A 72089-nucleotide genomic window follows, 5' to 3' on the forward strand; every position below is an offset into this window, starting at 1 on the left:
GAAGACGAGTTCATTCACTCGAAACAGCTCAAAACTGGTCATAAAGCAAATCTTATCATAAAGCAGCTAGACAGTCACATGGAGGCCTACAGAAATAAATCAGTCAAACACTACAGTAAGCTTCAGTGGCCAGCTTCAGCTTCGTTTAAAAGCAAACTGTGTGATGAGAGCTTACCTCTTCTTTGACATTTTGTCACTAATTTAATTAGATTGACTGTGATTTAAAAAAAAAAAGAAATAAAATTGAAGATAGTGTCATCCCCTCAACCCCACTGAACACCTTTAGAATAAACTGGAACACCAACTGCACATCAGGATGATTAGTGCCTGGAGTTTTGCACCAATCCGTGAATTTATTTGCGCCGCTCCTGAAGTGCGCTCCTGCGGCTCTCCAAGCTGCAAGAAAACAAAAACAGAGAGGCAAGCCCGCTGAAGCACTGGTCAGATTTAGGAAGAGAAGCGTGCGATCTCCGCTCCCGGGAATATTCCCGTCTAACATGATCTCAATTTGTAACAAGATCAACAAACTCAAAATCCTTGCAAGCACAAAAAAGGTCTTTTCACTGACTTCAGTTTACTGCTTCATGGAGACATGGCTGAACTACGCTATAGTGAAATGACCAGGATTTCAACTATACAGAGTGGATCAGGTCCCTGATCTTTGCAATAAGAAAAAAGGAGGAAGTGTGTGCTTCTATATTAGCCGAGGCTGGTGCAAAGACATATCTGGCATATCAAAAATATGCTCCATCAATATGGAGGTAAAGTTTTGCAAATGTAACCCTTTTTACTCACCCTGTGAATTTACATCTGGTATACTAGCTGGGATTTATATTCCTCCACTAGCCAATGCTTAGCAGACACAACAAAAATTAGCAGACATGATTACAGAGATTAAAAAAGCACACCCAGACTCTGTAATAATTATAATGGGCAATTTCATCCATACAACTTTAAGTCTGGATCTCCCCTCATTCCACCAGCACATTAAATGTACCACCAGATAGGGAAAAACTTTGGACCACTGCTATAGTCCCATCAAGAATTCATACCATGCCCCTCATGGGCTGTCTCAAGTCATTCCTGCATATAGACAGAAACTGAAATCAGAGATGTCTGAAAAAAAAGGAAAGATAAAAGATGGAGTGTATTATTATTATTTGGTTGGGGAAAGTGCCCCAAATCCTACCAATTTGTCTTTGAGGAACATTGTTCTCAAAGTGCTGGATTGTTCGCGATGCATCTGTTGGCAAAATGAGAAGCCTCGACCAATCCTTGCTCTTGAAGGACTAGGCCTTTCTTGGAGGCTTCTTACATGAATGAATGAATGAATGAATTAATAAATAAATAAATAAATATGCCAATATGCCAACTGTAACACATGAGGTCAGATCTAATGTGCAAATAAACCACAGCAGAGTGCTATTTTCAAATTGGTGACTTACACCAATCAGTCATAACATTAAAACCACTGACAGGTTAAGTGAATAACATTGATTATCTCGTTACAGTGGCACATGTCAAAGAGTGGGATATGGGGTATCAGGCAGCAAGTGAATAGTCAGTTCTCGAAGTGTATGTGTTGGGAGAAGGAAAAATGGGCAAGCATAAGTATCTGAGCGACTTCGACGAGGGCCAAATTGTGATGGCTAGATGACTGGGACAGAGCATCTCTAAAACTGCAGGTCTTGTGGGGTGTTCCAGGTATGCAGTGGTTAGTATCTACCAAAAGTGGTCCAAGAAAGGACAGCCGGTGAAGCAGCGACAGGGTCATGCCCAAGGCTCACTGATGCACATGGGGAGGGAAGGCTAGTCCGTCTGGTCCGATCCCACAGAAGAGCTACTATAGCACAAATTGCTGAAAAAGTTAATGCTGGCTATGACAGAAAGGTGTCAAAACACACACGGCATCGCAGCTTGCTTATGGGTTTGCATAGCTGTAGACTAGTCGGAGTGCCCATGCTGACCCCTGTCCACCACCAAAAGCACCTACAATGGGCACATGAGCATCAGAACTGGACCATGGAGCAATGGAAAAAAGTGGCCTTGTCTGATGAATCATGTTTTCTTTTACATCAAATGGACAGCTGGGTGCATGTGTGTCGCTTAACTGGGGAAGAGATAGCACCAGGATGCACTATGGGAAGAATGCAAGCCTGCGTAGGCAGTGTGGTGCTATGGGCAATGTTCTACTGGGAAACCTTGGGTCCTGGCATTCAAGTGAATGTTACTTTGGCATGTACCACCTACCTAAACATTGTTGCTGGACAAGTACACCCCTTCATGCCAACGGTATTCTCTAATGCAGTGGCCACTTTTAGCAGATACCACAGCACACCTTCAGAGGTCTTCTGGAGTCCATGCCTTAATGGGTCAGAGCTGTTTTGGTGGCACAAGGAGAATCTACACAATATTAGGTGGTTTTAATGTTATGGCTGATCAGCGTAGTTGTTACTTCAAATGAAAATGATTATCTGCATACATGAGGGTGCATACACAACGTGCAGCATGTCTATAATTATGAGATCTGAATGACTAAACTGGCAAAGCTTTGGAGAAGCAATTTAAAACCTGACATACATAAATGCCTCTATTTTCTCAAACAGTGGGGGATCAAAGAGCGGTATAAATAGAAACCTTTCAGGAAGTAAACTAAGAAGGCAGTATGCTAGTGAATGTTAGAATGGTTCAGATTCACATCCTGGCTTTGATTCACAGGATGTTCTCATGAAGATGTGTTTCTTATCTCACCCCAAACCTCTGGGATAGTGCTCCACAGAACAATAAGAACATAAGGGAGTGTCTTTTTTAAGTGTCTTTATATCCAGATGTTTAACTTGTATTTTATTTTGTTAAAAATGCTTTTCATGATTCATAGTACCTCTCATCTTCTTTAATTTGTTTTATAATAAATACTTTGATTTGACAATCTTTTGAAAATACATTGAGATTCTGAATTCAATTATTATTACTAGTATTTAATTTACATTTAATTGGGATTTTGCATCTTTTGCATCTCAGTTTGCATCTTGTATCTCAGTGGTGACAGTGTTTTAAAGGGAACTAGGACAAATAAATACAAATACAAATAAAATGATAAAGATTTATTTGAAATATTTTGTGCCTATCACCACTCAATATCATAAAATTCTTTAAAAATGGAGCAAACAGAAAACATTTCATCATAATATTTGATGACACTTGTATTTATCCCTCATATAGTTTCCATTCGTTTATATGGAAACTGCCTTCCTTTATTGCCAAGCTCTCTTAATTTTCTCATACTTAGGACCATAATCATTATTTACAAGTCAAGTCTAAGACAAGTGTGTAGCTTTATATTCACAGACAAGATATGAAATAATAAATACAATACAAAGGTTTATAATGGTTTTAAGTTAAGCCTGAGAAATCCAGCTAATGTAAATCTGATGATTTTCTGCTTAGCTATTAGCTAATACTTAGATTGCTAACCTCCATGCTAATGACTCCATGACTAGCAAAAGAAGGGGTGGATGTAACCAGTGTCATAAAATTGGCAATGTAGTGCTACGCTTTACCATGGATAATTTCATTTTCCAAAAAAAAAAGTCTTAAAGTACATGTTTTGACACACGATTTTATTGTCTGAACAAAAGCAACAGTTTGCCTTAAAGTATTTTTTTTATGTTTCCTTTTTACTTTAATGGTTGGTAGGGAGCTGGCTGATCTCAGCTAGCACACTGAACAGTGCCTGTGTGCATTTAATCTTCTGGACTTGCTTTCTTTTATTCATAAGATGTACTCTCCACATGGCCTTTATAAATGCAGAAACACAGCTGCACTCCAAACAGTTCTGAGGCTACAGTGAGTAACACTGTCAGTTTTGTGCCAGTCGTGTTAGACGAGCATCCTGACTTTAATGCATCTACACTACTGAGCCATATTAAAGACTGGGCTGTTTTCAAGGCTTGGTTTATTCTTCTGTCTGTGTATTTGTGAACATGTGAAGGCGTCATATGCAGGTGGTCTCCTAGGCGCCTATCTACATACTTGCAAATAGCATGAATGTGTCAACTAGGGAGCAGAAAAATGAGCAGAAAGGAGCAGACAACTAAATTAAAATTTCACATTTCGCTGCAGAATAAATGGAAAAAAGATACTACTTATTTATGGGTTATAAAATGCAGTTTGGGATTCTTCAGATTTTCTTCCCAAAAAAGTGCATATTAATATAGAATACCTAGGGGCAATTTATCATCGCCAAAATACGTAACAACTAAGGGCAATTTATCATTGTCAGTGCATCTACTGGCATGTTTTTGAGCTGGGGGAAAGTCAGAGAATACTAAAGAAACCCATACAGACATGGGGAGAATATGCAGGACAGTAAACTGGAGCTGTGAGGCTGCAACACTAACAGGATAGAAGCTCCTACTGTCAATCAATGATGAAAAATACACTAATGTTTGGCCAGGTTCTGAATGGGGCTGTAGATTTCAGATTAAACTCAATGACTCTAAACACAGTTCACCTGATAGAAGAAGATAGATTAGTTAGAAAATATTAGATTCTACAACCCTTCAAAACTCCTCATACATTGCACGCAAACACACTCACATGGGTCTCATTAAAATACACAAAACTATGGCACTCAGATGTAGTCCATATGTTTGGTAGTACTTAATGTAGGCTAAGATACTTTCATTTCTACCTACGTTTTTTTCTGTTATGTAAATATCATAGATATTCCCACCCATGACACTGCCAATCTGTCAGTCAAAACATGTATAACAGTGGAAACTGATATGAGGCAGGACATGCGTGAAGTACAATGTAGGGAGGGTGCGGCAGCGAGGACAGCAAGATTGACAGACATATCTCTGACTCTGAGGTTCAAGAGATCTTGAGCTAATGTCCAAATGTCCATTTTTTTCATTTGGCTTTACTGAGGCTCATAGGCTTAGTGAGGATGTGGGGAAATCTTCAGTACTCAAAGCTTTAAATTTGAAAAAAAAAAACAACAAAAAAAAAAAAACCGGCAGCATGAAAGTAAACCCAGGCAAAAAGTTTCAAAAATCATTTCAACAGTAGAAGGCAACTGATAAATAATCTTTGTAAAATAATGTCTCTACATTTATTCACTGATGAAAACTATACTCATTGACCACTTTATTAGGAACACTATACTAATACTGGGTAGGGCCTCCCTTTGCTCTCAAAACAACCTCAATTATTCATGGCATGGATTCCACAAGATGTTGGAAACATTCCTTTGAGATTCTGGTCCATGTTGACATGCTTGCATCATGCAATTCCTGCATCTTTTCAGGTGCACTTTCATCAAATAGGCGGTGGCATTCAAGCAATGATTGATTGGTATTAACAGGCCCAATGTGTGTGAAGAAAACATTCCCCACATCATCACACCACCTCCACCAGCCTGGACTATTGACACAAGACAGTTTCATGGATTTAAGCTGTTGGTGCCAAATTTTTCCCCATTCTGATGGTTGATGATGTTGTATCTTCATGTTTTTTTTCCATTGCACTGCTGCCAATGTAAAAAAAGAAAGAAAAAAAAGCCATGATTGGCTGATTAGATAATTGCATGAATGAGTAGGTATACAGGTGTTCCTAATAAAGTGTTTGGTGAGTGTATATACAACTGTAATTTTTTACAGTGGCACAGTGGGTATCTTTGACACCTCACAGCTCCAGGGTCCCCAGATCGATCCTGAGATTCTGAGTTTTGCATGTTATTTCCTGTGTCTGCGTGGGTTTCCTCCAGGTTCTCTGGTTTCTTCCCACTTTCCAAAAAACATGCCAGTAGATGGACTAGTGGCACGAAATTTCCCCAAGGTGTGAATGAGTGTGTGAATGTGTTTGTGCATGATGTCCTGAAATGTACTGGTGTCCTATTCAGGGTGCATTCCTGTTTCATGCCCAGTGTTCCCAGGACAAGTTTCGTGACTGGAATAAAGTGCTTACTGAAGATGAATAAATGAATATTTCAAGATTATTATTATTATATTACTGACAAGATTATTATTATTATTATTATTATTATTATTATTATTATTATTATTGGATTTCATTCTTTGGGTCTATAATTATACTGCTTTTCTCATTCTCATTTGCCAGGTCGAAGTGATGTATCATCAATACATTAGGGAAGAGCAAATAAATCTGATGCAGATTAAGTCTTCCATAACGATGTAGTTCCAGAGATCTCCACTGTAGAAAATGAGGCATGTGACATATGATTAGAGTATAAACAGGATGCCTGAGCTGCCCAGTCAACAGGCCTTATCTCCGCCATTCAGAGATGATGGAGGCAGACAGACTGGCATACTGAATGTTTACCAGAAAGAGAGGTGACTCATAACCAAGGATAACACTGACAGATGGACACACACTCTCTCGTTCCCTAGTCCCTGTTTTCTCTCTACCTCCTTTTATAACTCCTTTATACCCTTTTCATCACTGCTTGCATGTTCATCGCACGCACACACTCACACACAAACACACACTCACACAAACACACATACACGGGGGAAGAGAGAGTCAGCAAAGGAGTCATCTCCAGACATTAAATTCAATTTTAGACTCTTGTGTTCACCTCCTGGAATGTGAAAATGATCAAATCAGTGCCATTTCAAAACCTTGCACGTGTGAATTCCTTGACAACAGTATGACTTGCTGTGCCAGATGGTATCATTGCTTATTTGAGTCCGGGGTGACATTTTTATCAACATCACACAGCTCTCACCTCTCTGAAAGAACAGTGGGCCTGGCGATGATTACTGTGGTCATCCACACTGTGAGGGATATACACTGCCACAGAGCTGGCTAAAAGTATAGGAAATGCTGCTCATTGCACTTAGGAACTAATTCGATCAACACACAGCAAGTTCTAAAGCCATGCTCTTCAGCATTTTTTTCCAAAAGGCTTGAAAGGGGGCTGAGAAATTTCAAACAATCTTAGTAATAAATTCTAATTCTGCCTTCATTTTATTTGAACCAGCCTACAGTAAACAACATATTAAAATGAAAAAGCTCATGAATACACCCTACATCAAAGCAGACCAGCACACAGAAGTTCCTAATGCACCTCTGTGCTTCTGTAAAACACCAAGTGATGTGCTACATTATGCCAAGTAAACAGCTGCTAGTTATTATGCCAGAATATGTGCAATGAAATATCTATCTGACTTAAATTGATGTGAAACTATTGTTGATTTATATAGAAGGTCATGCATGTGTTTCTGGTCAAAACACTATTCACATATTTCAGGCTATAATAATGTGGTTCAACAGACTAATCACACTATAATCTGAATATATATATATATATATATATATATATATATATATATATATATATATATATATATATGCAGTATTGAATGACAGTGCTAGCTACATGTTAGTGCCAGGCCAGAGATTTACAATCCACTGTCAACTGACTTATTCCCAGCAGTTGCTGATAGGCATACTGCTCTCAGAACCTAGCATTCAGCCCACGCACATACTCAAGAATTCTCTCAACCTCTCTATTTGTTCAAGTTTGGGCAAAGAAGCAGAAACATTCTCTCCCTGGTCCTCTTTACTGCTCTTACCTTACATTTACCCCTATACTAGCCCTCCTCCACACATCCTTCAGTGCACTCTGATTGGCACATTGCTCACTTTAGAATTTGATAATTTTGTGCATCATCTTCATCTTCTGATTGCAAATTAGCTCTTCTCTCTAATTTTGCCTCATCAAAAGCAGTCAATTAGCAGTGAAGCATGGAAAGTTGAGTTTGTCTAAATTAGACACAGGTCATGCATAATTGTCATCTTTTGCTTTTTTTTTGCATTTAAACTCCTGTGTTATTTGCTGAGGACACATGAGGACAAAAATCACCAACAACTATATGGCTTTTGGCGACTAAAATGCTGCATAGGGAAGAAAACACTGAGTACCTTTTTGTGCTTTTAGTATGCCAGCTAAAATGCTACCGTTTCATAAGCAGACATTAAACCAATTGTGTACTGGTTTTAATAGATAGATAGATAGATAGATAGATAGATAGATAGATAGGGGCACCCATTTAAGGGTTTCACAGCAGCAGGGGTGAATACTCATGCGAATACTCATCACTACTTTTATGATTTTTAATTGTAAACAATTTATATTGATTTTTTTCCCCCACTTCAGTTTTATGGGCTGTTTTGTGTAGATTCATGACGTAATCCCAATTATTTCAGTTCCAGATTGTAAGATGCGGAAAAGTTTGGGGCATGCAATGTACTGTATATAGTGAGACCAAACCTATTTTATTTTTATGAATTAACTCTTAAATTAAATTTATTAATCAGCTTAACTCAAAGGACTAAAAATTATGACACATTTGACTAAATCTAAAATGTATTGAATGTCTTTCACCCTGAAGACTAAGACTAAATCAAGTATAATAAATGGTTTTTACACTTGGTCAGGTCATATGTATTTGTGTCAGAGCTGTATATACCCACATTTTCCTATGCCTTTCCATCCATAGTTGAACATTATACATTTTTATGAGATACATGTCTATTTTAGAAACATATAAGAAATCTGTTTTTTTTTTCTGTATGTTTTTATCTGCTTTTTTCAGTGAAATGCATTTGCCCATAAATATGCAACAAGTGTTGACACACTGCTGCTCACCAGTCATGCCCTGAGCCCTGTGTACTGATCCATAAATTAAAACCTTCTACACTGGTGCATTTAAGAATAATGACTGTGAGCGCGCAGCTGAGCATGTATAACATATGGAAAAAATACTTCACTAAACTACTTCACACTCACCAAGATAAATTGGCCATTTCACACTGATCCATGCCCATGAATATAAAAAGGACAGGAAATGAAAAGCAGTAGATTTAAAGGTCAGAGGATGATCCAACTACTCTGGAGACCATGGGGCTCTACAACATCTTCTACCTGCAAACTCAACTCTCAAATAAAAACTGAAAAAGCTGAAAAGACTGATTCTGCTCTGCTCTATGCTCTTAGGGTTGACTGTGAATAAAATCACGGGTTTTGTTACATCAACCTGTACAATCCTTAGAAATGTAAAAAGAAAATTGAGTACAGAAAGATTGCCTTGCTTTCCCAAGTTATTCAACACACACCACTGTTACTTACAGAAATAGAGAGAGATGGAGTTCAGTATTAAATAGACAGGCCAATAATAACAGATACAGGTCAGAAAGAGGCTCTAAGTTACAGGCACAGGTAAACTTAGCTACAACAAAGTTTAATTCACTATATTTTAAAAATGTTAATGAATTACACAAAGATTTATAGATATAATAAAGTACACCTCTTTAGTGTCAGGGATTTATTAAGAATAATCACAACCAAAGCAAAAGGACAAGTCCAAGGACATAGGATATTCTGATCACAGGTTTCTGTACATGTTCTTCTTGTGTCTGCATGGGTTTGCTTCGCGTTCTTTGGTTTCCTCCCACTTCTCGAAAACCATGCCAGAAAGTGGATTGCCTATGTAAAAATTGGCCCTAGATGTGAATGAGTGTGTGAAAATATGTGTGCATGGCAACTGTGATGGATTGGGGTTCCATTCAGCGGTCTGGATCCATTGCAACCCTGACACAGCGCATACTGAAGATGAATAAATGGCAGGGTGAGAATGGGTTCAGGTGATGAGCAAACAGACTGAAGTAGACAAATCCAAAGAGCAGAAAGCTAAATGAAAAAATAAAATTGAAAACAAGACAGACAAATATGCAGAAACAAGGCTTAGTAGCTCACAGAAATTCTTCTAGAGCAAGACGTCAAATAGCATTCATACAGGTATGGTGTTGAGGAGAAACAACAGTGCTTGATCAGATGTCTGGTGACAGTTACACTTCAGAATTATTAGGGTAGCAGCTAAGGACATGGTCAATGGTCATAATTTTTTATTTCTTTCACATAATAATTCCTTTACCTTGGTGAAGCAGACGCTTGCTCTAACTGGAGGATAGTCTTGAATAAAAAAACAGAAGTAAATGTAATTGCAACTGAGGGTTTCTGCAAGCAAGCAAGAATTACCTTACCAATAGTGTGTTACTTTATCCATCATTAGACAGAGCACATTTTAGAACCCAACTTGTTATTCAGAAGATGATGGCCATTTAATGTATTGAATCCAATTTAATAATAAAATTATATATCAACTCCAAGCGAGGCACTGTGCAGTTACACTAACCACTCTACCACGCAGTGTGTACATCCGTGTGTGTAATGGCCTTCACACTGAGAGGAATATGAATGTGACTAAGCACATATATCTACCTATAGCTTCTTCTTTCTTTCATTCTAGCCCTAATATTATACACATACTTCATGTCAAAATCTGCCACAGGATAGAAAATTTAGAACTCTTCAAGCTTCTCCAGTTATTCCTCTGGGAGAGCCCTTAAAGTTTCTAGGTAGAAGCCTACAACAGAGTGTTTCATCACCAGAAAAGTTTCCAATTGCTCCATTTTTTTTTACACAAAAAAACATAATAATCCAATAAATCTTTAAAGAACCCTTGAAGAAACTTTTTTTAATGGTCAAATGGACCAAACAAGAAATGAGCACAGCTCAAAGCCCTGAAACATGACAGCATGCTGCAATGTACCTCTTTCATTTTTATGGCTAGCCTTCTTTAACAATAATATACAACTGGTTTGCCTCGTGCTCTGTTGCTGAAATCATCACAAGCTATTGTTGAAGTTTCAAAAGCAAGTACTACTTCCATCTTACTCTGCTCTACTACATGAAGGTAGTTCTAAACAGTTCTATTGTCTGGAACACTAACATTATATATATGTATATATATATTATATATATGGAATACACACACACACACACACACACACACACATATATATATATATATATATATATATATATATATCTGACATCAGAGTTGAATTATTTATTAAGTCCAAATAAAAATGGGTATTAAAGAGAGTTAGAATGGACTGAATTAGTTTCACTGATGGTATGAACACTTCTAGCATGAAGGCAGTCAGCATTACACCCCCACTCTGACCAGAGAGACATACAGAAAGAGAAAGAGAGAAAAGAAATGATCAAAATAGAAGCCCATTATTCAAATGTACTTTCCAAGGCTTACAAATGCAAATTTCAAAATGCAATAATGTCTCGCTTATGTTCATGAATGCATTGCAGTTAGCTCCCACAGTCACCTTTTCAAATGGCTTTACTGGAACAACACACACTTTTAGTAGCTATTATGTCATACTCCTCACAGAATGAAACATGTATTGGAAAGATGTAGGAGAGCCATCTGGCTGTGTATTTTACTGTCAATGCTCATGAAAGAACATCTACAACTCAGCACTCTCTGCTCTAGACTCATCAAGGTGGCTGAATACGAAGGAAAACCAGAGAAGGAGAATCTGAACAAAGATGCTTACTTATTAGCAATTGATAAAAAAGCAGTGTCTGAAATGAGCCTGAAGCCTGAAGAGAGAGAAGACTGTTTCTCACTTTGTCTTTCTTACTACATTCATCATATCATACTGCACTCTCTCACTAACAACGGGTCATTTTATCTCTTAATGTGTGTTTAATCTAGCTTGAAATATCAGACCTTATCATATACACTGGGGATTTTTTTTCTTTTTCTGTCTGTGAACCCAGTCATTAACTGATGAGCAATGGAACTGATGAGCACATGAGCTCAGTTTTGACTAGTTTACACAATTATTTATATGGAAATACATTCAATCGAACATGCTTAGATATATTAATATTATAGACAGTATTTGACAATAATTTCAGAATGCTTGCTGTACAAGAAGATGAGACATCATATACCTGAATGCAAAACTTCAATGTGACTACCTTCACAGCACATTTGTCCAAAAATGATCAATGTTCTAACCAGGCTTCTTTTATGTTGTTATGGTCAAGCAACATCCTGTCATATCCATATGTCACAGTCAATACACTGGTATGATGTTGGAGCAGGAAGGAGAACTCCTTTCAATACAATCACAAATACATTTACATGTATATATCTGGCAGGTGGTTTTATAAAAACTGACTTTCTAATTAAGGAGAACAAAGTCCAAGCATAGAGCTGTTAGTTATGCTGACAGTGATACAAGTTCACCAGAACATAATGCATCATAATTTTAGAAAGAACACAGAAGCACTGGCAAATAGGAAATATGGCAAACAGGTGCAAGGAGATAAAATGTGTATACAAATTGGGCATGCTGTGGGTGATTTACAAAGAATAATTGCATGCATTATGTCAGTTGCAGGAAACAATATGTAAATTAGGTTTTTGCATGTTCTACTTGTTTTTGATAGCTGTGGCAAGTTCAGATCTGTAAATTGAAACTAAACCTAGCCTGTAAGTGAGTGTCCAATACAATACTGACTAAAGGCTGTGGGATGTATTGTACAAAATATAATATTAATGTAAAATGAAAGTGTGTGTTCTGTTCATAGGGTATGTATGAATAAAAATCTTTTCACAGTGTCTTTAAATGCTGTTGAGGTGAACATAGTAATATAAAGTCATTTTAAGGAAGTTTTTGATCATTGTGAAATACTGAATATCATGTTAATGCTGGAAACAGCATTGCTTTCCAGATCACATAACACAAAGCGGCCTACAAACATGGCTGTCGACTACAACTCCCAGAATACTACACGGCCTACAAACATGGCCACTGAGGAATACAACAACCGTCCATCACAAACTCTTTCACGTTCACCATCATTCTGTGTTACAATCTTAAAATGTAAATCTTAAGGTAAACATGTAAACGTTGCTCATGTGGAAATTGCAAGACCCTCTTAGTAAATTACATGTGTTTTTCAGGTTTCATCAAATCTTTTTTTTTTTTTTTCTTTTTTTTAAAAGTAAATCAGGGCCAGAGAGTCACAACTAAACATAAAGACTGGAGTAAGTAAGCAACAAATGTACATGTTTCTCCAGAATCACACAGATGCTTGATCAGATTGAGATCTGGAGAATTTGGAGGCCAAGTCAACACCTTGAACTCTTTGTCATGTTCCTCAAACCATTCCTGAACAATTTTTCCAGTGTGGCTGGGTGCATTATCCTGCTGATAGAGGCCACAGCCATTAGGGAATACCGTTGCCATGAAGGGGTGTACTTGGTCTGCAACAATGTTTAGGTAGGTGGTATGTGTCAAAGTGACAGCTACATGAATGCCAAGAACCAAGGTTTCCTACCAGAGCATTGCCCAGAGCATCACACTGCCTCTGTAGGTTTGCCTTCTTCCCATATTGCATCCTGGTGCCATCTCTATCCCAGGTAAACAACACACACCCATCCACATGATGTAAAAGAAAATATGATTCATCAGACCAGGCCACTTCTTCCATTGCTCCTTGGTCTAATTCTAATGCTCATGTGCCCATTGTAGGCACTTTCGGTGGTGGACAGGGGTCAGTATGGACACTCTGACCAGGCTGCGGCTACACAGCCCCATAAGCAGCAAGCTGCAATTAACTTTTTCAGCAATCTGTGCTACAGTAGCTCTTCTGACCAGATGGTCTAGCCTTCACTCCCTAAGCATATCAATGAGCCTTGGGCACCCATGACCCTGTTGTTGGTTCACTGGATGTCTTTCCTTGGACCACTTTTGGTGAGTACTAACCACTGCATACCTGGAACACCCCACAAGACCTGACTGTTCACTTGCTGCCTAATATATTCCACCCAGTGACAGGTGCCATTGTAACGAGATAAGCAATGTTATTCACTTCACCTGTCAGTGGTTTTAATGTTATGGCTGATCAGTGTATAAAATACATTACTCATACATCAAAGCTGTTTCAGTAAAAACAGTTCCTGGTCTCATTATTTTTTTTATAAATTTAATAATGCGAGGGTGTATGGTTTGATTTCATATTAATAAAGTTCAAAGAAATAGATGTGAGCTAACTTTTGTCTTTGAGAATGTTTGTTTACATTTAATGCTGAACTTTTTAAACTTTCTTTAAAGTATAATTTTGATTAGCTACTTCCAATTAATGCTTAATTTTTAAGCATTTTTTCCATTTTTATTTATCTCTTTTTTAAAACTTCTAATTTTAGACATAGTCTTGATCTATTGGCAGGTAATCTTTAAAAGAAGCAAGACTACCTGCCAATAAGACTAGATAATTTCATGCTTTAGCAATGGGCTTTTGGGTGTCTTTTTTGGGTTTTCATGAAAACTCAATTACTTTCAGTAAACTCAATTAAACAGGAAAAAATCCAAAGCCACCAGTGACCAATTTCATTCTAGTTTTAGCTCACAGCAGGTGGCAAGCATTGACTTTTGGTGAGGTCTAAAAGATGCATCTGCATCTGCTTACATGCACTAATAAACACAAGATTTCCCTCTACCCAAAAACGCAATCCTTAACCTCAAAGTCAGCTTATTTTTTAGTCTCTCTGTAACAGTGACTGCCTAATGAACTGTGAGTGAGGCTGCTTTTTCAATCCTGTACTTGGCCACTCCCACAGACACTCTCACAGCTCTGACCTGATACCACGGTTATTTCTCTTCATACCCACCTGCTGTAGTTTCTTATTTGCCCACATTTAGGTTGGGCAAATAAAATTCCAAAGTAATGAGTAATACAAACATGTGTAAGAGCCTTTTTAATGAGCAATTTTCATATTTAGCCTGCTCATTTGGCCATAAACAAAACATTCAATGCAATCTGACCAAGCACAAATAAATTCTGCCCAGCAAAAAAGCTGAAAAATAAGAATGTGAAAAAGAATTTGCTTCTGAAAGCAGTTAATTCCTTTTACCTGAGTTCATCTATAGTGCACTCTGAAAGCATTGGAACAGCAAGGCCAATTCTTTTGTTTTTGCTATACACTGAAGACATTTGGGTTTGAGATCAAAAGATGAATATGAGATGATAGATCAGAATTTCAGCTTTAATTTTCTGATATTCTGATATAAGGAGAAATCGGCACGAGCGTGTCAGATTAGCAATGTGAGAGGACAATGACCCAAAACACACTGCCAACACAAAAAAGGACTTCATCAGTGGAAATAGTGGATTGTTTTAAACTGTCAATCAAGTAGAGCATGGAGCATTTCACCTCCTGAAGGGAGAAACCCCCCAAAACAAACAACAAGCCTTTGGTACAAGCCTGGAAAAGCATCACAAAAGAAAAATGCAGCAGTTTGGTGATGTCAGTGGATCGTTGGCTTGATGCAGTCTTTGCAAGCAAGGGATATGCAACCAAATATTATGTGTTATTTATTTCAAGACTATCTACTCCAGTACTTTTGCTCATCGCAAATTGGGTGGTTTGGCAACAAAAGGTGCCATGTTCTACAATGTTTAACACATCTAGATGTAAATATCAGGAAATGAAAGCTGGAATTCTGATCTATCATCTCATATTCATCTTTTGATCCCTAAAATTCTTCAGTGTATAGCAAAAACAAAAGAACTGGCCCAGGAGGAACCAGAGATGGGTACTTGAGTTGAGTCGAGTCTGAGTCGCACTTAAATCCCATAAAAATAGACACGTCAGTAGTAACTTGTGAACAATACATCTTGCCATGATTACCTGAACACGGTGTGTGTGAAAGTTAAAGAAAAAGAATTTTTATTTGTGCCTCTGTATTTGCCTAATTTTATTTCTTTATTTTGGACTAAAGGCTCCCCCGAAACCCCCCCACGCTAGTGACGCATCACAACATGTGCCTACTAGCGCCAGTGTAAACAGAGCAGCACGTCATAGCTTCAGCATGAGTGCCATACATGGTAACAGAAGGATTACAATGTGGAAAGAATGTGGAAAGAAAATTAAAGACACTGGATCAACTATATCGAACTTAATAAAACACCTGAAAACGTACCCAGACAGGTTCGTTTAGTTTACATTAGCATCAGAGTGATGTTACTGTTGTTAACGAGACATCCTTCTGTTCACATCAGCATATATTAGCATTTACTATACAGTAGCATGTTCGGTTTCGGATTCGGTTGTTTGTTGTTAGCAAAAACTAGCTAACTAGCCAACGAGGTGAGAAAAACAAACCGGATTTGGCTGAAAACGACAGTAGGCTGGTGGGGCAGTCATGGCCTAATGGATAGAGAGTCGGACTTGTAACCCGAAGGTGAACCTGAAGGTTGTGGGTTTGAGTCTCAGGTCCGGCAGGGATTGTAGGTGGGGGGAGTGAATGATCAGCGCTCTCTCCCACCCTCAATACCACGACTGAGGCGAGACCCTTGAGCAAGGCACCGAACCCCCAACTGCTCCCCGGGCGCCGCAGCAAAAAAAGGCTGCCCACTGCTCCGGGTGTGTGTTCACGGTGTATGTGTGTGTGTTCACTACTGTGTGTGTGCACTTGGATGGGTTAAATGCAGAGCACGAATTCCTAGTATGGGTCACCATACTTGGCCACAAGTCACTTCACTTCACTTCACTTTATATTCATAGCATAATTATTAAAGGCCAGCAGGTTTGGGTAAAGTTCACATCAAACCTCAGAATGGGAAAAAAAGTGATCTCAGTGATTTGGACCATGACATGGTTGTTGGTGCCAGAAGGGATGGTTTGAGTATTTCTGATCTCCTGAGTACTTCTGATCTGCTAATCTCCTGAGATTTTCACACAGAACAGTCTCTAGAGTTTACTCAGAATGGTGTGAAAAACAAAAACAAAAAACACCAAGTGAGCGACAGTTCTCAGATAGTAACTCAAATAATCACTCTTTAAAACTCTGGTGAACAAAAAAACATCTCAGACCTCGAGGTGGATGGGCTATAACAGCAGAAGACCACATCGAGTTCCACTTTGACAGATTGACAGGAGTGGAACTCAATGTGGTCTACTGAGTTTCATTGATTTATTGTTCATTATTATTATTATTATTATTATTATTTTGTTTTAGAGACAAAAAAGCTTTAAAAGATGTCAACACCAAATAGGGATTGTCATGTTGGACTGAATGTTCCTTTATAAGTGTAAAAAGGTGTAGTATCAAAACAAAGGACTTTTTAATGTCTCAAGTGGCATTTTTTTAAAAATATTTTCAGCCTTTTCTTCTATTAAAAGATGTTATAAAAAAATTCTATATTCTGAAAGTTGCACACAACTGTTGATCTATTGTGTTTTTTCCCTTTACTGTGAACAATACAGTTCTTTATTAGAGTCCAACTTGACTTGGACTCTAAGGTAAAGACTCAAGACATGACTTGGACTTGCATTTTATTACTTGTGAAGATCTCTGGGAGGAACACATATCTTCAGACATTAGTTTTCTCCTTCTAACGTACCACATCACCCCATGGTGGCTTTGGCAATGAGATGAATAGTTATATCAAAGGAGTTACATGAGGTAGGACATTCTGCAGTGCTGGAGCCTGACACGCCTGACCTAGGTGAACTTTAACCCTGTGAATTTGCGAACCGTGGCAGCAGTGCTGTACTGATTAGTGTTTTTCTAGTGTAACACATGATTATCAAGCTAATCAGATGTGTTTGCATCCAGTCCACATCAACCGACTGGTTTATAAGGTTTTTGTTTATAAATAAATTGCTCAAAAATGTAATGAGCTACTAGCTCATACAAGCTCATTCTAGCACCTGATTAAAGATAATGACCTAACCTAAGGCCTCAGCAACCTACATAAAAAGAAGATGAGGAGGGGGGTCAGACCTTTGATCTCACTCCAAACTTCGATTGTCAATTCATTAACTTGCAGGCCAAAGATACAGATTGAAGTGATTAAGGTCAGTTTGCCTTTTTAGTCACATCCAATTGCTGGTCGGCAACAGAATGACACTGGACAGACAGCCATGATTAGCACTGTGCTTAATCATGCGACTGGTGATCTGGTGCAAGCTTTTATTGAGAATGGGCTCATTAATAGGAGACAGCAATAAGACATGGCACACCAGGCACTGTGAAAAGATAATTAAAGGCATGAGGAGCATTCATGGATTTCCATTATGTGCCTAATTACTGCTAGTGGCACCAGGCTGGCTGACCATGTACACAAACTCCTCAGCAACAGATTTTCCCCATGTGAGGCAAGACCACAGATAAATATTTCCTACGCTGGCCACTTCGCTGTATTATATACTGTAGATATTTCAAAATAGTGAGGTTTCTTTGACTTCTGTTCACTGATCAAGTGAATAGGCACACATTATCAGCAGTTTTTAATTATAGATTACAAAAGCAGAACAGACTTATGGCCTGAACATTACATTTAGTAACAGTGGCTCAAGTAGGTGAGTGAAGAAATGGGTCATGTGTCTGTAGAGCACATATACTGGTTCAATTTGTTCCTTACATCCACAAAGGCACATTTTGCTTTATTTGGCAGTGGTGGTTCTGTTTTTAAGCTACTGATTGAAGGATGATGAGTTTAAATCCAGGCACAACCAAGCTGCCATACTGGATCCTTGAACAAAACCCGTAAGTAAACCACTGATCTCTCAATCACTCATGCACAAAACAAAAGATTTCACATGAAGTTGTTTGCATTCACTAATTATGACTTTGTAGTTCTGAGATTTTATCAGTTCCTGAGTAACCTATATTATCATTTGTATATGTTCAATTTTTGTGAAGTGGCTAGAGACCTTTTTTTTTTTAAAATCAGCCATACCTACAATAACACTGATATGGTTTACATTTTCAAAATAATGTATAAGTACTGATTTTATCATTGTGTTTTTCATACATGAGTACAATAAAGTACTCAGACACATTTTGCTGTGTTTATTGGTTCGAACAATTAAAAGTTTGACAGTGACAGGAATTTACACAGAAGGAAGCCAAAAGAATTTGATCTTTTGGATCTAAAAATTATTCATCAAAATCTATTCAATCTGAAGTGCTTTGATGCTTTCTTAGTGACTTAGACTACACTGAATTCTGTTTGAAATAGTTATACAGAAGAAAGCAGCTTTCCTGTTAGTCAAAGCACTTCAGCATTAATTCACTCTTTAATTAAACAATTTAATTAAAGGATTAGCAAACATGACATTTCTTTATTTGCCAGGGGTAATAAATGCTCCTGGCATGAGCTGGAGGTTGCTTATTGGATATTTCAAATATCTCTATGGGAATTAATCAACCAAGGTTATGTAGGGTGAATTCAGTTGTATTGGGACAGATTCTAAGCTTTCTTGCAATTAATGAAATATCACACATTTCTGAAATCCTCAAGGTGCTGGCGCATGATTTCTTTGGTTTAGGCCTTTAATTTCATCCTCAGTGATACATTTATAATGTTATTTATTTGTAGCACACTTATTCATGGCAGCACAAAATCAAATTTCAATAACAAGACATATTCAAATACATCATCTTATTCTAATACTGTATGAACAAACTAGATTAAGTAAAATCAGGATGGTGGCCTAAGAAGCATCCTATATTGCATTTCCTACATATCAACTACATCTAAATTAATCTGTAAAATTATATACACAGTACGCTAACGGTAAACAATCCACTAAGTAAAAATATCTGTATACTATGTAGCAGGCCTAAGTAATAGTTTTGTATTTCCCAGTGTTTCCCCTTATTCATAAAAACACCATTTAATACATATAAAATGAATCAGTTCATCAGTTAACCATAGTTGTGCAGAGTTCTATGCATCCTTTGCATTCCTTCACTTTTACTCGCTCCATTTATTGTATTTAAGACTGTCCCACTTAACCAGATGTCCCACTATGACTGAGTTCACCCTATAACAAAATGCAGTATGAAAATCAAGTTAGTGAAGTGAAGTGACTTGTGGCCAAGTACGGTGACCCATACTAGGAATTTGTGCTCTGCAGTTAACCCATCCAAGAGCACACACACACACACACACACACACCCGGAGCAGTGGGCAGTCTTTTTTGCTGCGGTGCCCGGGGAGCAGTTGGGGGTTCGGTGCCTTGCTCAAGGGTCTCACCTCAGTCGTGGTGTTGAGGGAGAGAGCGCTGGTCATTCACTCCCCCCCACCTACAATCCCTGCCAGACCTGAGACTCAAACCCACGACCTTCAGGTTCACCTTCAGGTTGCAAGGCCGACTCTCTATCCATTAGGCCACTGATCTATCCATTGATCAATTTGATTTTTGATCAATTTGGGAAGAAAATTTTTAACCAGTTATTCCTAAAAGTATTTTTTTCAAGTAATAATCAAGTAATAGTATTCTCTATTTTTGCTATTAATAGTATTTTTTCAAGCTCCTGTCTCCCTGGGGTAAAATTTTTTAGATGTTTTACAGTCGTGGCTGTAAATTGGGTAAGAGGTGGCAGGTGCATGATTTCATGATTCGTGCTGTAGGCTGCACTGATCCAAAAGTACTTTTAACTTTAGGTGGATCAACGTGTAGGTGTGAGGAATAGGCAAAAAAAAAAAAAAAAAAAAAAAAAAGTATATCGCACACGAAGAGGCCACTGAGGGAACCCAGGGCAGAGGCGCCCTCTAGCTATGCTGCTGTTCGCTCCGAAAAATCTGCTCCTGTGCCCTAAAACTCTCTGTCTTTAACCTGTTTGACTTTGTATAGGTGTGCATATGCGTTCAGGTATCCGTACATAGTGTGAATGATGCAATTTAACACAAGTTAATACTAATAAAAATAAAAATAATAATAATAATAATAATTACACAATTTGTAGTTTAGCTCTAATCTTAAAGATACAAAGAACGTGCGCTCGCGTGCACGTGTTTAAATGTGTGTATACACGTGTGTGTGTGTGTGTGTGTGTGCGCGTGTGTGTGTGCGCGTGCGTGCGCGCGCCTGACATCACTCCTGCTTTGCTCGGTTTGACAGCGGCACGGTGACGCCTCAGTGAGACGCTGTGTGCGCGTAACGGCGCGCGCCTCCGCACTTTCTTCCGCGTCGCCGCTCGCGTTTCCAAGTTTTCTCTCCAAACCTAATGTCCGCGGAGACTGCATCAGGGTCTTCAGAGTTGATGCCAACCTTTAGTGCTCCACCTGAAGACCGCCTAAACATGCGCTCTGAGCCTAATGCGCAGCGACGGAGTTTATCCATTTGCCTACAGCTCGCCAAAATTGGCGCTTTTCTCTCGTGTGCTCGCTGAACGCTCCCGAGGATGAAGTTTGGCCAAAGCGTTTGCATCTTAAACGTGGGCGGCACGCGGTACGCTTTTCCCATGGATGTGCTGAAGGACTTCCCTCTGAGGAGAGTGAGCCGCCTGCACAGCTGCGCGTCGGAGCGAGAGGTGCTCGAAGTGTGCGACGACTACGATCGGGAGCGCAACGAGTTCTTCTTCGACCGCCACGCTGAGGCTTTCGGCTTCCTCATGCTCTACGTGAAGCACGGCAAACTGCGCCTGGTGCCACGCATGTGCGAGCTCTCCTTCTACAACGAGATGATCTACTGGGGTTTGGAAAGCTCGCACCTGGAACTGTGCTGCCAGCGTCGTCTGGACGATCGCATGTCCGACACATGCACCCACTTCACCGAGGAGGAGCGCCGCGTCGGGGACAAAGACGACCAAAAGGAGAACGAGCAGAGGAGGCAGCGAGGCACTGGCCGCGTTAAGGACGCCAAGTGGCTCGAGAGCATGCGCAGGACCTTCGAGGAGCCCGCGTCCTCAGTGGCCGCGCAGATTCTCGCTTCCGTCTCCGTCCTCTTCGTCATTGTGTCCATGGTGCTCCTGTGCGCGAGCACTCTGCCCGACTGGAAAACAGCCGAAAGTAACATGGTGGAGGAGCACAGGTACACAGAGTCTATAGACCATCCGGCCGGGTACTTATGCCTTTTTTTCTAGTCCCTTTCATGCACGATGCACTGCTGAGAAAATTGTCCAAGCACGTTTGAAGTAGTCCTGTTATCGCTGATCATGTGCATGATCTCTGACCAAGACAGTTTTAGAAACCACACACTACTTCACGTGTCCAAGCCGGTTGACTTGTGTTCTGTCTTGTGTTTTGTTACACTTCCTAAATGTTCGTCTTTTGTCTTCGATCATAAAACATAAAATAGTCTACATATTAAAATCCTCATGGGTGAATGAACTTTTGACTTCCCTAAACGCTTCACATTTAATTAAATCCTGAGATCTAGCATTGACCGAGCAGACACTAAAAAACAATCCACTATACACACACTTACTGCACTTGAAAACAGGTGGCATTTAAATATTCCTCCGTTTTCAAGGGGAGTGAAAATAAATAAAGTAACACAACATTTCCTATAGGGCAAATTGTCTGGTCATAATGTTTACTGTGCAAGTGCGTTAATTCAATCATAACTGCCCCTGTCCAAGGTGCTGAAGCGTCGTTGAGTTTACTGTAGGCCATGAAACAAAATGCTGCCTGTTTAATTAACTTTTACAGTGTGCATCTGGAATTACAAACATCATTATACACTCTCAGGGAAAAAGGTACTAGAATGCACAATTCATGGTGCAAATGCTCGTCCCTGGAGTGTGTGTATGCAGTTACAGGACTTTAGAGAATATAGTCTACATTCCAACTTATTCTCTGGTACTGTTTGTACATTGAAACAAAATGGAGCGGAATAGTACCTATTTCTGACAGTGTAGGTGTGAATTCAACATTGAAAAAACTGTTGCATAGACATTATTTTTATACTAGTTCAGTCATTTATCTAACAATTACGTTATTCTTTAATTAGAAGGTGGATTGAAAATTCTTTGTGAAGTTAGCTTCTCTTGTTGTACTGTTAAATATGTAGCATATCTTAAGAAATTGTTAACATACTAAAAAAATCTTATTAATGGTATAGCTGTGAAATTAATTAAGTACAATTCCTTTCATATTTTCTGGAGTTGTTTTTTTTTTCTGTCCTTTTAACCTATTCATGTGTCTGTCCTATATCTATATTGCCACGTGGACTGTTCTGAAGGTGCTGGTGCTGGTACCTGCGGAGCGCCCAGGCTTTTCTATGTGTGTGTGTGTGTGTGAGAGAGAGAGAGAGAGAGAGAGAGAGATTGTGTGAGAAAGGTCTGTTTAGGTGAGATGTCAGGTTTGTCATTCAAGCAAACAAGCAATGTCATCCATATATGATAAAGGATGTTAGATGTGTTCTCTTTGTAAAAATGTGCTTTTATTCCAGTTCAGTGCTTGAACAGTAAGAATTCTTTATACATGGACATTTGACACCACCATCAGTTCCACACCACTTGGCCTAAAGATTTTCCTGGTTAAATATGCCATTTACAATTTAGTAGAAAAAAAAATCTACATAAGGAATACAATTAGTGAAGAGAATTTAATTTGGTACAGGATCTTTCAAGTGGATGTGAAACTTCTTTTATAAGATGATCATCTCTAGAAACATGCTTCAGCCTATCTCATGTTACCATGTGTCTGTTGACTCCTTTTCAGATTGCCCAGCGTTGTCCTGATCATAACAAAGAAACCTTTACTCTCCTCACTGGGAAACAGTGATGTTAAAAGCACAAAAAATATACGTTATAATTGACTGGGCTCTGAACTGGACCTGTGGTTTTAATTCCTTTTGTATTGCTGAACTCTTTAAGACCTAGCAGCACTTTAACATGCCTTTATGCATTTTTATTAAATTGGCCAGTCTCAGAACAGAAAATAAACAGGGTCATTTTTACACTTGACACCTTTGATCAATATGGCTTTGAGATGCTTTGTTTAACAAATTTAATTGGCTTTCTTTTAATCAGTATTATCCATTTAGTTATGAATCACGTACACTAAATCTTTTTAAATAAAATGGCATTATTAAGCCAAACATATTCCTAGGTCTTAGAGCATGTTTAGACACTTGCATGACTAACGCCGTAGCATAGCCTCCACAAGGCAACAATAACTCAATTTCACACCCTAATGAAATTGATTGTTTATCTTGTGTATAAGGTCTATGCTAATTAGGGATTAGTAAATGGTTATTTAGTGTGCAGTTTTACAAACTGATTGTCATTCTGTACTTTGATCCACAGCCAATAGTCTGAAGAGGAAACCTCTTTTATATAAAAGAGGTGTCTTAATTGGATGGCTATGACTGAAATATGATTACTTAGATTCTGCTTAGTACTTCATATAGATCAAATCACTTGATACTGTAAATGCATGTTAGGTCACTGGCTTCTTCTCTATTAATACCTCTGTCAATTTTCTCTCACATAATTGTGCGTCTGCTTAGGATCATCGAGGCGGTGTGCATTGGCTGGTTCACAGCAGAGTGCATCGTCCGTTTCCTTGTGTCACGTGACAAGTGTGAGTTTGTGCGACGTCCACTGAATATCATTGACCTGCTGGCCATAACGCCTTATTATATCTCCGTGACCATGACAGTCCTCACTGGTGAGAACTCACAGCTGCAGCGGGCTGGCGTGACACTGCGTGTACTGCGCATGATGCGCATCTTCTGGGTGATCAAGCTGGCTCGCCACTTCCTGGGCCTGCAGACGCTGGGCCTAACACTGCGCCGCTGTTACCGGGAGATGGTCATGCTGCTGGTGTTCATCTGCGTGGCCATGGCCATCTTTGGGGCCCTGGCCCAGCTGCTTGAGCATGGACTTGACCTGAAGTCCAGCAATGAGGAGTATGCCAGCATCCCTGCCGCCTGCTGGTGGGTTATTATCTCCATGACGACTGTCGGCTATGGAGACATGTACCCCATCACCGTGCCAGGGCGTGTGCTAGGAGGCCTTTGTGTGGTGAGTGGCATAGTGCTGCTGGCACTGCCCATTACTTTTATCTACCACAGCTTTGTGCAGTGCTACCATGAGCTCAAGTTTCGATCTGCTCGCTGCACCAGGAGTCTCTCGGCTGAGTTCCTCAACTGACTGTGTCTCTGTCAGACTTTAGTGTGGACCTGTCTCTCATCACTATTTCAATAATAGATTCAGTTGGTCCTCTAGGCTCAGTGATTGATCCAACTCAGTCAAATATCTGGTCTCAGGTAGAGTTTAGGGGCTTGGTCTTAAATGAGTTTACATGTGCTTAGCCCATCTGGTACTCAACTCAGTCCACTGAGGAGCTCAGTGTCTACAGAGATTAGTTCCAGCCCTGCTCCACATAAATTAATTTCACTAGAAACAAAGACTGGAACCCATTCAGTCAGGTCAAGTGTTGTGGTGCATAGTTGGAACAAATACTGTGGACTCTGTGTCCCTCCATGGTCCAGGTTGAGAGTCCATGGTTTACCCTGCAAGTCCACCTCTGACATACAAATTTTCAGGAAGCCAGGATTCACTCAGCTGTGCTGTTTTTACCATAGCGACAGTTACTGGGCTTTCACAGTCGTAGGCAAGGCTACCATGGAAACATTGGCTTTCAGACCATATATCCCGGTCAGGGGCAAACTACTGAAACTGCTGGTGGGCAGCTTTGACTTGTCTACCAGAGACCTCAAGCACACTCGTCACGGGCTAAAAAGCTTCATCCTCACAGCCAGACAGGCATGCACTTCATCCGCTAGCTGTGGTATGCAGCCACTGAAAGATTTTAGTTTCTGTCAACTAGACATCCTACAGTTTGGGCAAACATACAGGAGAAAAACAATTCATTTCACTCATTTCACCGAGTTCTTTTTAATTATAAAGGCATTGTTTGTATAAAAACAAGTTCCCAGAACTCAGCAGTCCAGCTTCCCTGAAACAAAACGTTGGGTGGTTATATAAGCATTACAGGGTGAAATGTGCAAACACTCATTGAAATTATTGTGTAAAATCCAATGATGTGTGACACAAAATCTGCAGGGATATTGGAAAACCAAGAGCGAGAGAGAGAGAGAGAAATAGAAAGAGAGCAGTAGAGAGGACTGATGCTTAGCTGGGGAGGCAACTGTGCAGCATTGGCAAATATGTAAAGTGGAACACAGTGAGCTGCTACTGAGTGAGAACAGTGATAGATGGTTTGATTGGCCATGCAATACATATAAAGTTCGCCCCAATTCACCACCGGCATGCCTCCCTTGTAGCTCAATATATCTTCACACTTGAGCAGTGACGAGCTTTGAGTATTGTGCTATACTATGACAAAAACTAGTTTTCATAGAAAGCCCTCTAGAGGGTTTAAGAAGGATCCCTTTTTCTGTTCACTGGCCTTTTTTTTATTTAGATTTGCATTTTTCAGGATTATTATTATTGCAAAAAATTATCCTGCTCAGACTAAAAAGAAAAATATACTGACAAAACTGCATGTAAATCAGTTAGTTATGCTAAGGACTCTAGCTATTCATCACATGCACATCTTATTTCAAAGAAAAGGAAGGTGTAATATCACACCCAAGAAACAGGTGAAAAAAGCAACTTTGACTTTACTGAAGATCACACTCTAAAAAAAAAAAAAGGAAGTGAACATCACAAATTCACCTCATATCCAACAATTTTTCTGTTAACTGGGTGATACCCCTCCCTGCTAATGCTGTTATTTTCACTGATGAACGTCTTCATTCATTTGCTGTCATCTCAGTGCTTTCCTCTTGAGAAACTGATGTCTTGATTGGAAGATGATCCATTCTGAGGGCCATAAAAGGAATGAAGATGTGCCTGATGTGCTATATCTTCCTTTTTGATAATTAAGCTCCATGTCATGTGGGAGGTCTACTTTCACTATTCTCTTGCCTTTGCCTGACCCTGCTTTTTTGCTGCCTCTCTCTCTCTCCCGCTCTCTTTGAGAGCCATTTCTGTACAAACACCGAGATGATAAAGCTAAAGAAAAGAGTGTGTAAAGCCAATTTTCTGACTCCAAGGTCATGATGAAAGACTTTTCTCCCAATACCTCTTAAAGGCCAGTTCAATATATATGGTAAACATAATTCTCATTCACTTTACATGTTATGTAAACCAAACCCTAATGAAAAGCTCAGGATTTCAGTGAAAATGAACGTGGCCATCAATTTGAGTGCCAAAGCTTGTTTATACAAATGCCCTCTTAAGCCATGAAATTTTATAAGGAAGATTACTTAATTACTTAATTGCTAATACTGCCTGAGTCCTCACAGGATGTATAAAACTTTAGTTGGTGCCATTTTAACAATATTCTGAAGAATGATATTCAGTGTTTCCCTTTAAATAGTTTTTAAGGAAATTTATAGCTTCATTGACTCATGGATCACTTAAGTATGCATAGTGGGTTACAGTATCTTATGTACAAATATACATTTTTGTACTATTAATTTAAGTGCTAATATAAAATCCAGTGCCAATACAGAAAATTGTATATTATGATAGTGTTCTCATACTGCCACTGTTCACTGTGATGAATCTACTACCTACCAACTGTATAACTTTCTGTCATTTGTCATTTTACTCATAACCTCATGTTATGTCAATCGTAGAGAAATTCTAAATGTAACCCACATTTGTATAGATTTTTGGCATTTGAAGATTAAGCCTGTTGTTTGCCACATTGTGCAACAATGTCCACAAATATTGAATAAAGCAAAACAACAGACCGTTTTTGAAAAGACATTTAAGGGAAAAATATATTTCAAAATGTAATTGCTTATCTTACACTATGGCTTGAGCTTCTTGTAGGGGAATTTGAAGGTAATTTAGGGTTTAGATACTTTGTTATAGTCTAATTGGTAGGTAGCTAGGCTACTTTTGTAAAAGTCTAGTTAAGCATAATGTCTAAAATTCCAGTAATCTTTTTTAATTGTTTTTAGCGTTCCCTATGTTTTTAAAATAGAGACTCTATTTTGTATAAAGTAGCATAAAATATGTGTCTGTAAAGGCTGAAACAATTCTGTGATAAACTATGAATAAATTTATCCTTGATGGCTAAATGTGAGGGTCTCTGTTTTCATTTATGGATGTTTTATTTTTGCAAATTGGATCGCTTTGAGACTTCATGGAGATGCAGGATGCCTGGGAGAGTTAACCAAAGCATTGGTGGAAGACGCAGGTTACTGAAGCCATTTAATCAGGGTGTTGTGAGAAATGTGTGGTGACCTAGCAAAAGACATTAGATGTGTCTGTGGCTGAATTCTGGCAAATAACCAGGAATAAGGTTTTGACCAAAATAGTGTTTTCTGTCTATAACATACTTTGACATCTCAACTTTAAGAAATGATAAATATCTTTCACCAAAATAATGTGAAAATAGTGTTATGTACTTTATAATTTTGTCTAGGTTTTCTGCCTGCAAAGATCATGTTGGCTAAAGAATCAGGTTGACAAATGTGCCTAAAGATGTCTAAAACCTTGCTACATGATTTTCCTCATGCAGAGAATTAATGTCACTCTTTGATCAAGATCAACGCTGTCAAAATTTTTGCAATGCACCTGTGCCGTTACATCGTCATAACAGTTGAAAAGTTCTTACACACTCAATACTGATTTAAAAATTTATAGAAGGCCTCATAAAATGGGGAAAATTTAGCCAACAAAACTCAATGGTGAGACTGAACAGTCTATCACTATGAATAAAGGCTAGTATAAACAGAGACATAGTTTTCATGGTCATATTTATAATTTCTATATATTATTTGTTATATGTTAAATTTGGTGTCTTTCAGTGGAATTGGAATGGAAACTAAATGAATGCAATTTTCATTCACTTTTGGTGGTAACCAGATTAAAAATGCCGTAATAATTATTTGTGGCTGAGATACACGCAAAGAAGAAACATATTTCAGTGATGTGAAGGGTTTTCCCAAGTCACCACCCAAATACGCATCAAAAGAATATAATTATCTTTTAATCAAAGTTTGAAGTTCTTTTAAAGAAAGTATTTACTTTTAATAGCCTATGAATATAAACATTTTGTAACATCCTCTACTTCTGATATAGTGCTAACATCAAAATATCTCTACATAATCAACATTCACTGTAGTGAAAATGTGAAGCTACCTGATCATGCAGAGATTCTGCATGCATTGCGGGGAAAGAAAAATGTTAGGGTAGCTAGCACTATCTGTTCAGATCAGAAAAACAAACAGTGAAGAAGACCAGCCAGAGCAATTCACAACTGAATGAACTAGTGTGTTCGGTACAGTTCTGTACTCATCAAATTGACCAAATTTAATCATGTCAAATACTACAAGATATGAGAATCTCCCACTTAACACAAATTAATATTATAGGTTGTGTAGATAAAAATGTATAGTAAAATATTAGGGACATACACTCACCATCCGCTTTAATAGGAACACCTGTACACCTGCTCATTTATGCAGCTATCCAATTATTCAATCATGTGGCAGCAGCACAGTGCATAAAATCATGCAGATACACGTCAAGAGCTTCAGTTAATGCTCACATCAAACATCAGAATGGGGAAAAGTGTAATCTCTGTAATATTAACTGTGGCATGGTTGTTGGTGCCAGATGGGCTGATTTGAGTATTTCAGAAACTGCTGATCTCCTGGGATTTTCACACAAACAGTCTCTAGATTTTACACACAATGGTGCAAAAAACATCCTGTGTGCGAGGAACTGCAGGCTGAAACACCTTGCTGATGAAAGAGATCAGAGGAGAATGACCAGCCTGGTTTGAGCTGATAGGAAGTCTATAGTAACTCAAATAATCACTCTTTACAACCGTGGTGAGCAGAAAAGCATCTCAGAAGGCACAACACATCAAACCATGAAGTGGATGAGCTACAACAGCAGAAGACCAGATCAGGTTCCACTCCTGTCAGCCAGGAACAAGAATCTGAGGCTATCATGGCCACAGACTCACTCAAACTGGACAGTTGAAAATGGAAAAAGACTAGGTGATTTTTTTTTTTTTTAAACAGGAGGTTGTCTTTTAGCTACCATCAGCTGATAAGCTCTCACTCTGACTCTCACGCTATGGTGCAAATCAGCTCAACACCTATACACTCCTTTGGTGTTTGTAAATAAAAAGACATGCGTGTGCAACCTGGTTGCAGAAAGACCCAAGTAGCTGCAACCTGACGTTAAAATTGGACTAAAGAATCTATCAAGAATTTTAATTAGGAAGCAGATTCACTTATTATTATGGATTACCACTGAAAGACAGGGAGTCCTATTTAGCTAAACTAACATTTTCAAATGGTGTAACTCTAAAAGATCCTTATGGATTGGCATCCTGTCAGCGGCTAAATGATCCTAAGTGGTGGTCTAGTCTGCAACGGCTGGACAGATATACATATCTCATAGAAACCCTGAGCATTTATACTAGAGAGATTATTACAGGCAACTCCTATAATAGTAAGAATGTGACTTAGCTATCTCGTGTTAGATAGCTAGTTTCTAGATGTAATGTTTAAGTAAGCTACGTAGGTTTGTTAAAGCAATGTAAATAAGGCATGTTAGCTAACTAGCAAGCTACTCCTGTTATATTCTTAGTTCACTAATATGATTGTTAGCTACTTAGCTGTGATGAAATGGGCACTGCAAAAACGGCGCTCCACAGATCAATCATCCCCCCTAATTTACTGTAACCACACCCACAGATCAATCATCCCCCCTAATTTACTGTAACCACACCCACAGATCAATCATCCCCCCTAATTTACTGTAACCACACCCACAGATCAATCATCCCCCCTAATTTACTGTAACCACACCCATTTTCACAGACGTTACAGTGGCATGTCTCACTAAAGGGGTCTATTTGCTAGTCACAAAATGACTACATTTACATGCACATCAATATTCTGTTTAAGGTCTATATTTGTGTTGCAGCCATATTCCAAACACAATTTTTATATGCATATAGGCATCGGAATATTTCTGTATGCATGGTTATTGTAACCATGCCGATCTACACATTCAAGATGTTGCCGCTGGTTACAGAGTACGCTCAGTTATTAGTTTTATTACTACTTTTTCAAACTAATTTGATTAGGACTCTAACACGTCTTACTGTCAAAAATGCCCGACAACACCGCCTCGAAATGGAAAGGATCGGGTAAGCATCTGTTAAGCTAAGCATCTGTTAAGCTAAGCATCTGTTAAGCTAAGCATCTGTTAGCACCCACAATTCCTTGTGAACTGAGTATGATATCTCCTTTCAGTGGATTTTCTGAATAAGGTGTTTACATGCAAATTTCCAATTAAAACAGGCATATTCCAGGGGAGGGAATCAGAATTTGAGGAATCACAATATTGTGTTAATTTGAATCGGGCAATCGGATAGCGGCGTTTACATGACTCAATGCTGATTAGAATATTGCCAAATTCTGATTAATATCGGAATACTGATGTGCATGTAAACGTAGTTAATGTTAGCTAGGTAGCTAAAATTTAAGCTCTGGTGTGGAAGGGTGAAGCATTGTTCTGCTTGAACGACTGTTTATCGTTGTAACGTAATTGATAACAGGATCTAACTTGTCCTGCAGACGTTCCACAACATTAAATCTAACTATACCGTTGAAATGTGAGGTATCGTTCATTAATTAATCAGACCTTAATTTAATCTTTAGCTAATGGCAGTGGTATAAGCGGAATAACACACTCCAGACTGGGCTGTTATACACTCTCTTACACCCCTTACTGCTCTCCTCAAGACTTCTTTGAAGACTTTTTCCCCCACTATCAAGTGCATTCTTTAAATCACGTGTCATTGTTGAAATGGACCGCAGTGTTTACTACTCTACATTTTCACACGATATACATTTCTCAGTGAAGTGTAGTGACCGCTAGTGTAAAGCGTGAGAGCTCACATCTCACGCACTGTTTGAAATCAAATCCTTGTCTGCTGCTTTTGATTTAAGCCACAGAGAGGGGAATCATGGGTAAACGTAGCACGCGGAGACGTGCTAGCGCGCAGTCCTACAACAAGCTAGCTCCGCGCTGTGCGTAGGGCGAGCGCTGATTGGTCGGCTGGGAGGCGGGTCTTATTGCGCACACGGAAACTTGAGAAATGAGGGGTGTTGTGGCATTTCTTCTGTCGGTTTAATCAAATTCGGATTAATATTGTTTAATAAAGAGTAATACTGTTGAGAATTCACCTGAAACAATATTGTGAACAATAAACATTTTCCCTTGTCACATCCAGTACTTTCCATCGAGCTCGTGCTCCGAAAGTGCTTTCTGAGAGTGCAGTCTGTTAAATACCTTAAACCAGCTCCTGACAGAAACGGATGAAAAAGTGTTCTGTAAAAATCTATTCACTCTGTTGGTTTCTCAGATAGGTGTATTTAATAATAATAAAAAATATCCTCTGTGATAAAACCCTTATAATTAAGTAATATTGCACGAGTAAGAGTGCGGATATAGTGGATATCCACACGGCTGTGATTCGGCTGCCGGCTGTGTGCCGCAGGAGCTCACGGCTCTCCCAATATTCAGTGTAACAGTGTGATTGGGCTGTATGTAAGACATTCATATTGATTAACCGCCATTTTGGACAAAATATGGCCAAATAATTTGTTTATTTTTGCTCCACAAACGGAAAAAGATCCCGAAGAAGTCTGATAGCCAGTAACTTGCACATTCCTATTAAAAGTGCATCCGGTGAAACTGGATTACCTTATTGCTAATTTTTTTTTTAATCTTCATCTGACTAGCGTTCATATTTTAAGTCAGAATTTATATTAATGCAAAATGTATTGTTTGCCATGTCCGCTGTCGGTGTCGCTGACTTTACTGTAGTAACTGTTTCAGTGGGACTCTGCACACACAAGCGGAGTGATACACAGTCCCGCTTCCGCTCGTCCAATCAAATGAGAGGACCGGAACTAACTGCTGTATAATACCTGTTATCACCTAACAGTGTAGAGGTATACTTAAATAGTTTATTAGCTCTTCTTCTCAAGAAACATCCCATTCTAATATCAGAGCCTCAGTTATTGGTGTTAATCGAAAGAATGTTAAATAATAATAATAATAATAATAATAATAATAACAATTTTGATGTGACCCGGGCAGAATTTGAGTTTGGCATCTCTGCCATAGATAGAGATACAAACAAACAAACAAACAAACTACAGGAGGGGAGTAAGGTGGCTTAGTGGTTAGCACACTTGCCTCACACCCCTGGGGTTGGGGGGTTTGATTACCATCTCCGTCCTGTGTGCAGTGCTTGTATGCTTTCCCTGTGCTTTGGGGTTTCCTCCCACAGTCCAAAGGCATGTAAATGGCTCTAAATTGTCTGTAGTATGTCAGTGGGGCCCTGCGATGGTTGGCACCCCATCCAGAGCATCCCCTGCCCTGCCCTGCCCTGCCCTGTCCTGTCCCCAGGGAGAGGCTCCAAGCTCCCTGCAACCCCGTGTAGGATAAGCAGTACAGAGAATAGAGGGACAAAATACAGGATAGTACTGAGTTATAGAACCACTGTCCCACTGTCCTTGTGGATGCCTGTGCAGAAATGGAAAAAAACAACAACAGATAAACAAAACATATGTCAGGGAGCCTACAGGTCTTCATTATGATACAAATATTATATTTAATTGGCAAACATGATTGTAAAAGATGCCATTTTGACTTCGCCTCCACCCAAGACAGGCTAAATCCGTCCTAGGTAATAATACAAATATTTTAAAAGTAAATCATTATAAAAAGTACTTATTACAAAGAAGACGCTATAACCTATAACCTACTTATAACTCTATGACCTACAAAGTGTTATGAAATAGGAAAACAACAACAAAAACTGTACCGTCTTTTCGCTCAGGCACAAAGAAGCCTGCTATGTGATATCACTTCCGCTCAGCGGGGTCCTCGCTCTTCTGGTGTGGGGTGAAGCAGAAGGAGAGTGGTGTGCTGTCATCTTTATTTTATATATACGTTTATTTGAAAATGTATTACAAAATCAGCGGAGTGACAGGAAAGCTGACGGGATCTTCACCGGCGAGCGCATACTGCCCTCAGGTAAACACGGGCTCGGTTATTCTTTAAAGTCGGTAAAAGTGACCTTCACTGTGGTGTGTGTGTGTGTGTGTGTCGTAGGAAGTGGTTTATAGCAGAGCTGAGAGTACAAGCTACAGCTGCAGAGCAGGATATCTTTCCTGCAGCTTGTTTTTAAATCACTGAAGAGCATTTCAGACAAGTGTACACACTGAACAGTTAGTAACCTGTGTGTTGATTTCAGTTTGTCCGCTTTAGGAAATGTCAGTGTGTATAAAGTTAGTTTGTTGTGTAGATAGATGTATTAGAAACCTCTTAACTCATCTGCTAGGGTTTGAAAATGTGTGTTATGGTTTGTTTTAGGGTCAGATATTAGACTATACACTGTGCTTGATGTTATTACATTAATGTGTAAGTAAAATTAGATTTAGATATATTAGGGGGGGAAACATTCATACATTATTTATATCATCTATATATTTTTTTCAATATGTTTCCAATATTTGTAGTATTTTGATATTTTAGTATCGGGTCATGTTGATGTGGGTCACACTGCTGGCTTCCATAGTGACCTTGTTTTCATCCTGCTAAGATAATTACAGCATGCTTTCATTCTTAGCCTTTAAAAGCCTTCAATATTTCTTTATTTATTAGACATGGACTATTTTAAGATTTCGGTATTATAATTGTTGACTCGTTTTTTTCCGCAGGGGCTGAAACCCAGCGTGCCCTCACAACCCACCCCCATGGTCTTCGCCTTACCCACCAAGGTGGTGTCAGAAGCAGGACACACAGCTGAGTATATGGGATCTAACAAAGTCCCTGAGCTGCAAAAGCTCTTTCAGGTATTCCACTCGTTTCTGTTTTTTATTGGTTTTTTCCCCCTCCAGTCAACATCTGCATAACATTTGCAAATAATTTCCTTACACAGCTAGTTGCTTGTATTGTATACTGCATCACATGTATAACACTTTGAATAAAAGCAGCTAACAAATACATAAATAACCAAAAAAAAAACAATAATAACAATCAAAATCTGTAAGTAAGGTCCTCAGAGCCAGGGGTGTTCAAAGATTTCTAAAATCAAATAGTGACAGAAACTGTTTTGTTTATGTAAACATGCTTAACCTGCTGATAAAGAGTATACAGGGTGCACGAAAAGTCAGGAACCAGTAAGGGTAAAACTGCATAAACTTAACAACATATGCACTTCTTGTTCGCTTTTACACTATACACCTTTTCTTAGCCGCTTTATCATGTTTTTGTGGATTTTGCTCAACATATTCCCATTGGTTCCTGATTTTTCGGACACCCCGTATGATGGAAAGCTATCACTCTAACATACACTGATGCTTAAGTGCTATAGATTCTGATTGGAAAACCTAAAAGGAAGGCTAAAGCATGACTATTGATAGGGCTACAACTAAGGATTTTGATAATCGAATAAACTCTTGGTTTTCTTTTGATTAATTGATTAGTAAATGTTATTGAAAAATTACTAAATACCAAAAAAAATAAGATTGTTTATTCCAGCATTTAAATCAACTAATACTACAAAATTCCTAACAAGGCTTAATGAAATAACAGGTTAGTAACTACAATGAAGTATTACTGATTTTTATCAGACAATCGGTTTGACATGAGAGTATAAGCTCACGTCAACTACTTTTTTTTTTTTTCCCCAAATTTGATGCACAAAGTAATATAAGGTCACAATATCACAATATTCTATGCATTTTACTAGTTCTGCTTTTTTTGTGTGTGTGTGCTTGTGTCTGTTTGATCAATATACCAGTGGTTTCATTGCTGGGAGAGTCAGCCTGCATTTCAAGCTGATTTGCTTAATTCCAACCAGTCAGATTGATAATAAAGGCTAATATCCACAGGCTGTCTCACTAACCGAAACAATCGGATGATTAATTTTTTTCTTGCCATGTTTGCATTAGTAGAATCCTTTTCGGTATGTGGAATTGACTCAAAAGTTTTCTCTCATGTGTTGGCTCATTGTTTTCAATGTCCGGAATCATGGAAACCGAGGCGAACCTAAAGTAGGAGGCCGAATTGATGACTAGATATTATGTACATTAAGAAAATGAAATGATGTAGTGTCTATCAGTGCTAGTGGGTTGAAAAAAACTACTTGCAAGCTAATTGATTCAAATATCTTCTCTACATATGGGAATACAACTTGCCAATCCTGCATACTGCACATTCTGATCCAGATAAATGCATTATTAACACAGGGCATTAATTATGAATAAAATATGCAAAAGCCCCATAAATGAACCACAGTGTGTATGAGTTTGTCTCCATAGCATGCATTGTTTTGAAGACAGAAAACATTTTATAGACTAATCATTCTTTTTTTTTTTTTAAATAAAGTGTTCCACTTTGTCATTAAAATTCTTTGTACTTGTCCATCCCCTTCACAGAAAGCTGATGGAGTGCCAATTCATCTGAAGCGTGGAGTCATTGACCGGCTACTGTACAGGACTACAATGGGCCTGACGATCGGAGGAACCTTGTATTGCTTAGTGGCCCTGTATTTTGCTGCTCAGCCCAAAAAAGCTGAATAACCTGAATAACCTTCCCTGTGGAACAATGAGATGGACCATTACAAGTGTATTCCCAAAGACAGTTGCATAATTGCTTTGGTTCTGCAATATTTTTTCACCTCCTATCAACCCTTAATTTATATGGCCCTCAAGAGGGTTTGGAATTACATGTTTTAGAAACAGGTCAAATAAGAAGCACCAGTTAAGAGCATCACTCCTCTGTGAATGACTTAATTCAGGGATATGGTGTAGTTGTAATACATTCTGTGTGTATAAGGTGCCATTTTAGGTTTGGGAGGCTGGTGCTTTGAACATAGGGATGTGTTACAAAACAAACCAAGCTTCCAGTTGGCTTATAATGCACAGGCGCTTGCAATGACAACAGACTGCAATGTGAAATTATGAAATAAATGGGAACTGTGCCAGCAGGTTTGTGTGTTTAAAAAAAAAAAAAAAAAATTGGACAGGTTTTCTCTTGTTTTGTCGACTGGGGCATACACTTATAACATGCAGTTACGCAATCTCAGTCTCACTGAAGAACAAAATGTCCTTTTCAGGTGCTTCTGTGTTCACATGCTATTTACATGGCCATAAATCTGTAATCATGTGTAATTTGACTGTGAGTGACATTCTTGTCATTTTTCTTGAGAAAATAAATATATCTTGTTCATAAAAAGTTGAAGAAATAGAGTGAGTGTAGGAATTTGTTGTTTGACTTTCCTGTGATTATATACAGTGTAAAGTTATAATGCAGTATAATGCATAATATGATACTGTGTACTATTTAATGTCAGATGCCAGGTAACAGAATGAGTCGAGTGTATAGGAGGTATGAAAATTGGGAGACAACAGTCTTGTGAATCATGTTATCTAAGCTTTACATGGATAAACTGCAGCAGCAAACAGGAACATGTTCCACCTCCATCATCTCTCAGAGAACTGAGTGTTTTTCTTCTTGAAGAGGAATTAGATAATATCCCACTAACCACAGTTCAGGACCCACTGTATATGACAGAATACTTGTCATACAAGTCCTGAACTGTGGTGAGTGTTATGATGGATATTAGTTCCTTATAAGGAAGTTAATCATGTTTTATTTAATAAATTTGTCCACCTACTGTCCCCTGCAGACAACTCAGCTTATGCTGAATCCTTTCCTGCAAATACTACTGCAGTTTTAAAAGTAAATCAATAGCAGGTAGCTGGTAAAATTCGTATATGCCCGTTTATATACAGTGGGGTATATTTTATAATAATAATAAAAATGGAAATAAACAGAAGGTTCTAGAATTTTGAAAAATTTAAAATAAAGTAAATGTTCAATATCATCAATATTTAATATTTAAGATTCTGCACTATTTCTAGGTCCCTATTTAAATGTAAGCAAATTTGTGACACTGACCATGTTAACTGCTTTGTACAAAAGGTCAGATTTTCCTCACGTCTAATCTCTTCTATTGAAGGTTGTGTTCAAACGACATTCCGATGGATGTGATCTAAAATGGGTCATAAGGTTTTGTACAAACATGCCAGCTCGAGTGCACACTTTCATTAAAGCACAAAGGGGACATACCAAATACCAAGAAACTCTGAAATTCATGTAAATATTTCAAAGATTCTACTTTTCACTCAAGTTGTTGTTGATAATATAATTTGTAATGAAAACTGTTGTATTTGATTAGATTAGAACTGTTGTATTATTACTGTACTACTGTATGTCAATACCACTAAAAAGATGGCTCTGAATTTTCAAAAAAAAAAAAATCCTTATGTAACATTATTTATGACTTTATCTGTTTAATCATGACTTTGCAAACCCTGAAATAATACCCTGTAATGTGGAAACCAACTGAAAAACTTTCTTATCTGTAACGTGGTTTTGTCATACAGGAGGTGAATATAATGGAATTATTTGCATGTTGGCAGTAATCATATGAACATAAAGGCATTTCAGCCCTATTATTTGATGTGATTAAATTGGCTTCTCTGAAGACAGGTGTAGACGGGTGTAGATGTGTGTGTCAATGAATCAGGCAATAACTACAGAATAGAGGATGGGCATTTGATAGGGACATAGACAAACACAGAGCAGGATGCGTACCATATTATTTTGCTTTGTTTGTCATGTGTAATGTCCTCCAAGTGCTTTTTTATTTTTAAACCATGCCCTGGGTTCTCAGGATAGACTCCAGGTCCACATGGCAACCTGGTCAGACCAGGATAAAGTGCTTAGTGATGATGCACAAATGAATGATTCATAAGGAATGGATTTAGTACCCCTTTACAGCTTCTGGATATATGAGTTGATAGAGCAGGTTCGGTCAACTCACCACCAGTGTGTAAAGTGTGTGCCTGAGCTGCATGTTTCCAGTGACCAATGTCGTCCTGTGTGCTGTTTTATACTTTATTTTAAACTAACTTGTTATTGGCTATATTTACAAATAAAAAAAATGAGTTACTCTTCTACCTGTTTTCCTTCATGTCTGTTTCTCCACTACTCACTACCATGACGTATTGTCTTCATTCTTTCTGAACTTCATTCAGAAATTATAGTGCTTTGTAAATATGTAAGAAAATTTGTGGTGCCGTGACCAAAGACGACTTCTTTCTATAAGAAATAAGTTACAATCTATTATTTTCCATTCTGATAAAACTTTATTCTATTCTATTCTATTCTATCTTCAGAAAATCTATGTTCGTCTACATGTTTTGAAATGCAAATGATCATGATGATTTCATGAATATGCAAAATAGTCCTCATCTGGTGACTTCTAGTGACTTTTGGAGCGTGCATTAGCTACTTTCCACAGAAATGAGTTGGCAACAGTGGAATAAATGCTTTCTATAGAAATCAAATGGTGCTGTTGTTTAGGCAAACCTGTGCTTGCTAACAGGCAACAGAATAAAGTGGGATGTTAGAACATCTTTCTTAAAATTCTTATTGTGTGTGTTTAAATGAATTTCTCATTTAAATGGTGTGTGTGTGAGATGACCTGTCAAGAACTGATGTCCTATCCAGTGTTCCCTGGCAAGGTTTCAGCAAGGTTTCAGCAAGGTGCCCCCCATACACCCACCCACCCTCCCACCAGGATAACATGGATGCTGAAGATACTGAATGAATCAATGAATGTTCTAGAAAGGAAAGAGCTCTGCAATGCGTCAGATCCTCTAAATTGGAAATAAGGATGAGGCTCTGTGTTCATTCATTCAACACACTTTTATGCAAAGCTTACAAGTGATACTCAGATATAATCCAAGAATATAGCTGTTAAACATGTTGCAATACTAAGTGTCAATCAAGGAGCAACAACTGAGTGAGTAGCAGCTAGACAGGAAGGTTAAAGTAAGCGCTTTTGGACTAAGAAGTGCTACATTCACTTGTCACAAAAGAGCACTTCAAACTATAGATGATAGTCTTATACATAGGAGGACTAACTAGCTTGTCATAATAATAATAGTAATACACAATGACAATATTTAATCTATAATCGTATATACTATATATACATCCTACTGCAGACCTCATTTATTTGGGCATGGAAACGCAGATATTCAATAGCAGCTTTGGCAGGTCACGGAGAACCGAAAGTGTGGGCTGAAAGATTCTGTTCAACACTGCTGCCACAGTGAGTGATTTAAGCCTGCTGGGTAATCACACAGCTAAACCCACTCTGATCAGTCTATCTGCCACCATACTTATTGCCGTTTTCAGGGGTTGGATGGAGGCTGAGATGCTGTGTGCCCTCCGCAGATTTAATTCCAAACACCAGACAGCCTAGACCCATTTTTCAGACAAGAGCTTCAATGCTGTTTTTATACCACTTGATCAGAGTTTACCATTATCATCAGCTCGTTGTAGAGTACAGTAATTGCTGGATAAAGCGATATTTATTTGCAGCTGCAGGCAGAGATACGGAGCATCTCGCTTTCAGAGTTCGCATGGCAACGGACAGGCTGGGTTGAATAGGCTCTAATAAGTAAAGGCTCTGCAAAGGTCTATGAAAACCATAAGGTGGAATCTGACTCATACTGAGTGAATAGTCCATTTATTGTTTTGGCACATGGAGAAGGCTGGCTTTTATTTGCTTCTCCCTCTCATTCATAAACACCTCTTCTTAGGAAAAAAAAGAATTCAAGGCTTTCCTCAGAAGGCATGCCTCTGGAGTTAATTCCCTCCTGCTATCTGGCCCCAGGGAGCAAAATATCTCAAGGTTTGACAGTGATGAAAAAGAGAGAGGTGAATTACTGGATGCAGGATTGGCTAAAGAATGCGTTTTTGTACAAAGAGTTGTCTTTGTGTCCTGAACCCCTCAGCTGCAAAGGACAGAAAGCCTTCTTAGAGTCATGTTTACCAGCTCTACTCCCCTTGGTTGAGCAGAAACACTGACTAACGTTAGACAAGCACCCATGTAACACCACACTCAATGTACATAAATTAACCACTAATAGCCAACTGTGTACAATTATACTTAAAATATGAAAAGTGAAAATCTAGCCTAAACAGGTTAAATGTATTTTTCGTTTGTTTAGCGTTATTCAGTCCAAATCATGTATTATGCAGACTAAACACATAGGTCTGAAATGATTTCACTTATTTACACACTGAAAAACTGAAAATTAAATAAATTGTTGTGCATCCAACTACATCCCTTTTCTCATGGGCACTGATGCAGGCTTATGTACTATCTTCAGCCAATTTTTCTGGTTTGCTAGAGACTGTAAAAATCCATTCTTTATAATGTAAACAACAGATGTTGTTTTTGGCCATTCCATTAAAACCACGACGCGGAGAGGAGGTTCACCTGTGGCTGTGAGAGAGAGAAAGACAAAAATGTTGAACTGTTTAACGAGGGATTTGAGTGTTGGACAAGCACAATCCTCAGATACACTCTAAATCCCTTGTGTGTAATCACATTTAGGCTTGGCTAGTGTATGCATGGTACACTGTTAAATGTTTTCCCCTCTCCTTTCAGTATTTTACCACATTTCTCTTGCCAAAATGTCCCAGGGCTAAAAGTTAAAAGCTACCATCTTTATTTTATCTCCTCTGCTTTGCTAGTCTGTTTGGCATCATTTTGCTTTCCCTCCTACTCCCCGTACATGCTCTCTCTCTCTCTCTGCCCACTTCCACTTCCCATCACACATTAGGTGTTCTAAAATGGTGAGCCTCATGGCTGGGTTTTCACTGTGGGTGTATGTGATGAGAACTTGACTTACATGAGTCATGTTGATTGCACTGGCACTGACAGTGTGTGTGCATATCCATGACACATTAAGCATTGCAGTAAAAAAAAAAAAAAAACTACTGTCCAGTCTGTATTCCCATGCCAGTACACTATCATTCTTCTAATCAGAGATGACTTGAAATTGTGGCCTGCAGGATACAAACTTTAGACTTCATGCTAGTCTGAGTCTATTTATTAGTTTTGTCTTCTTCATGGTGAATCTGTAACAGAAATGCAGATGGACTATGCATGTCAGTGGGAGGGGTGTTCATGGCATAAATGATCAAATGCAAATAAGGCGACTATGAATGAGCTGATGCTGTAAACTCATCAAATATGACAGGATATAAATCTTCTTTAGTTACTCAAGTTAGGAATTCCCTCTTTCATGTCATCTCTCTCTCTCTCTCTCTCATCTATTTCATCATGCACCACAGGACTCTTCAGAGGCAGCCCTTATGCCTCCTCACCCTACCTGGAACAATCATTTTTCCAAGCCCTTATAAGAAAGGAACATGAGCCAGCCACTGACAACAAGGGAAAGGAAAAGAACAAGAGAAGGGCAGATGTTTGAAAACTAATAAAGTGAAGAGAAAGAGCTCAGAAATCAACTAGCTGTAAATCAACTAGTATTACTGTAAAACAGATGCAGCTTCACTGATGTATTGTAAGTAGCAAAAACACATGAAATTGCCCAAAAATCCTGTTATGTGGCATGTTAATTTCTCAGAAAATAGGTCAATTTTGAACAATTTACCAAACATCTTGTGTGTGTGTGTGTGTGTGTGTGTGTGTGTGTGCGCGCACAGGGGAAAGAGGACAGGCATTTGTCACTTTGTGTGGACCAAATGCTCCCATTAAAAAAAGAAGCAGATAATAATTTTGACATTGTGGTGGCTGTTCCTCATTAAGAAGTGTGGACACCCTTTAGCAATAAAGCAGACTCACCTAAAAACCTGGTTTCCTGATTCCCCTTAATGTGAGGTCAAACCGAGACAACTGCATTTTGAGCACTGCTCTAATTAGGATACTATCTGAGGGCTGCCCAGAGACACATGTCCTCTCTACAGGCTCAGTGGTTTTGGGACTACATGACAAAAGTCAAGATGTCTCGTAACAAGTCACACATAGATTTGGCCTCATGCACCTTGCAGTCGTTATCCTAGAGTGGGAAGTGTCCGTGTTGTTCTATTTGGACATGAAGCACAAGATTTTTATTTTACAAACGTACAGCTGTGCAATCTACTAACATTCTACGATAAGGCACTGAGTCTAAGGCACTAATCTATTTGTCCAGAGAGCCATTACTGGTTTCTTCTTATTGCTCCTTCAAACACCTTCAGAAGGTAAGGCATTTTTTTAATCAGCAACAGCATACCGAAGAGGAAAGAGCGAACCGAGTTTTAATATCCTTTCCTCTCCTTTTCTTCTTGCCTTGTTGACTCTGCCACTCTTTCACAGCTTCTTCCTGCCTCCCCCACCCCATATGTGCATACACACATTTGTGTTGTTCCCATCATCCACCCCAACCCTAACAGGATGCGAAACATGTGAATAAATAAATAAATAAATAAATAAAGGCTTACCATGAGAGGCTTCATTAATGAAAGGATTTATTATAATCAGAGTTGAAATAATATCTTATTTTCCCAGGGGACCATACATTCTTTTGTGATTTGCAGCTTTGATGAGCAGGGATTAGCAACAAGGCGTGTTGTTTGTTAAGACAACCAGTGCCATTTGATTAACAAGACTCACTGTTTTCCAGACCAGCTTCTCAAAAACAACACCAATAATTGAGTTATCGAACAAGGCCATTTGTTGTGATCTAAATGTGTTTGCGTGTATATGTAACCTTTTTATAAGGGTGTGTTACTCTCCTTTTTTCAGCTAGACCCAGTTAGGCTTTGAGTCTGTGAAGCGTAATGCTCACGTTCCCTGTAGTGTCATGCAGGCTTTGCAGATCAGCTCCAAAATTTGCTGAATTAATTAAAGAGACAGCCAATTGAAGATCTCCAGTGGCTTCTCGATGCTGAAGTGTTAACGAGTGATGGGAAGTTACAGAAATCATGTGGGTAAACTTTATAGAGCTCTGGCCAAAAAAACATGCTTCTTATAATGTGGCTTTGGGAGAGAGAGATGGAAATGCATGCCAGAGAGATACGTTCTTATTAGGCCAACTTTTTAGCTCCGCAAAGTGACATATCTGGGCCATGGAATCCCATCACACCAAACTTGCTAGTGTGTCTGTGTGAGAGAGTGTGTGTGTGTGTAAGTGAGAGTCCATGCATGTCCTACATACTGTACAAGGTCAGTGGCAGAGCTTTACAGTTTTATTTTTTTTTTCTAGTGATATTCATTTAGTTCACTGTAGCTTTTAGTAATTATCACATCAATGCTGTGGATAATTCCTAACTGCATGATAACACTTCTTCAACATGGGTCAGTAAGTAAATGCATTAGTTATTCATTACACAGCTCAGTCTCCATCTGAATGTTGACACAAGAAACCACGTTAAGAGTGCAAGTAAGAAGGAAAGCATACAAGGAAAGCCACAATTCCGCAATTCTCCGCCTCTTTCATTTCACATGCCACATGAGTGACCTCCACATGGAAAGGGTAGGATGGCTGTAATGGAAGGTCACTGCTCCCCATCTCTCCTACCTTTCTACCTCTCCATAGCCGAACAGGCTGGAGTGGGCTCTAATAGGCTTGCGTAAAAAAATAGCTGAGAGGGTTTTATTTAGAGGGTCCTGGCCACACATGGCTGATTCCCCATTTATCCCTCTATCAGCATTAAAGCGCCAAAGAGAGGTCTTTTTTTTCTCTGAGCACTCACTGTCCTGGGGACTACAGCATCCACTGCTTGGCAGGGAGACCAGGTAAGTTAAAAGACCTGAAGAAATGACCATGGACAAAGCAAACACATTTAGGGGTGGGAGAAATGTGTAGGAGACAGTGTGGCATTTCTTCCTGTCACTCAATCACATTTACATTTATGGCATTTGGCAGACATCCTTATCCACAGGGACTTACATTTATCTCATTATCTTACAACTGAGTAGAAGGTCCCAGCAGTGGCAGCTTGGCAGTGCTGGGATTTGAACTCACCTTCCGATCAGAAGTCCAAGGTCTTAACCACTGAGCTACTACCACCCCCACCACAATTCTGTTTTTCAAGAAGCTGGGAGGTGTTCGCCACAGGTGGATAGAGGATACACAGTGTTTATGTGCCTCGAGTTCCATGTCTGTGGCATATGCTCAGTCAGGCGTTATTAGCCTTCATGTGGGCTATGGTGGGGCAATTCCCCAGAGAGAAATGATGGACAGAGATGAACCAGTGCTAGGGAAGTTGGCACAAACACAAATGGATCTCATTGAAGCTTGAAGCACTGGGGAATGGAAGTAACTGCTTCTTGCCTTGCTGCTGGAGCTCTGGGCTTCAAAGGCTGTCCAAAAAAAGAGGCATTTGCTGTTCATAGACTTTTCCTTCTCCTTTCAGTACTTTGATTTACAGCAATGCATGAGGGAGAGGATGGAGTTTATACTAAATCAGTGAAATTACCTGGGTCTGGTTTGCAAAGGGAAACTTAATTATCTGAGGTTCATGGGTATATAAAATACGTAATTCCAATTATATCAACAACGGACACACAGAACAGCACACACAAACTACCATTTTCAAACATTAAAGAGGTAACACAGATAACATCTATTTGCACGTGGTTCTGTTGTCCAAATGTGCTGTAATTTAATTAATCTCAATGCACTAATAGTGCGTGAAGTATGCAGTAACCCGAATGGTGCTTACTTTGCTCTGATTACTCAATTCCAGCATTTAAAGCATCAACTTTCAGCTCATCGTGTCTGTTTCGTTTTTCAGGCTGAGTTTTATTTTTTGCAGACATGAGGTTTGCATTGCATTTTAAAATCATTATTTAAAGTGTATTTAAAGTCTTTAAAGTGTAGCAGCAACATTCAAAAAAGAAGTGTCACGAAAGAATCTGGACTGTCCTCAAGTGATCCTGAGGTCTCCATGTGTTCTGAAGTACAGACTTTTATTTTTCTCTCTGAGGCATACAATACTAATTGGAAAACCTGTTGTAAGACTTGTCAGCAAGCAATGAGTGATTACTGTGTGTGTGTGAGTGAGAGAGAGAGAGAGAGAGAAAGAGTACCTTTCTCTTCTAATGTAGTGATCTATATCATCATGACATGACATTTCCCTCACAATAGCTTGATTCATAAATGGCTAAGTAAATTATAGCCAGACCAAAGCAGCTGTGTCCAGTCTCTTGGTGTATTGTTTTGCAAAATGTCATTTCTCCCTCTTTTATCTAGACCCACTAACATATTCCCCACTAAGCGGGTTTATGGAGCAGCCAGTGTTACAGATTTGGGGTCACTGTGTACCCTTTTCTGTCAGCTGTATGTTGGTCAACGAAATGTCACTCCTTAGAAGTCTGACACACTTCTTCCAGTGAGAAGCAATCAAAGCGAGATGCACAGGGTTTAAAAGAGCAAATATTTAAAAGGTCAAACCTTATTCAAGAGAACTAATAGTACTAGACTGAAGTAATAGAGATCCAATCAGTTACATTGGTACGCTTTCATTCATTGTTAATTCCAATAATGTAATATTGTTAATGTAATATTGTTATTATTATTTTATAGTCAATGGCTTATTTTAACAAATTAAAAATATATACAAATAGGTACTAGACCTGCAGAGATTCAGCAACATTCACAGTGACAGATGTGAGACTGCGCACACACACACACACACACACATGCACGCACACACGCTACTTGCTCTTCTCTCATGGTAAATTATTCACCAAATCTACACAAACAAGGGAGGCACAATTTAAGCACTGAAATGGAAAGTGCAAATTGCAGAGATGAGTGGATTAGAGGTTTAGTGAGAAAGACAGATGGAAGTAGCAACGTGCACCTGTCATACTCTCCATTTATCTCTCTTTTTCTCACACGTTTATTCACTACTGCTCTCTCCTACTCTCTATCCCCGGTCTCCCTGTACACACAAACATCAAAGGGGACAGGGTTTGGAAAGGATGCACCAAAGAGAATAGAGGGGTTTGTGATTAGCCCTGGCTGGGTTACTTCTGCTCTCTACTCTGTAAAGATTGAATGAAGTCATTTTGTAATATAGTTTTTTTTTTTTTAAATCATTTTATTGGCATACAAAATATACTTACTCATAATTACACACATCTAGTTGTATTTGTATTGTAAAGTACAGTTCCTTCTTCTTATTGCATTTATGTTTATTTTATGATGAGTATGACTGCATGTTCATGTAAATAATTCTGTCCCTCCGCTTTTCAATCACTAACTAAAATGACATTCACCCAGTGTTTACTTACTACATTCATCACGAAAACTATATTTACAAAGCACTCTTTACTGCACTACTGCAGCCATGGAAACTTCATCTGCAATTTGGAACTTACATGGCAGATCTTATTTTATTTTATTTTGTACATTTTGAACAAAATCTGTGGCACTTGTCATTCTTTTCTCTTCACTGCATGATTGCACCATTTGCAACAGATCATGAAGTGAGATGGTTTGTCAGATAAGTGTTTAATTCTTACACTGATAACAAAACACTATGCTTTTTTACACTTGATGTGGGACAATCATCAGCCTGCATGTGACTCAGCAAGATAACAAGTTTGGTGGCACAGAATGTAGATCAGAATTCACAGTAAAGACCAAGTTGCTCGAGGTTTTCCACAATGGTTGCTTTGTGGGTGCACCTCTATTTTGTACATCAAATAGTGGCATATTTTATATATATATATATATATATATATATATATATATATATATATATATATATATATATATATATATATATATATATATATATATATGGCATTTCATATTTTTGACATGGCCACATAATAAATTAAGGTGATCTAACTCTGGAAATGTATGATTTGCACCAATTAAACATATCCATGACCATATAAAGCTGAGCATAAAGCATTATTAGCCTTGTCACCTCGTAAACATTATATTTGCACCAGCTGTAACAACACAAGAAATACAATATTAGAAGATAATGAGAAAGTTGCTTAAGGGCCCAATTCAGCTGACAGCCAAGTGATCATGTCAAGATCAAATGAGCTCTCAGAGACCCTAGAAGATAAACAACTGATGGACTTGTATCCAGGAAGGGCTTTAAAATTATAATGCAGAACTTGTTGTTTATTTCTTTGACACAAGTCTAGACAGGACAACATAACAGTGCTGGATCAGAGAACCAATGCAAACCATTGAGAAAAGTGTAGCAGCACTTTTAATTATCTAATTATAATAATAAAAATCTAAAACTGCTTACTTCCTGTGTACTCCTTCCCACACAGCCAGTCAGGGTTATTACAGTGGTGTTCAAACCACTTGACTTTGAGCACCTTGAGGTTTTTTTTTTGTTTTTGTCCCCCACAGCTTGGCATAACAACACCAACTTTGAGGCACTGGCAAAAGAGCTGATCAAGGATCGACAGGATGTTCTGAAGCTTGCTTCAACCCTCCAGCTGAGTCCCATGTCACTCTCCCAAAGATGCCTCCAAAGGATGAACTGGAAGCCTTTGTGGAGCATTTTGAAGTTGCTGCAGCTGCATGGGAGTCAACAGAGTCAGTGGTGTGGCTGCTGTCCCTGTGTGGGGAAGCCCAACTCACAGCCAGGCAGCTACTAGATCAGACACAGCTAAAGTATGACTGCCTGAAGCGAACCATCCTGCAGTGGTTAGCCCAGACTCCTGAGCAAAATTGACAGTAGTTCTGGGCCCTGACATTCAGAAAGGTCAGCTCTAGGACTCACGTTGAACATGGTTGCTGGTGGAGGAACATGACACAGAGTAAATCATCAAGTTTCTCACTTGGCTCCTAGAAGATACAGATGAGATGGTCTACTGCCACATACTGGCATTGCTGGAGGAAGCCATTACCTTGTGGTGTATTCAGGAGTAGATGGCCATTTTTTTGCTCTCTTTCTCTCTACTCCTCTCCCTGCTCCCCAAAAAAGAGAGAATTAACCCCAAAGCCCACAGCCTGTTCTCATGCCTCTTTTGTTACTTCCTTTCCCCTACTCTTTCTCCTCGCACCCCTATTCCCCATCTTCTCCTCTTTCTCACTCTCTGTAACAAGTACCAAAAAGTGGACCACTGAAACACATGAGAGCTGGGGTATGGCTTAAACGAAATGTTAGGTGTGGCTGACATACTGGAAAGTATTACAGGGTCTGTTCATTGGATCTCAATGCCAGTTAATAAATGTGGACCTATACTCACCTATAAATGCTATACTGATCAACATATGGTGACTACAATGCAAACCAAAATCTCATATATAAAATCCTCCTTCACCAGAAATAACTCATTACAGGTCTAATCAGGCACTGCACAACAGTCCTGATCATCCAAACACACTGACAGCCATCGTCTTGATGAGAATGAATGAGCAGCTGGATACTGTGCAATCAGCACCTGCTGAGAGTATCTTACAGCTCCAAGCTCAACCAAACACATGGATGGCTGTACATCCTTCATATAATACCTCCTATTCACAAAAATGGTGTCAAATCAGTTTACACCGAACAGCAATAAAAAAGAAACCCGGAATGACATCTAGAATAAACTTGAAAGGATGAGATAATATGAGCTGGGTCAGATGTGTTGGACGCACTACCATCCCTTAAATTAAAGTGCTGCTGAAAATGCCTTGCAGAAGACAACTACATAAAGTCAGAATCACTTTTCCTTCCATATAGAATAAAATATTAAACTAAACTGACAGCATCTGTGGTCAGAGAGGAATAGATCAAACATAGCCATACATTTTTGATGATGATGATGATGCGGCATATGAATGCCATTAAAATTCAGAAAAAAATGGTAAGGTATTTCTTTTTAAAATTTATTTCAGAGAAAGCACGCAGTTTTTGTCACAATTTTAATTGGGTCCTTTGAAGTAAATGTGATGTATTGAAATTCACATCTGTAATGGATCTTGTAAATGGGTGCCTGAACATCCTGCTTTTAGCACATTCAAGGTCACAGCATGTATATATGCTGAAAACATTCAGTTGAAACAATGTCCGCCTGCCAATAAAGCACAAAAGTACATAATGATGGTTTGTACAAAACATGGAACAGTTGTTGCTATGGAGAATCTCACAAGACCTTGTGAATTGCTTCATGAATAAAGAGCCATAATAAAATGCTTTTTGATTTTATTTGTATAGTAGTTGCAGTTATGCCTAGAATTTCATGGATGTATACACTGGCAATAAATCATCTAAGCAATTATCTTTTGGTGAAAGTGAAAAAGAAGAAAACACTATGCTATTCACTATTCTGACCTCACTTTCAGCATGGACAACTCTGGCTGCTCCTTCACACTAAACTGTTAGCACACAGTAACCCCTGAAGAGGCACTGCCACTCCTTCACTACCCAACTCAGTGTACTCAGTTCTCAGACATACTCCAGGATCTTGCTGTTTGTCAATGCTGTACAGTTTTTTTTTTCTCCCATGGGCAGAGCAGGAGATCAATGGCTCATGTGAAATTAAGCTGAGAGAGCAGGTTAGATTCACCCTGGACTGTGACTAATCGAAAAAGCCAATCCATATAAGCCACACATTCTTCTTTTAGACCAAACCTTCAGTAAACAAAAAAGGATAAGACAAGATCCTGGGTCTCCAGGGAAAATCAAAAGTTTCAAATGCACAGCTCTTTCAAGGTTGTATTGTTCTAGAAGCTGTGTGAACTCTGGTTCAGGGTGTCAGGTGTTTTAAGGCCAGTGAACTCTATGAATTTTTTACACTTTTTTTTTTTTTTTTTTTTAAACTATATTTTACACTATTTCTGGGCTAGATCTATTAGTAACACATATTTCATGAATATGGTCTGATGTGTGACTGAACAAAATTGCCAACATAGTTCTCAGTTCTCAGCAAGGGTAAATATACTTGAGTAATTGTACTTTGTTACTATGCTTAAGTATTATTTTGGTGTAATTATACTTTATTTGAGTATTACTGACACTGAATACTTTTACACATATTTAATTTCAAGAAAAAAAGTACTTTTCACTCTTATTCTCTCATCCAGCCATCAGTAAAATGGGCTCAGTTTAGTGCCCAGTCATTTCAGTTTAGCATCAATTATTGTAAAAAAAAAAAAAAAAACAACTAAAAATCGTGCAAATACAGATTTCACCTAGTCCACCTTCCCTGCTAGAGTCACCAAACCAACCTATGACTTGCAGCAATTAAAAGTCCATTTTCAATGCCATACATAGAGTTATGTATGGGACTGAAAGAGATATTTGATTGGTCAATATTTTATATCGACTATACACCATGTAAAAGAGTGATAATCAAGTCAAACATCAGATGCAAGTATAGTGACATTGAGTAAGCAGATCCTGACTCATGAGATTGCTTAATTATCTGTGCCAGACATCCTTAAGCCAGACGTCCTTAAGCAACAGAAGCAATGGATATAATAATCTGCCATCCACCCTCATGATGCACTTGGCTGCCCAGTGACTGCATATACAGTCATCACATCTCTTTTAAACTGCTGCCAAGTTATGATTTGTTATTAACTATAAATTATCCTGACTGTCAATCCCTGCATGAAATTTTAACCTTTTTTTTTAGGACCATTCATTTATCCCTTCTTACTTTCCATGTTCTTGTATATATTTACCAGTCTGTATATATTTATTTTTTCGGACAGTTTTTTTTTTCTGGTAATCTTCTAACACCAATCATTGCTGTATCTTTACTCTGTTTAGAGTCTCTCTTTTAATCCCATGTGTACTCCGTACATACACTCTTCTTGCTCTAATTCTACTACCCGGTGTGTCCTTTGTGATAACCATTACTAAAATCACAATAAATAATTTCAACATAGAGGAGGAGATTTTATTAACACTCATCCCTCTGACGTAGGTGCACATACACACATACTCAATGGGCATAACTGCAGATGGAGCTCTAGTGCCTTGTAATTAATTTGCTGTTAGCCTGTAGAAAGAACCACAATTCCTATAATTGTGGTCATTATTAATGCTTAGCAGTTAAGATCATAGTAGAGACATAGTACATCCTATTTTCACAGTAAGCAGTAAAGTTCAACCCTGGAGCCACAGAGACCAAGGACAATGCCAGGAATACCACAGAGAAATCTCTATACTGATCCCATCAGCCTTAGATCTACTACACTGAAAGGCTTTTCATTTTCAGTATATTTGCCTTATTCCTTGGCTGACTGTTATCCAACCAAGCCAGCTGAATAATATCTCCTCCAGAATCACTTGTCAGATACCTCTGTACATAATGAAATGTAAACCAGTGACTGAATTAAATTATCATTTTTGATTACTCTGTGTGGGCAAGTTCATTTAGACATATTTCAGGTCTAATGGCTAAAATAAAATAAATAAATAAATAAATAAATGTGAATTGATGTTATAGTATGTGTAGTTTGATAATAAAAAAAACTTGAATTCTAGGTGTTGACAGACACGTAGAGATACAGGTCATCAACAGAGCAGCAAAATCAGTGGAAAATGCAGGACAGGCACAGGTGAGCTTCCCTAATAATCTGTTCCATTTATATTTACATTTACTTTTACAGTTACGGCATTTGGCAGATGCCCTTATCCCAAGCCACTTACAGAAGTGGAAAAGCATGATAGAATAAATTATCAACCATCATTAAAAGCGCTATATAAATCAAACTGAATCATGCACAACCATGGACCCCCATGATGTTATCTATAAACTGAAATCCCAGTCACCAGAGGCAGCTGGTATAAATGGGTTAGCAGGGCTACACCCCACTGTCTTTAAAAAAAATAAAAAGTCATCAATGTAAGGTTCTATTTTTGGCATCCACATCAGATTATTTGCTGTAAATATTTTGGTACAGAATGGTATGAAGAAGCAAAGCTTAGCTGATTTATTTTTAGCCCAAACTGTAGATTCATGTGTCTTGTCAGTGACAGTCATGTACATGATTACACAGAGTGAAACACTCTCGTATTGATTTTGTGTGCATTGAGGTTAATGTTTCTAAGCCTGCTTTGCTCACACATCTGTAACACGTCATCAGCAGTGATTGAGAAGGCACATGTTACATATAGTCGTGGGTGCAATGAACATGAACAAGGTTGATTATTTATTCTATAATGCTTTTCCCCAAAATTCCTTTGGAGGAGACACTAAAAATAGGTAGACTTAACACACATTGTCCAATCAAGTAAAAAAAATGACACAAAATGACAGGCAACAGTTTTGTTGTTATTTTTGGAGGAAAATTAGTATTCACAAATGTAGCTTCCTATCTGTCTTTGTGTGTGTGTGTGTGTGTGTGAGTGTTTGCCCCATATTTATATACCATGTTGTACCATACCAGACCTTATGAGTCATGTTATTGACAGATATTATTTATCCTTCCCATCTAATCATATGACTAACTGTCACTGCCAGTCATTCTCCTTCAGACAAACCCTCCTTGTTTGTATTAAAACCTGTTTTCAAGTTCAGTTTCTTTTATTTCAGTTTCTTTGGATTTGGATATAAGATATGAAAAAGGGTAAGACACACCCAGAATCCATCCCTAGATCCAATCCGGCCCTGATTCAGTCATGAGGTGCAAGCTGGCACAGAACTAGCGGAAAAAATATTTTATTAAAACTTCACAAAGAACACTTAGATCACCTAGATCAGTTTTTGTGTCCCAGGAACTGTAAAAGTTTATTATAGATGTACACACTGATGACTATCATCATTATTGCATTATGCTTTTTCAATGACTTTGTGAAGCATCGTGAGTAATATTAATGTCTATAGCATACAATAGTCATTTTTTTATTTCCCAATAGTACAAATAACCTGGAAAATATGTAGAATGTAATTTTAAAAATTGTCGTTTTAGCAATATCATCAGCACAAGTATATTATGTGGATGAGAAAACCCATTAGGTAAACTACTACACGGGCCTTCTGACAGTCTTTTTCTAAACACCCAAAATCCCTTCACTCCATCCCTATCTCAGTCTGTTCAGAAAGAAAAACATGGAGGAATCTGGTAAGTGCCCAGCATAGACAGATACTTTTACTGTAAGCACAAAACACACACACACACACAAAAAAACCATAATGACAAGAAGTCTAGTAAAACTATAATAAACATTTGTAATGCTTTTTCAAGATGGAGAAATGTATTACTGGTGAAAGGGATGATATTGGAAGCAGAATTAGCAGCATTGCTCCTGGACATGTATATAAACACAATCTGTATAAAGTGTGAACCGAATGGCTGGCTTTGGCTCTAGATAAGTGAAATGTAATGATATGTAATAAGCACACATACCTTTTGAGGGGAGAGCGGTTCTATCTGTTGGTGCTTATCTCCCAGCTAGGTTAGGTTTCTAAAAGCATAGCCATGCTGATAAACTAGCCTATAGCCACTCTATTCACTCTATTCACTAACAGCTTGTGAAATTGATGTTTTAGCAACTCTGCTAATGAGATGTAGGCTATATTGAGTATTTGGGGCTCCTATCAAGCCATGATGGTATTTATCTACTTGTGAGGAAACATTATGTTCCCTAATGTGGTACAACAAACAGTTTAATTACTGGTAGTCTAGCCTGTAATGATCAGACATATACAATATACATATTTCAGAAAATGTTCTGGCATTTATACTAGAGAGAAACTGAAGGCATATCGAGCTCCACAGCAGAATTGGCCAGGCAACAGAGGCATTCCCTTTGCTCAAGTGGTTCCTATGGAAAAAGGCCAATGTCTCCATCAAGACCAACATTTGCCTTTTCTGGACACTGATCCTGCCAATTCTCTTGTACGGATCAGAAATGTGGACTCTGCTCAAACCAGAGCTGAACAAACCCGAGGTTTTACTAATGGAATGCTTGCAGTAGATCTTGGTTGTCTCTCTTTGTGATTGATTTCGCAACAACCATCCGGACAAGATGCGACGAATGATGTTTGTTGATTCATGATGATTCAATTGAGATGACTGAGGTGGTTTGGGTAAGTCTGCCAAAAGAACGTCACCCGGATACCACATCGGCTTCTCTGGGGGCAATGACCAGCAGCCTGGAAAATGCAAAGATCTGCGCCAAAGAAGACACGGTCCAAGCAAATAGAGGAGGACCTGAAAAACCACTGATTCAGTCTCCACGATGCCAGGGCCATTGCCATGGAGAATATAGCATGGATAGGCAGCACGAGTGAAGTTCGAAATCCAGCAGCACCCACAGCAGTGTACTGGCTCTGGAGGCAACCCCACCCTTTCTCCAGCTAGGGACCAAAGACAAAGATGTTATCTACCTAGCGAGCTAACTTCACTGATATGATAGCTACGTAGCTGAGATGAAATGGGCACCACAAAGACAGGCATTTTTGATGAGCTCCTCAGACCAATTATCCCCCCTAATTGCCTGTAACCACAAACATCTTCTGTTGGTTTAGGAAGATGTCCATTTCGATATTATGCAGCACCATTCAACATTTAAAAAAAAATCTACTTTCTCTCAAAAATCACTATAGTCTCCTGTTTTGTTTTTGCAGCCAGGAGGCGTTGCTGATGGCAATCTGGTAATGCCTGCTGACATTCCTAGCAGTTCCTCATCTATAGGAAATTACTGATCAAAGCTGCTTCTTTATGTCACTGTTGAATGGAAGAACCAAACTTTGAGAAGTTCAGTTTTCTTATGGGTGAAGATAATAAAAGAAAAAGTCTTATCAAAAATCAAGATAAACTGTTGTCAGCTGCAGCAGGTGTCTACCAGTAGGAACTAGGGCCTGGGCTGGTATTCTTGTTTGGCCTTGACCCCATCTCTTCAGGCGATGGAAAAGCAATAGTTGGAAATTAGTTTTCTACCCAGTTCCTAGGCTTTACTGTATGTTGTACAATAAATGCAGTACTGACAGTAACTACTATCAACCCTACCAGGATGTGTCAAAACACTTACAGTCGGGTCCATAAGTATTTGGACTGTGGCACAATTTTTGTAATTTGGCCTCTGTACTCCATTGTGGTGGACTTTCAGCTTTAATTCAAGGGGTTTAACAAAAATACTGCATTAACCATTTAGGAATTATAGCCATTTTTTCAGAGTCCCTTCATTTTCACAGGTTGGACAATTGACTGATAAGTGGTTTCATGGCCAGGTGTGGCCTGTTTCCTCATTATTATTACATATTATATATATATATATATATATATATATATATATATTAAAAGGTCTGGAGTTGATTCCAAGCTTTGAATTTGCATTTGGTAGCTGTTCATGGGAACTCTCCCTATGCAGTCCAAAGAGGTGTTGATGCAAGTGAAGGAGGTCATTATTAAGCTGAAAAAACAGACCTATCAGAGAGATAGCAGAAAATTGCAATGTCAGTTAGTAGAGTGTAAAGACTACATGTCTTTACTTCAAAGTTTATCATTCCAGGGTTTGCCCAAGTTGACAAAAAAAGATAAATGGTATAAATGGCAGTTAATAAACAGGCTAGCTATCCATATATCAAAATTGCCTTTTATTTATAGCTATACTGAAATTCATAGTTATACTGAAAGGGCAAAATTAGAGTTTGTTTTTTGTCTTGCTCTGATTCAGACACAGTTTGGCCATTGCATCCACTAATGGTCAAACTGGATAATAAACTAGAACACACAGAATCCCAGCAGGCTATATGGTAGCAAGTCCTTTGCAGGTCCATGGAGTAATTGAGGGGATTATATACACCAGTCCCTAATGACAGCCGTGACATCAGATAAGCCAGAACCCAAATCGATGATAAGAAAAAGGAGGAAACTTGCTTAACTAATGAGCAAAGAGCATTTTATCGGAGAAAAAGATTACCATCAATTAAGATAACAGATACCACACTGATAAATGACAAAACCCAGCTTTTACTTGAGGCAGATTGTCATGGTCTGATTAGAGGAATTATGAGATATTATAAGCTATGTCTATATCTGAAGTACAGTATGTGACAAATACTGTATTTCTTTCTTTATTCAGTGAAAAGACTGAATAACATCTTTATTCAATGTTGTCTATATATCTAAATCTTTATGCAAAAAGAAGATGAATTCTCTTTTTGAGATTTTAGTCACTTCCCAATAAAGCATTTTCCTTCATTTTAAGCCTCTAACATAGCTACAACTTTTAATATACTTAAAGTTTCTGTGCCTCAAACATAACCACAGTCTACAGTATAATTAAGTCAGTGTTGCTGCCAGTAGGGCAAAGTCTAGTTGTTATTCTAGCAGTCACATGGGTGTCTTCTGTTACCTGCCTCTGAATTCTAATGCCTGTTTCTTGTTTCTCATTATTGAGACACCAAATGTAGCAGTTATTCACTAAAATTTTGATGTTTTGAAAATAGCCGTATCTACACAACAAATTGCCAGGTCCTAAGACTCATACTATGAAGAGCAAATATTTGCTCTAAGATAACCATCACAGCTATGATGTTTTTGGAAGCAGTTCCTACTCATTACTGTCTGCATCTGTCACATTCAGAATTCATATATTTATTCCCTGCTTGGTGTCATCTTCTGAGTCAGTTATAATATTATAAATTAGAACAAGAACAAAGCAAATCTGATCACATTGCCTCTTTGCTCCAAACAATCTTGAAAATAAAGCTTACATGATGAAGTAACTGTGCCTTCCCCATTAACTGCTTATATAGACTAGTTAGGGACACTTTAAATCTGCGTTCAAATTTTCATATCTTTTGCACCTGCATTCATATAATTTAGACCCATTCATTGCTTATTCTGGTACTTGTATGCACATGCAAATATTCGACTGTTCGGTTATTCAGTTAACACCATGGTCCATGTGCTATTCACAGTTCTTGAAAGTAAATAAATCCTGCTTTTGCTCTTTGCTTTATTGCGAGGGTGTTGGCTACATTTTTGAGAATTTGCCCAGTGAAATGTGTTCCTCTGTCTGATTCAGCTGACAAAGGTGATATGTAGGTAACCACACCTACACATAAACTGTTCCTACAAGATTCTAGCTTTAACCTATGCTGTCTGTATTTGTCTCAAACAATTCTGTCCTTCTAGTTAATGTGTGAACTACAACCAGTAGGTGCTTGCATCCTCCCTTCCACAAGTATGTGCACAGTCGTCATAGGTTTATGGCTGTACAGGTGTACTGAAACATCCTTAAACTTGTTTGTGAATCTGAATGTGTAGCATTTTGAAACACGATCAGAGAGGCACAGGACCTTGAAGGATTTTTGATAGGGATTATATGTCATGAATCTACAAATAATAGCCCATAATACAGATTTTTTTACAATTAAAAAATATTTACAAATAAAAAATATAAAAGCTGTCATAGGCATTTATCCCTGTTGTTGTGAAACCACTAAATTAATTCCAGTGCAACCAGTTGCCATATCATATAATCACATAATTAGCTGAATGGAGTCCTCTTGTGTACAATTAAATTGCCTTGTGATCTCAACATAAATACCTAAGCAAAAAGCATCTGCCTAGAGGAGGATGTCAAAAGCCAGGGAAGGAGGCTCTTGGGATGAAAGACATTAAAACGTCTGGAAGACTCACCACTAGCAGTGGAGTGGCACTTATGGATGTAACTCTCAATGCATTGGCCGGATCATTGGACAGATAGAGTTGTTACAAAAAGATATTCCAAAACTCTCTATACTCCCAAAACTCTCTATACTCCCAAAAAAAAAACACTTAGTAGTATATTTAAGGTAAAGATGCAGTTCACAGTGATAATATTATTATCTCTGATGAACTGTAATGTACTAAAATGATGTAATGAGGAACATTTTATCAGTCATGTTTGTCTAGAAGAGATTATGCTAATTATAATCATCATGAGCTAATAGAGAGAATCAAACTCTTTGCCTCTCTTAAGAGGAAAACAGAATAGATTTTTAAAATTAGCAGCTGGGTTCTGAGAAATTTCTCCTTGACACAACATATCATTTGCAGAAGCTTTTCAGGTCCAATTCAAAGAGCAACGTTTCAATGTTTTAACAGCACCAATCACACACTTAAAAATATTTTTGTCTATCACTGATAATTACAGGAGAGTTGAATAGGAAAAGCTTGTGTGCCATCATCAAGTACCAAAACCATAAAAATGCTAAAACACTAGAGTCCATGTGTGTATTTGTTCCCTATGTATTTATCTATTTATGCCTTAACTTCACTACTGGGCAGTCTGTCATTTCAGCAGATAGCTGGCTAATTAGAGAACAAATAAATTATTTTACCAGTTTAGCGATAATGATGATGATTATTATTATTATTATTATTATTATTATTGTGTTAAATAATAACAATAACAACATCAACAACAACTACAACAACAACTTGACTAATTACTTATAAGAATCTTTCTACATCCCGCCCCATGCTGGCTTTTCAGCACTCTGGTACTATTGTGTCTTAGGTTGGGATATCATGACATATGACACATTTATGACAATGTGGTATTCGAACTGACAGCTTTGACCTTGAAATGCTGTTATAGGCTTTCCAGGGTGACAGCACCTTTAGAACACTGTTGCTACAGTATTTTGTGACCTAAGACTCCAATATGATACTTATTCAATCTTTTAGTTTGACACAATCATTAAAACTGATTTTGGATCTTGTACACCCATTCAAAAGCATGCAGCATTGTCCTTGTTAATCATTCTCATTATCACAATCATTATCTAGATAGACATCACTTGTTAACATCGCTATCTAGATAACCACCCAGCTGAGTTTTGCACCATAATAAAACATTGGACACAACACAAGTGCAGCTTAATGGAATGAATGGGAACTGTTTGGATAGGCCTTAACTCAAGGGTCAAGGTCAGCTTTTTCCTCTTTGGAATATTTAAAGAATGCTTGATCTTATGGCTGGAGAACCAGGGTGACTAATCTGTTGTTCATAGAAACGGTGACCTATGGAGTCTAAAGAGCTCTGTAGGAGTCTTATTGGAGACGTTGATCATTCAGGTGGGTCCAATAAACAGGCATGAAAAACTAAAGAGCTTCTTTGTGCCTATTTTTGCTATAAGTGCTACATTGTAATGTTATAATTAGCCTGTAATGGACATAATTAGTACCATTAATATTACAATTAGTGTTATGTAAGTCAAGCTCTGCCATTAGCTGCACCCTAACTTCCACCCACATGCCCCTGTCACTCAATGGTACACAACAAAGAATTCCTATAAAAAATATCCATCTCCAGCTTAGCACTCTCTTCAACTCCTTGCTCAACACACAGCCTCATCACTATGCTAATTGCTCATTTATGTATCCTCCAGTCATCCGGTCTGATTAAACAGGCACAGTAACATAGATTTTTTCCCATGCCAAATTACAGCCAACTGCAATTCTCCATGTTCCTACAGCAGTAAAAGTATTGCATATAGGTTATTAGAGGGAAAATGTTTCTGGTCTGGTGGGTTTGCTGAAATAACAGTTAAGCTGTGTGGTCCCTGTCATTGCCTAAAGGGGAGCCCTGTTTTAAAGCCTGAAGTTCAATATGGTTTTATTTGCAGTGCAGGTTAATACAGAATTCAATAAGAGGCAGCTATGGAGGATTGATTATTATTATTAGCAGGTGGATGTATTAGCAGAATAGAAATATAGTATGCTTTTACATTGTAATGGAGGAACAAGCTGAGGAGCTGAAACAATACCCAAAATGAAAACAGTGTCCTCAGGACATGCTGCATAGTATTAACATCTACAATGTACATGAGTCAGTTGAACAATAGGGCTCTCTCTTCACACCAACACGAGTGTAATTTGCTGATTAACACCAATGTGTTGCTATTTTGGTAGGGCGTGAGCCATTAATTGGTGATTACAGCAATAGACTGAGGGAAATGACAATATTTTCCTGACTTAGAGCAGAAACATATGTCCTGCCACATTTCCTACAGCCTAATTTTGTTCATGTTCATTACTTATCACTCAACTTTGGCATAACTACTCCAACAGAAATACTAAAAACAACTAAACAGACAAACAACAGACAATCATTTTAAATCAAGTCAAACCAATGTGCAGTGAAATGCCTTTTACGACTGCCTGGTGATAGAAAACAGAATTTACTTACATAGAAATAGAAAAAGAAAAACATAAATATAAAAGATAGACAGCAAAAAAATGTATGAACTTTATGTGGTATAACGTGCAGATATATGCAGTTGTATGTGCAATATGTACAGTGGTATGTGCAGTACAATGCTGTGCAACATTGAGCTGGGGTAATTGCAGTGAAAATCTAACAATACAATAAATATTTATGAATACGGGATATGCCCTGTGTATGGACAGGATTGTTGGGTGTGTGGGTGTTGTGCAGAGAAATCCAAGGTCTGTATTTATATGTGTATGTATAAATAGTTCTAGGTGTTGTCCTGGTTAAGGGCCCGAATGGTCTATGGGAAGAAGCTCCTTATTCTCTCTGTGTTGGCCTTCAGGGAGCAGAAGTGCTTACCTGACCTCGACAGAGAGAAGAGTCCATTGTTAGGATGGCTGAGGTCCTTCATTATCTTCCTGGCCTTGGTCCAGCACCACTCGCTGTATATAGACTGCAGGTGCTTCCCATTAGAATGCTCTTGATGGTGCAGGTATAAAAGTTACTTAGCATCCTAGAGATCAGTTTAAAGTCCCTTAAGCATCCTTCTTCACCAGGGTGTTAATGTGACAGGACCGTGACTGGTCTTGAATGATCTGGACACCAAGGTACCGGAAACTATCCACTCTTTCCACTGGGGCAGCATTGATCCTAAGGGTGCGGTAGCTCCTGTCCTGCTTTGCGCTGAAGTCCACTATCAACTCCTTTGTCTTGCTGATGTTCAGGTGGAGGGTGTTCTCCTTTATGTGTAACCAATGGGAACAAACCACTCAGTTGTGGCTACTAAAAGTCAATTTGCACAGAAAGTCTATATGAAATGTATTTTAGCCACACATGAGGATCTGTAGTTTAAATCTACACCCCCAGATGCATCATAAATACATGCACTCGCCAACCTATATTTTTTACATGTATATACACCGATCAGCCATAACATTATGACCACTCACACCACTGAAGTGAATAATATTGATTATCTCGTTAAAATAGCACCTGCAAAGGTTGAGATATATTAGGCAGCAAGTGACCAGTCTGTTCTCAAAGTTGATGTGTTGGAAACAGGAAAAATGGGCAAGCGTAAGGATTAGAGAGACTTTGACAACGGCCAAATTGTGATCCCTAGATGACTGGGTCAGATCTTTAAAACAGCAGGCCTTGTGGGATGCTCCCAGTATACAGTGGTTAGTACCTACCAAAAGTGGTCCAAGGAAGGACAACCGGTGAACTAGTGACAGGGTCATGGGCGCCCAATGCTCACAGAGGCGCATGGGGAGTGAAGGCTAGTCCGACTGGTCTGATCCCACAGAAGAGCTATTGTAGCACAAATTGCTGAAAAGTTAAAGCTGGCTATGATAGAAAGGTGTCAGAACACACAGTGCATCGCAGCTTGCTGCATATGGGGCTGCGTAGCCACAGACCTGTCAGAGTGCCCAAGCTGACCTCTGTCCACTACCAAAAGTGCCTACAATGGACAGGTGAGCATCAGAACTGGACCACGGAGCAATGGAAGAAGGTGGCCTGGTCCAATAAATCACATTTTCTTTTACATCATGTGGAAGGCTGGGTGCGTGTCCATCGTTTACCTGGGGAAGAAATGGCACCAGCATGCACTATGGGAAGAACGCAAGCTGGCGGAGGCAGTGTGATGCTCTGCTGGGAAACTTTGGGTCCTGGCATTCATGTGGATGCTATTTTGACACACCTACCTAAACATTGTTGCAGACCAGGTACACCCCTTCATGGCAACGGTATTCCCTAATGGAAGTGACCTCTTTCGGCATGATAATGCGCCCTGCCACACTGTAAAAATTGTTCAGGAATGGTTCGAGGAACATGACAAAGAGTTCAAGGTGTTGACTTGGCCTCCAAATTCCCCAGACCTCAATCCAATTGAACATCTTTGGGGTGTGCTGGCCATCAAGTCTGATCCATGGAGGCCCCACCTCCCAACTTACAGGACTTAAAGGATCTGCAGTTAACATCTTTGTGCCAGATACCACAGCACACCTTCAGGGATCTAGTGGAGTCCACGCCCCGACGGGTCAGGGCTGGTGGTCATAATGTTATGGCTGATTGGTGTAAGTGAACCGTAAACTCCATAGAAATCCATCCATTCATTTAATATTACTTTATTAAGATTTGTTAACATAATAACAGTATTTGTGCTGTTAGCATAAATAATTGTGTTTTCAGTCAAATACTGTATATACTGTATATACTGTAATACATGTCATATGATTTGCATTTAGTTAGTCATTTGACAAAAAAAAAAAAGTTGTAGTCATATTTTAGTAGTAATTTGTTATTCTTAGCCTTTCCTCAAATTATGCCAAAAGTTCTTTTTAAGTTTCCAAAAAGCAAATGAATGAATTTCTTTCTACATTTCATTACAAATGCACATCACTCCCTCTTTGATGCATGTTAGCTAAATGAAAGTAATGTAGTGGCAATTCTCTAATATCTAGCAGATTTTTCGTTGGTGCAGTGTACCACATGGCCAAGCATATGGGAAGCAGCACACAGTGATTCTCAGTTAATCTGCTTATACAACTGCCAAGTGCAAAGTAAAAGCTTTTACCTTTTTCCGACAATATATTCATCATATATTCATTTTTAACAATATATTCAGCTCATTCTTATGCACTAAGGAAAAGCATAAAATCTCACCTAAGATGTTGAGTACAGAGTGAATTTTGTCTTAGTTATCATTGTTTTTGTAAGGAAAAACTAATCATTTTTTAACCATTTAAACATCATGCATTTACTTATAATGCAATCAGACATAATTAGTACATACATATGCAATATTTTTGTTAAACTCCTTGAATTAAAGCCGAAAGTCTACACTTCAGTCACATGTTGATTGCTTCATTTCAAATCCACTGTGGTGTGTACAGAGGCAAATTACAAAAATTGTGTCACTGTCCAAATACTTATGGTCCTGACTGTATATACAGTGACCTATGGGCATTCAATTCTGACATTGTACAAACACAAAGTAAAAATTCTGTATTTAATGTGTTTTGAAATTAGTCTATAAAATACAGATGATATACTGGTTTAATTTTCAAGCCTAGACTGTACAACATAGCATGACCCTTGCATTTTATAATACACTGCCCGGCCATTAATATATCATTACGGTGCACATTCGCTATGCCACTCTTTCAAAAACTTCATACAACGTTACAACATTTATTTCCATTCAGAGTTGCATGAATATTTTGACGATGGAAGAGTCGACCCACTCCATAAAGTCTTTTCCAACACATCCCAAAGACAGCACATCCCAAATGGGGTTAAGGTCAGGACTCTGTGGTGGCCAATTCATGTGTGAAAATGATTCCTCATGCTTCCTGAACCATTCTTTCACAATCTGAGCCCTGATTTTATGCGCATGCCATCAGGGGAAAAAAAATCCATTGATGTGACCTGATAACCTGGTCATTCAGTACATTAAGGTAGTCAGCTGACTTCATTTTATTGCCCCATAACATTGCTGAGCCTAGACCTGTCCAACTGAAGCAATCCCAGATCATAACACTGCCTCCAGAGGCTTGTACAGTGGCCACTATGCATGATAGATGCATCGCTTCATGTGCTTCCTTCTTACCCTGACACACCCATCACTAAGAAATAGGGTAAATCTGGACCTATCAAACCACATGACCTTTTTCCATTGCTCCAGAGTCCAATCTTTATGCTCCCTAGCAAACTGAAGCCTTTTCTCCTGATTAGTCTCACTAACAAGTGGTTTTTTTTTTTATGGCCACCCACTGTTTAGTACCAATCCTGTGAGTTCTCATCACATTGTGAGTGTGGAAATGCTCTTAATTTCACTGTTAAACTTAGCCGTGAGTTCTACTGTCTATTTTTTACGATTTGACTTCACCAAGCATTTAAGTGATCTCTGATCATGGTCAGTCAGGATCTTTTTCCAACAAAATTTTTTCCATGAAGTTGACAGTTCACCACTATCCTTCCAGTAATGCATCAGACGGTTCTTAACCCAATTCCAGTTATTTCAGCAATCTCCTTAGTTGTTTTCTTTGCTTGATGCAGGCCACTAATTTGACCCTTCTGAAACACAGTAACATCTTTTCCATGAGCATGGGATACGTCTTCCAACAAGGTTGTTAAAGAAATGAGAAGCTACTAACTGCATCAGTTAGGGTTAAAAGAATTGTTATCAGCTGAAACACATTAATCACTATAGTAATTATCCAATCAACAGCTCTTAAGTATTTGCTGATTTAAATCCAAATGGTGACTTTTTTTTTTTGGCCGGGCAGTGTATTTATAGCAGAAAACCATGGCAAGTGGAATGGTGGTGGTGAACTCTGTATCTTTCTGTCTGTATTCATCTTTGGGTTTCTGCACATTTTCTATTTAATGTCTCTTGCATTATTTGAAATTGCTGTGGAATTTGAACAGTTGGCAATCTGATGTGACAGTACCAATAAACATAAAACATAGCGACAGAACAAACCGAAAATGACTTCTGAGTATTTCTCCGAAGACACAGTCACAGTTTCAAATGTTCCCTACATGGGATGATCAGTTGAGTTGGGAGTAGGGAAAGACTGAAGCTATACAAGACTGGAGTTGACAACCCTCTGCTCTACAGCTACAACAAACTCAGTACACTTTCAGGCAAAAAAAAATGGGCCAAGCCCAAAATGGCAAAATATTAAGCTTTTAATGGTCTTAAAAACAAATCATTGGTGAAAAAATTAGCAAGAATTAAACAAATGCACTCCTGAGAGCTCCTCATTTGCTCATTTACTTTTGCTGCAGTGAACTGGTTGGGAAAAAGCTAGTAACAGGAAAATTCACTTATATAGTCTTCTTGGACACAAAGGTAAAATGATGCTAACGAAAATGTCTGATGTAAAATTCAAACTAACGTGTGGGTGTACAAAATCTTCCAGAATATCTTCCGGGATGTTTTTTTTTTTTCCTTAAAATGACTAAAATTAGTCATTATTTGGTTATTTGCCTCACCTGATGCAGCCCATGAAGAGCCATAAGGCTTAAACATTTAAAGAAATCAAAGGGAAAAGCTATCCCATACTATGTTCCTTTATCTATTTGTTTAATTCTTGCTAATTTTCAGACCAATGATTTGTTCTTAAGACCATTAAATTCTTAATATTTTGCCATTTTGGGCTTGGTCCATTTTTTGCTCAGGAGTGTAATTTTAATTCTTATGTTCTAAAAACGAAATGCTGCAAGTTTCTTAGTCCTCTTACTAAATGAGATGTTTATTAACACAGGTGCAGTGACTAAATGACTAGATGACTAAGGTGCTTGATGAGAAAGGTAAAGCCATTCATCAGACATCACAGGTCATTTAAGACTTTGTACAGCTCATATGGTCTGTAGCAAAACAACTTAGATGTGCTTATTCAAGTGTCCTTTTACCTGAAAGCATTTTATATGAGAACATTACTCATACTGAGGCAAATGACAAGATAACACTGAAACAATAAACTCCTCTGCACTTTTGCAGAGTTCAGCAATGTTTTGCATAAAAGATGAACAGCATAAGAATGCAATTAAGTTGATGGAAATGTGTGTGGACATGTTGACGCTCAGGTAATTGATGGATGATGAGAACATTTCAAAGCCATTGACCTTATAAGTAACATGTCCAATGTCTCAGGTGCACATTAAATCCCTTGGGATCTTTGTCTATCCCCCATCCCTCCCTTCCTCCTTTCTTTTTCCATCACTTTCTCTTGTTCTCCTTCAGTTCTTGCTGATATGAAAAATGTCCATGCACCCAAAGTTTTCTGTTAGGAGCCCTATCCTGAATGGGTTACTTTTTGACAGTGTTATCAGAGCTTCTGGTAGAGAAGTGGCTACGTTACTATAATGATCTTTACGTCTCAGAATGCTCCACTTATCAAACTTCTTGAATGGCCTACAACAGCTAAAGACCTGGCTAGGTGCTGATGTCAGCACAGAACAACAACAACAAAAAAAAAAATTAGAAGATTCACCAAAACTAGACATTTGAATTCAGGATCATACTGCATCCTGCCGATACAAGAATTGGAATTTGGTGCAAGCTATGTGAGTCTATTACTGTGTACAAAATGGTGTCCTATCCCTATTTTCTACAAATATCCAACTGCATTTTGGGTATCCTCTACCAGCTGGGGTACATCAATTGGACACTAATCTACTGCATTGTATTGTGTGATTTCATGTGCACACAGAATAAAAAAATAAATAAATAAATAAAACTCATAGTAGTTCAAAAAATGCTGTGTTTTTAGACACACTTTCCGGTGGTTGTGTGATGGTGCAAAAAATGTTTTTCTGGCATTCGTACTCGAAGGACAGCATGATATCTTAATTTTCAATACTAAGAGAAGTAAATTTGAAAGCATTTCTTTTATTAGTTTTGCCTTTCCAACCTTTATCCTTTTGAATCTGCACTCCAAAGTAAATCTTAAAACACTGTTTTGCCTTGTAGTCCACTACTTCTGAACATACTACTAGAGAGGTGTACCTAATAAACTGATGATTCACTGCATCTATAAAATTTAGTTTTACATACTTTCTAAATTTGATTTGAATATTCTGGCAAATGACCCTGTTACCTTACACTAAGTAAATAGGGCTGACATTTCTTTGGCTATTACTGTTCATGTGGAGAACAACATTTCATACATGCTATGAAGATGCCACAAAATCTTCATGGTTACCACATAAATTCAGTCTGCCTATAGAAATGGGAAATGAGACTCAAATAACTACTTTATTACATCATTTAATTATTTCTAAAGACAAAATTTTAAAATTCAGATCTTTCAATTATTTTTCCATTCATCAATTACATCAAATTTTGTTGAAGGTACTTCAAAAAAGGTACCTACTTAAGTTAAACCATTATAGAAAACAAGCAGTTATCACAGCCCCATGTATACTGTACTGTAAAGCTCCACAATCAATCCTATAGTGTTTCACTTCTGCAATTTATCTTACCTGGTGTAACTAATGCTGCAAAATGCTGACACAGTAAAGTCATAATGAGATCTCAGTCACCCCTTCAGACAAAATCAAGAACAGTTCCCATTAAAAAGTGACTTTCTAAAGTCACATGTGAGCGCATGTGAGACAGCGCTCTCCACCACCATCAAAACACTGGCTGAGGGAATATCTTTTGGAACAATTAAAAAAGCTTTTTTTTTGCTTTAGACCATGTACTGTTTCCCTGGGATATAATACTGTTCCTGTTTAAAAGAAGCTTTCTAAATCCAGGCTAGCTGAGGCCAGTTTGCCAATAATGAAGGTGGAACAGAGGTAATCCTGTGCTTTCCCCATGCCTGATAGTTCTCCTTAAGCTTTTGTTCCTGTTTGTGTCTGGCATGGCCTGGCAAATTGAGTCTGCAAAGGGGGGGGTGGGGGTGAATAAGGAGAAACAAGGAACGTGGAGAAAGTAATGAACATCTACAATACATGCAATTAAATCTAGCCATCTGCATGAGCATGTTTTTCTTTACTAGTCTCTTCTTTTCATGCTTATTTGACTTTCAAAAGGTAATACCAAGTACAAATGCTGAGCAAAAAAATGCAGATTTGTATACTTACACACAGTCCTCTAGGACAAAGCAAAGAATACCAAATAGCATTTTGTACCCTTCGTCCAAAGCTAAATAATATTTTCTTCTAAAGTGGAATGGCAAAACACATTTCAGTTTAAAAAGGCTGCAAATTAATTTCTTCAGTTACCCTGAGATTACACAGGAAACCAATGGAACGTAATCTTTCACTGCTGCACTCCAGCTAAATTCTGAACCAATAGAGTCATGTATGTAATCAAATATGTTTTGAAATTAATTAGTTTAAGGTTTTTATGAGCATAGGCAGTGTGTTTTGAATGCATTACAATGTTTAATGATTAAAATGATTATGAAGACCAATGATTCCTGATTATGTGATTGAAGGCTGATAAGCTGGTTATATTGTGTGTTTCCATGTTGCCTTCCTCCCTGAAGTCAAATTAATGAAAGGAAAGCATTACAGACAAAATGAAGTGCTCCTGTACTCCAGGCCACTTCTGTTATGCAGCAACCTGGCAGTTGTTTTTGCCCCTCAGTGAAGTAATGTAATTGCACAGCTGCCAAGCTAATCAATAAAGAAATGTCATTGATTAACTGTTCCAGTTCTAGCTGTAATTAGAATTCTGCCCTCAAACACATTTGTGCTTTTACTGTCACATTCCAGTACTCACCATAGCAACAAGAAAGTTTCTCCTGTGTGATACCATGAACAGAAGGACTCTTAAAGGCAAGATATTCAAATTGAATTATAAATCAGTATTGATGCAAAGGTCATAGTTTGTTTCATTTATATACCACCTTCCTAACAAGCAATGACAATTTACAGAAGTTTTTAAAAGACAGAATAAAACATACATGTCAACATAAAACAGAAGGCAAACATTAATACACATTACACATGAATTAACAGAAATAAACAGGAATACCACACATACAACAATTAGATTTGTTGTATAACAAGATTATACTATAAGACTTTCACTTAAGGCATAAACTATTATTATTAAACTTTGTTTTACATGTGTGTTTCTCTCATCACAAGTGAGTTTATAATCCTTACAATTTGTCAAAGGATTAACCTAATTTGATCTAAATCAAATATCCTTCAGATACTAGGCAAATTATTACTATTTATTATATTACTGATGCAACCAATAATAAGCTACATGTCATTCTGAGATTATTTTGGCCTGGTGCCCCATTTAATAAAATTACTTTAAAAAAACAATAACTTGTAATATTTAATAGCAATAATTTACCCACCTCACATACCCTACAAAAAAAGTCCACTCATCAGTCCTGTCAAGTGACAGCTTGCAGAAATCTCGCAACAAATCCAATATGTAGAGCAAAATCAGGAACAAGAAACAGATATTGGTCAGGCAATGAGCAAACAACATAAACTAGGCTAGGCAAGGCAAGAGTCAAAAAACAGAAATCAAAACCCAAACATCAGCTAAATAGCTAAATATAATGGCTTGGTATCAACAGCTAACAAAGACACAGAGCATATACTTTGCCATGATGTGGTGGTGGAGAAGTCCTTAAATACTGTGGCTGTGATTGAGTACAGGTGCAGGTGATCGGTATCACTGTGAACGCGACAGAGTTCATGGGTGTTGGGTATTGTAGTTTGCAGTGGTCATGTTTGTAGGCCACGTTGAGTTCTGGGAAATGTAGTGTAACGCCAGTTCTGACATTGACAAGTCTATGATCTGAGGCTCAAGTGCACTTTGGTTACGCAGTAAGACAATGATCTGAAGCACATGAGTGAGTCCACCCCTAATGGCTCAAAAGAAACAAAATTAAGGTTTTTGAATGGTCTAGCCAAAGTCCTGATTGAACCCCATTAAGATGCTGAGCAGGACCTTAAACAGGCAGTTCATGCTTGAAAGCCCTTCAGTGTGGCTGTAATACAGTATACAAATATTGCACCTTAAGTGGAAATGGCAGGCTGAGTTATAAATTCAGCTGCAATTCTGCAAAGAAGAGTGGGCCAGAATTCAGCTAATGGGGGCACAACCAGTTATTAAGCTTATGGAGCAATGACCTTTTTCACATTCTTGATATACTAGGTGTTGCATAACCTTTTTTCTTCAATTAATGAAATGATCATTTAAAAAATGGTGTTGTCTGTGTACTCAAATTGTCTTTGTCATATATATTTTGTACATTTTGTGATGGCATCAGGATGATGCAAAATACACTTCGAGATGTGGAAAAAAATCTGCGCTAAATATAAGCAGCATGGTGTGGTGCCAAAGTAAGTTTTTTGTAAGTGACTGAGCAGCACTTAGTCATTGAGGGTGTATGTAACCCATTTCACTGAGCACTGATGTGTGTGTGTGTGTGTGTGCGTGTGTGTGTGTGTGTGTGTGTGTGTGTGCAAACAGGTGTCCAGTCCAGCTGTGTGCACTGAGAGGGTATTAGAGTTGATAGGTGAGAGTGTGGGCGTGTTGTCCTAAGAGGGTATGATGGTTGCCTAATTTAGAATGTTGATGGCTCTGGGGTAGAATCTGTTACTGAGACTGGTAGAGTGGACATTAATTCACCTGTAGCACCTTCCAGAAGGCAGGAGAGTGAAGAACTGGTGGCAGAAGTGGCTAAGATCTATGGAGATGATGGTTGCTGTGGTGGCATCAGGTGCTGCACCTCCTCCATGTAAGCTAATTTGTTGTTGTCAAAAATTAGCCCTATCACTGTGTACTTGATGATGGTGTTGCCATTGTAGGCAATAGTACCTGGTAAAAAGGGAGTACAAGAAGGGGCTTAGCACACAGCCCTGTTCAGTATCAGGGTGGAAGATTGGTGTGGATTGAAGCCTGACTGACTGAGGGTGATTTGTCAGGAAGTTCAGGATCCAATTACAGAGTTGATGGTGAAGACCTAGTTCATGGAGCTTGTAGGCCAGTTTACTGGATATTACTGTAGTGAATGCTGCACTACAGAATAGCATTCGGACATATGTTTTCTGTTGTTCAACATGGGTTAGGGGGGTATGTAGATTAGTAGAGATGACATCAGTATATTCAGTTCAGTATATTTTAAATACAATTAATTTAATTTTTTTTTTACAGGTGGGAGACACGTATAGCTTTTTCCTTTAATTTGTATCCAAGTACCCAGTTTAGGCCATGTACATTCTCAGTGGTGCCTCTTTGACTTCTCTACCTGTAAAAGGAGTTTGCAGAGATTGAACCTCGGCTGCTCAGTAAAAACAGAGGACTTGCCTGTATAAGTAGCCTTCAAATGCATTTGTAGATGAATGTTCAATCTAAATGCAAATTATCTCTCCCAGAGGATGCTGCTTACAGACCGACCAAGTCACCAAGGACAACCTGGGCAATCTTTATAATCATGGGACTGCAGACAATGGGCTGGAGAGGTCAGTTAGCTAATTTCCATGCTGGCGAAATCATCTGTAAACTAAGACCATTTTACACATAATGCCACCAGAAACATGACCGACCACCTGAGAGTGTTTGTCAGAGGCTTGCTCCTGACATGGTAAAGCGAGCACTGCTGGAAGGCAACACTTGTTTTCAGAATTCAAATTTTGCACTAATATTTTGGTATATTTCTACAATAAAAATTCTTGGGTAGTTAGTTCAAAAACTCAGCAAGTCAGAGTATAAACAAGCTGATGCTTCCTGTTACTGAATCACAATCTCTCTCTTCACAACAGCAATCAAAAACCGACAAACAGCCAAATGGCTTCCACAACCTGCAATCATTACAATCCAAATAAGTTATTTTCTCAGTGTCAAGCTACCAAATAAGCAA

The 72089-nt window shown here is 38.5% G+C and overlaps 2 protein-coding genes and 1 long non-coding RNA gene across 4 annotated transcripts; 2 read left to right on the forward strand and 1 right to left on the reverse strand.

Moving 5' to 3' along the window:
• Nucleotides 1–20778: 20778 nt before the first annotated feature.
• LOC113537982 (potassium voltage-gated channel subfamily G member 3) lies at nucleotides 20779–28097 on the forward strand. Of its 2 annotated transcripts, none has more exons than XM_026932766.3 (2): nucleotides 20779–21764; nucleotides 24159–28097. In XM_026932766.3, the coding sequence occupies exons 1-2, from the start codon at nucleotides 21106–21108 to the stop codon at nucleotides 24802–24804; spliced, it is 1305 nt and encodes a 434-aa protein (XP_026788567.3). In that variant the 5' UTR covers nucleotides 20779–21105; the 3' UTR covers nucleotides 24805–28097. The 2 variants fall into 2 exon arrangements, with proteins under 2 accessions (XP_026788567.3, XP_026788576.3); XM_026932775.3 differs by having other exon boundaries at nucleotides 20779–21734.
• Nucleotides 28098–33589: 5492 nt separating this feature from the next.
• On the forward strand, nucleotides 33590–36967 carry LOC113537563 (cytochrome c oxidase subunit 7A-related protein, mitochondrial). The gene is made up of 3 exons (XM_026932110.3): nucleotides 33590–33750; nucleotides 34437–34571; nucleotides 36159–36967. Exons 1-3 carry the CDS (start codon nucleotides 33679–33681, stop codon nucleotides 36300–36302), a joined length of 351 nt encoding a protein of 116 aa, XP_026787911.2. The 5' UTR covers nucleotides 33590–33678; the 3' UTR covers nucleotides 36303–36967.
• A 30148-nt stretch (nucleotides 36968–67115) lies between these two features.
• LOC113544581 (uncharacterized) lies at nucleotides 67116–69860 on the reverse strand. Its single transcript, XR_003404516.3, has 3 exons — nucleotides 69570–69860; nucleotides 68978–69026; nucleotides 67116–68130 (listed from the first exon to the last, which is right to left on the reverse strand). It is a non-coding gene; the product is annotated as an uncharacterized LOC113544581 (long non-coding RNA).
• Nucleotides 69861–72089: the final 2229 nt, after the last annotated feature.

This window comes from Pangasianodon hypophthalmus, chromosome 3 (assembly GCF_027358585.1).
Source record: "Pangasianodon hypophthalmus isolate fPanHyp1 chromosome 3, fPanHyp1.pri, whole genome shotgun sequence".
NCBI lineage: Eukaryota > Metazoa > Chordata > Actinopteri > Siluriformes > Pangasiidae > Pangasianodon > Pangasianodon hypophthalmus.

What these genes read in the sequence shown, in the direction of transcription:
- LOC113537982 (XM_026932766.3), top strand. Translation starts at nt 21,106, where the DNA reads ATGAAGTTTGGCCAAAGCGTTTGCATCTTAAACGTGGGCGGCACGCGG. An exon ending in TCTATAGACCATCCGGCCGG is followed by an intron (nt 21,765 to 24,158) that starts GTACTTATGCCT and finishes GCGTCTGCTTAG; the next exon opens with GATCATCGAGGCGGTGTGCA.
- LOC113537563 (XM_026932110.3), top strand. Translation starts at nt 33,679, where the DNA reads ATGTATTACAAAATCAGCGGAGTGACAGGAAAGCTGACGGGATCTTCA. An exon ending in CGAGCGCATACTGCCCTCAG is followed by an intron (nt 33,751 to 34,436) that starts GTAAACACGGGC and finishes TTTTTTCCGCAG; the next exon opens with GGGCTGAAACCCAGCGTGCC. An exon ending in AGCTGCAAAAGCTCTTTCAG is followed by an intron (nt 34,572 to 36,158) that starts GTATTCCACTCG and finishes TCCCCTTCACAG; the next exon opens with AAAGCTGATGGAGTGCCAAT.